Source organism: Struthio camelus, chromosome 1 (assembly GCF_040807025.1).
Source record: "Struthio camelus isolate bStrCam1 chromosome 1, bStrCam1.hap1, whole genome shotgun sequence".
Taxonomy (NCBI): domain Eukaryota; kingdom Metazoa; phylum Chordata; class Aves; order Struthioniformes; family Struthionidae; genus Struthio; species Struthio camelus.
The window spans coordinates 189,674,015-189,746,103 of NC_090942.1; the positions used below are offsets into that span (position 1 = coordinate 189,674,015).

Below are 72,089 nucleotides of genomic sequence, written 5' to 3' on the forward strand. Positions count from 1 at the left end.
GTGACCCCTTTGGTAGGACAGAGATTCATCTTCATCAAGTAGACAGTTAATACATTAAACCAGCTTCCTTTCAAATACCATTTGGTATTTAATACAAACAATGGCAGTCAGATTTAGAGATACTACTTCTTTAATAAGAAGGTTCCCTATTGTGTTGACCCTCAGTGGTTCTATGTCTTGCTCTGTCCCCACAGGTCTTCCTTCACTGTTTAAAGTTTCGAGGTCCTCCCTGCTCAGTATCCTCTCTAAGGGATCTTGGCTACATCATCTGGTACTCTGCGTCCCCTCTTGTGAGCCACAAGTTCCCCCGAGTCTCTGTCTGACAGCTTCTGACTCATCTTCTGTGTTGTAATCACTGCCCTATTGTGTCTTTTCTTTTCCATTTGTGTCACATCCACTTGTCTGTGCCCCATGCAAGGCTCAGCTCCCACTGAGGATCCATCATGGAGTATGTACACACACAATCAGAATCCTCAGGCATCTTCAGGCACAATCTTAAACACAAAAAATACCACCGCTGGCTTAGAACGGCTCTGAGCCACAAGTTGCTGGAGTGTACTGGGAAGTGTAATTACATGGTTGCCCTGTTCTTTCATTTTTTTTTCCTGGGCATAGACTATTGGCCACCGTTAGTTCTGAAATCAGAACGTTATTCTCTTGTCTTAGTTGGGGTTTACTCACTACTGATCTTGCGGCTATTGGTTTTCTTGGGCAGCAAGAGACTCTGGATATTGAATGAGGGTGTAAGTGTTCTGCTCCCCATCACTGTGGATGGTGAACTGCAGGTGTCAGGGAGTGATCCTGGCTTTCTGGTGGGCCTGAACCATGTTCCCAGCCAGTTCAAGAGTCTCTGTCGCAGAAACTCCAGCGTGGTGGCCAGACCCAAGGAAGCTCCAGGCTCAACCTGATTAACAGAGCTGTCCCTTGTGGAGTACAGCCTCTAGGGAATTGTACTCTGGTTTCCAAAGAACAGGACTTGGGCTAGCCACACTGCTTTCCACAGCTGAACATCACAAGTCATTACAGCAGCTGTCACCCATACGGGCAAATGTGAGCTAGCTGGACCTTGTCTGACTCAGCACTGCTGTTCTTACTGTCCTCCTGTGTGAGAAAACTGTCCTTCTGAGCAAATACTATCAAGAAATTATCTGTTTTCAATTTTAGATATCTTAGCTAAATCTGAATGGATTACAGTAATTCCAACAAAAGGTTTTTCCTTGGCATCAAGGAAAGTCCACCATTTCTAAGCACTGCTGAAAGCAGTAAAAGTATTGTAGCTGCTAGGAAGAAGAAGGCGGCCATGAAAATGTAAAATTATACAGCTCCTAGGTTGCACTGGATTATAAAATTGAAATGTTAATGTTTAGGCAGATGGCCTTAATAAAAAAATTAGGGTTACAGTTATTTTATCGTAGTGTTACAGGGTAGGGGGAAAAGCTGCTACATGAACCTAGGCAGAAGATGCTAAACTAATTCTGACAATACAATTTAATCAAAAGATACTATTCTGCAATGCTTTGGTTTAACTTTTTTTTTTTTTAACTTTATTGGGAAAAATAACAATGAAACACTTTTTGAATTTAGTTTGACCAGAGTGACTTTATCCAATGTCAGACTTTTCTGACCACAGTGACTGGGTGCCTGTGCTCCTGGGATGGATTATAACCCCAGGCTGGACTATCATCTGGCTTTTGACTTCGCCTTCTGAGGCATCACGGAAGTCTCACAGCTCTCCATGCATCACCTGTAACTCAGTCATGGACCCTGTCTAATTAAGGACAAACAGAGCTTTGGCAATATAAGGAGATGTGATATGACAGTGAAGTGACTCTAAATGAACCTTTTCTATTTAAAAATGTTTCAGCATATCCAGATTAAAGAAATCTCCAGAAGGTTCATTTTTTTGCAAAATGTTAATATTTTGATCCTTTGCCTCTAGTTGAAATTGTGCTTATTTCCCACACAGCCCAAATTCTGATTTTTCATTGAGTTCTAGCTGAAATATGGACATCTGTATGATGATTAAAACTGCTAGAAGAGATGCAGCTGGGCTCAAATGTGAGAATGATATCAACACAGAGTGTACCAATACAACTAGAGCAGTACATTCTTGAGAGATGCCTTCAGGTAATGTAATCCCATGTGTGAAGCCTGTACAATGCAGAAATAAATTCCACAAGTTAATATAAGGTGACTTTCAGCCTGCAGATAGGAGAAACCTGGTCCAAAAACCTATTAACGTGCTGAAAAATATATTCATCAGTTTCACTGAGCTTTTAACAAGCCCTAGGGACTCTAAACACTGACAAGCAATGGTGTGGGTTTTTTTTCCCCTCCGATGTAGACAGACCTCAACTTATTTATTGCCCAGTATTTTCAACAATAACCTGTCTCTGACTTCATTTCTTAAATGATGTAAGAACATTCCTATAATTTAATTTCAAGTAATATTTTCTGGACAGAAAAAAAGCTATTTCACTACAGCCTTAATTTAAGAGTTTTTACATAAATATATAATAAATATAGTAAAACTAACTATTTTTGTTGATATTTCAAAAGCAGCTCCATTGCTGTGACCCTTGTCATACCCACTACACTATAAAGAAGCAGAGCAGCAATTCACTAGGAAATTTAAACGACATTTTAATGCATTTTTCCACTGTTTTCAAATATAATGATTATTTCCTGGTATATAAATTGCTGTTTCCCAGGCTTTTTAAGAACAGTATTTCTAAATAAAAGTGAAAGATTTCAGTGACGCATTCTATGTTATCAGCCATAGTCTGCCACCTTTCTTTTCTATACTTACATATTTCTCCATCTCTGTATATCATGTAGAGATGTTAGGAAACATTACCACTGCATTTCATGACAATTTCTGAGGTTATAGAATTTGTTTTTCTTCTAGCATGCATGGAAAACACCCCTCCAAATATTTTGACTACTTGCATCAAAATGCCCATATTCACACTCAGTAGACCACATTTTCAATACAGGATTCCCTTCCTACCCCTGAAATAGTCTGTTCTGTTCCTTAGAAACCGTATGTCCAAACTGCTGTCAAAACTGAAACATTTGTGCCTTGTCTGAAAAAAACCTTTTCTTCAAGAAAAATTCTGCCAGCAATATTCCAACCCATGATAACAGCAGAGAAGTTATGAACATCTTTCCCCAGAATAAAATCTCATTGGTGTAGGAACAGGGCACTGGTTTAACAATGCCTATTGGAAAATGATGTAGTTGGATGGATGCACTTATCAATTTACCTCAATGCAATATTTCAGCTGCATAGATCTCTCTCAAGTTAAAAAATGCTGCCTGACTGGAAGTGTAGGTTGGGAGAATTTTTACTGATTGTCCCTATTTTAGAGCTCAAACTAAAATTTTTCTTTCTAATGTTTTACTTTGAGCTGCAGGCCTGCTGCTCTTTCACATTTTCAGATTTTTCAAGACTTTCAACTTTGCAATGAGAGCCTTCTTTCAATGTAGTCTTTTATCTGAACACTATGCTTCCTGTTTTGCTTCAAAGCAAAATGATAAAGAAATCCCAGCAGTTAGGCAGTGCTTACCAGAACAGGTACTATATTCATGGTGAAGTCTTAATACAGCTATTTTGTCGACAACAACAGGGAGCTATTTTCTGCTTGGGCAACAGTTCTCGCTATATGAGCCAGTGCTTTCTTCACAGGAACTGTTACCTATGTCATTACTCCTTACACAATCCAAAGAAATACAATCTTTTTTAGAAGCAGAAAACATCTTTTATGAGGCCAACTAATACAGTTGGGTAAAGCAGATACCGGGTAAAGCAGACATGCTTTCAGGCACATAAATTACTCTTCAGGTCTGAAACATAAGAGAGAACTTGAAAGTAATTATATGTAATTGCTCTGAATTGTACTTAATTGTGTTTATTAATCAGTCAGACATTTGAGAGAGAAGTGTTTGCTATTGTGGGAACAGAGGGTGATCATGGCCCGGCAAAGAGGCTAAGAGGTGATAAAAGCTAAGTGATCAGAGGAAGTGTTAGGTAATTCCCATTGACGATCAGCAAGATTTGAGATACGAGGAAACTCACAGATCCTTCCTGAATTCACCTGATACGGCATCTGGTATCTGATAGAGTTCTAAGTTTTAGTTCCTTGGCTCATCTTTGATCTTTCAGGATCAGGACTGTAAGGTTAGAGATGGAGTAGTTTTGCAAAGATCATTTTCCAGCTGATAACTGGGTGTTGTTGTTCTTTCTTGAATAGTGCATAGCGGCTGCTTGGTTTCATTCACATACTTTTCAGAGAGCACTGAATGTATTGTATGATGCCTATTACATTTCAGGATGCGCATGTGTCAATGTATTTTGATGGTTTGTAGCAGGCATGTATCATGAGGGTTGTGGCAAGTTTTGGGTCTGTTTTCCAGTGCTGTCTGGTTCTAGCCAGCGTATGCTGGTCTGCCGGAAATTTGCTTTTGATGATGGATCTAATGACGCTGTGTGTTGTTTGAAGGGAAGGAGGGATGGTTCTAGGAAAATTAATTTCAAGGTATGATTTTTTTTCCGATGTAAGTTGCAACTTGTTAATATTTTCCAGTATATAGTTCTTGCATATTGTGGTATAAGATAACTGGTGGGGGATTTTCTCTCTATATTGTAGTAAGTTTTTACAAGGTTTAGGTGGCTTCTTCAAATATGCGATCCATTCCCTAGAGGAGTGTCACTGTTGGATGAACGTCATCCGTAGCTTGGCAAAGGCGTGACATGAATGTTCTCCTCAGAGCAAATGAGGTGATGCCTGTGGGCTGGTTGTATATCACAGTTTTTCTAGTGTGCTTTGGATAGCTGATGGTTTGTGGAAGGAGGTGTGTTGGTCTGTGGATTTTCTGCATATGGTAGTTTGTAGGTTGCTATTTTTTGTGTTGACCGTGGTGTCTAGAAAGTTGATGCTGATGTAAGAGTTTTCCAGAGATAGTCTGATGGACAGTTCTGCTTGCTGAGGGAATCCAAGTTTTCAGTCCAGATGTCATGTATGTATCCTAGGAACCAGCGCTGGTTTGGTGGGACTGTTATTTAGAATCCCTTTCTTGAGTTGGCTCATGAAGAGCCTGATATCCTGTGAGACCACCTGGCTGCTTGTGGTTGTGCCTGTGATTTGCTGAGGGTGAAATTGTGGATGAAAATGAAATAGATGGGGTTCATATATATGAGATGACAGCCAGGAAGTTGGTTTCACTTTTTTTAGTTGGTTTCATCTTTTTAAGGCGTAACGCTTTCCTGGTGTGGCATGTGAGTGATGATAACAAGAAAGATGGCGTTGGTCAGTTTGCAATGCAGTGATCAGGAGGAAGCTTATGTTTCTGAGAAAGCTGCTTTATGTATAACAAAGGATTTAAAGATGTATTCTGCAGATCCTCATAGCTCCTTAGTGAAAGTCTGCCAGGGCTTCCTTCTGTTGGAATATAGAAAAGCACATGAAAGTCTTAAGGTGGCAAAAGAAGGAATTAAATTAGGCATTTTTTCCTTCTTCATTGGGAAGGGATTTGAGCTCAAAGGTGAGAAGAGCAGAGCTCTTTCTTGAGTTCCTTCTTTTATGAAAGCATCAAAAATCATCTGTTAAAATCACTGATGCTATTCTAACTTCTCCTGTATCATTTTTTAATAATTAATTGATGATTGGATCCTAATAAACATATGGACTCTTTCTTGAATAGAAACAGTAGCTGCAGTTGTGCCTTTCAAAAATCATTTCACTTTTATTCTTCTCCTGAAATAATTGTTAGTGTTGTTCAAGGTAGAACTCAACCAGTATGTGGTGTCTATGTCAGTAATAAGTGAAACTATTTTCAAGGTTATTTTGCAGGGGATGGTGGTTAGCTCACCCTCATATTGTTTATAGAAAAGTTCTTTGAGACAGACTTAGAGAAACAATTCCTCTAATTCTCTGGAGACCACAGTATTACCAATGTTTCTGAGCATAAATGCAAGCATTTAGACAGAACAGATGGTTGGCTCTGGGCTAGCCATTCAAGGTTGGGGTATTGCTCCATGACTTCCTGATGGGTAGTGTTGGGAAACAGGTGCTGTCACCATCATTTCGCAGATGTGTCTCATTGGTGGAGTAACTGTTATTGTGCTATTTGGGTTCAGTGTTGAATGACATCAGTTTTATTTTGCTAGTAAGTTGTTGCACTATAGTGCGGTATGTTTCAGAGAGATTTCTTTTGATTTGTTGGAGCATGTAACTATCTCTTGTTCAGGCAGCCTCTTAGGGAGGTAAAGTTTCTCAGTTCTTTAGCTTAGGGAGATATGAACACAGTATTTGATCTTACAGCAAGAGTCAAACAATTGAACTATTTTTCTACAGCCCAAATGGCCTACACAGATCTCTGTCATTCTCTTATTCTTCAAAGCCTATGCTGGACTTCAGCTTGCCTTCCGCTCTTATGTCTGGACCATTTCCTCACTGAATTTTACAGGACTGCAGAACTAATAAATCTGAACTGCCTTTACAGATGAGCAGTTCCACAGGATTTAGGAGAACGCTTTCCATGAGTGGGCTAGTCAGGCACAGGAGATGGGTCTGCCAAGGAAATAGTCACAGCTCCAAGGACGTAAATAAAGTGCTAAGCGAAAGGGCAGAGGGAGCAAAGGCTATAAACAGACGTCTAAGTTCTTCATGAGAAATTCTTTTCCGTGTGAAGGGGAAAATTGATCTAAACAGGACCCCTCGAAGGTCCATGAGAAAGAAAGTAGCCTCACAAGTTAGCACAGTTTTGCCAGGAGGACGTCTCAGTGTTGAATGCAAATTGATGTGGGGAGCGTGGAAAGATGTCGTTCCTAATCACGTGTTTGGAAGTGCCCCTGCAGCACATTGGCTGCATGAAGGCAGATGGGGAGACTGATCGGGTCTTAGTGGTAGCCAGTTAACAGCATAGCTTTCTTTTATTCCTTTACTTCAGTCTTTTAAGAAGACTTGGAACTACTTTACGTATTTGGGCAGCGCAAGTCGATGCCATCATTTGCGTTCACTGAAATCACAGAATCACAGAATGGTTGAGGTTGGAAGGGACCTCTGGAGATCATTTAGTCCAACCCCCCTGGTCAAGTGGGGTCATCCAGAGCACATTGCCCAGGATCGCGTCCAGGCGGGTTTTGAATATCTCCAGCGAAGGAGACACTACAACCTCTGTGGGCAACCTGGTCGAGTGCTCAGTCACCCTCACAGCAAAGAAGTTTTTCCTCAGGTTCAGATGGAACTTCCTGTGGTTCAGTTGGTGCCCGTTGCCTCTTGTCCTGTGGCTGGGCACCACGGAGAAGAGCCTGGCCCCATCCTCTCGACACCCTCCCTTCAGATACTTGTACACATTGATGAGATCTAGCCTGAGTTAAGAACGGGTTAAGAAATTGCAGGGGATGACGGTGAACCGTTGAACTGGGCGAGGGGAAACAGGCACCCAGCTTCCCCACGCGTTGTTTTGGCCCTCCGTAGCAGGACCTGGAGCTGATATGGGAACTCCGGTGCTAAACAGAAAAGGATCCTCTGGGGACGAGCAGCAAATTAAAACTTCTCCAGACATCGGCAGAGGCCTTGGCTCCCGGACTGTGCGGGTGTGAGGTAGCACAGTAACACTAAATTCGCCCCCGGAGAGGGGCACGGGGCAGACCCCGCCAGACACGGGTGCGCGACGCCGTGTCTTCTGTTTCGGCCCGGCGGGCGCGTGCGGGGGGCCACGTCCCCGCTCAGGGGCTCCTCCGCCCGTGGGCTCGCACAGGTGCCATTTCTGAACGAGTCTGGTAGGTGGACAACACCAAGCGCGCGCGTGGGCCTGAAAACGCGGGGAGGAGAGAGAAAAGAGGGGGCGAAGGGCTGGCTGGAGCCGGCCGAGGCCGCGCTGGCTGTGTTTCACCCCTCCTTCGGCGGGGGGAAGGAGCAGGTTGCCCTGGGCGAGGGGGGCCGGTGCGACGCTCCCGCCGCGGGGGAAGCGGAGCCGGCGGGGGCCGGTCTCTCTTCGGGGAGGGCAGAGGAGGGAAGGGGGCGGCGGTGATGTGTGTGGCGGTGGCGGCGACCGGGGCGGGGGGGGAAGCACAGACACACCGCCCGGGGCTGATTGGCCGCTCAGTTTATAAGAGCTGCCCGGCCGGGGCGGCGGGGTTGTTTGCCGAGGCCGGGGAGCTCGGCGGAGCCGCTGGCCGCCTGTGGAGCCGAGCCGAGGGGAGCTGCCCGCGGCGCCATGCGGCGCGCCAGCCGAGACTACACCAAGTACTTGCGCGGCTCCGAGGAGCTGGGCAGCGGCGCCGCCCACGAGAGCGCCCCGCCGCCGCCGCTGCCGCCGCTGCCGCCGGCCCACCCGCACCCGCCGCCCGCCTCCCGCTCGCTCCTCGCCGCCCTCGTCCTCCTGGGGCTGGGGCAGGTGGTCTGCAGCGTCGCCCTCTTCCTCTACTTCCGAGCGCAGGTAAGCGGCGCCCCTCGCTCGCCGGCCGGCGCCCCCTTGGGAAGCGGGGAGGGCGCTCACGACGGCGGGATGGGGCGGGCGGAAGAGCAACCTGCTGCGGCTCTGAGGCTGGGGTCGGAGCGGTTGCCGCTGCTCGGCGCGTAGCGGGGGTGGCGGGCAGGCCGGTGTGTTGAGTGCCGGGAAGGAGGTTTGCTCTGCCCTGGGGCCCTTCAGCTGCCGGCTTGGGCTTGTGGCCGTTCACAGGGGAACGGTTTCACGTGGCTGACGGCTTGGGCTGTAGTAAAGCAAGACAAACGTCTTCAAGGAAAAGAAGGCGGCGAAAGGGATTGTTCGCCCTTCAGAGCGGGCCTCGGAGCGGGGTGTCCGTCCCCCCCTCCCCACCCCCCCGCCAGCCAGCGATGCGGGTTGTAAGGTTTCTGCCGCCCCGTTTCTGAGCGAGAGCACCGCCGCCCGGTGCTAGGCCGCAGACCCGCCGCGTACAGCGTTTGGGGGTGGCGCGGGCGCGGCGGGGCGACGCCGCCGCCGCCGCTGCTGCTGCTGCGGCGGGGGCGACGAGCTGGCGGGCGGGGACGCTTTCGGAGAGGAGAGGAGCTTTTGCTTCTTGGAAACGGCTCGGCGGGATTCGCGCTGCGCCAGAGGAAGTGGGGGGCTGCCGGCGGCGGCCTGTGGGGCGAGGCGCCGGCTTCGCCCTCGGCTTCGCCTCGGAGGCGAGTGAGTCGGTTCTCTGCGTGCGCCTGTCGCTGCCTTCGCAGAAGTCGCGCTTTTGATGTCTGCTCTTTCAGTTGAAGTCGGCGAGCGGTGGCAACCGGCTTCCTTCAGTTTGCCTTCTAGGTAGACGCGCTTGATCTGGATTTCTTAGCAAAACGGGCTCCCGAAACAGACGGCGGCACAAACGCGTACCCACTTAAACAGCTGAGCGACCTGCGCTGCCACAGGAGCCCTGCCGATCACTTATTGTGCAGACCGTATCTGCAGTTGCCGTATCTCTGTGTGTGGCTTTGTGTTTGCCAGTTTTACAAAATAAAACGTATACTCTCGGAGCAGTAACGCAGACCGTAGTTGATCATATCCTGTATGTGTCGGAAAAGTGGCATTTAATTTCGTGGACTCGCTGTACAGTAGCTTACAGCTACTTGTTTGCTTGACAGTGAAATAATGCAATGCATACTTCAGCTGGTGGCAGAGAAATGTTTTTCGCTCAACAGCAGCACAAACCTCAAAAGATATCTTTGCCAAAACGTAGCTCATAGAAACGTACAACTATACCTTGATTAGTATGCTCAAGAGCCATTAAAATGAACTCATGCAATATATTTTACTGCTTGAAAACCATATATTTCCCCTTCCTCCTTATTAAGGACTCCTTCTGATCAGTTCATGTCATTGCTTCACAGAAATCTGATGAAGGGCAAAAAGAGGTTTCTGACTACAATGACTATTTTTCTTTTGTTTCCTTGATTTAAAAAATTACACAGTCGGAGTGTAATTCTGCATTTGGCATCTAATCCTCTCAGCAGTTTGATTCCTGTAGGTTTGGAGTAATGCTGTTGGATGGAGTCCTTTGTCAACGTGAACTTCCAAAATATCTGAAAGAGAAGATGTAACTAGATGTAGACTTGCCCAAAATAATTGCCTGAATAATATCTAGTGGACGAAATGTCTTCCTTGCCACAGCTGGAAAAAAAGGATGTGTACACTTGAAGCAAGTACATAACTCACAATAATAAGAAAAGGTGACCCATACCTGTTTCACAATCTCTTATTGTGAAATAGAGATTAGAAAAAACCTCAACACAGTAGGTCCTGCGGAAGTTAATTAGTATTTAACTGCCTTTCCATTTATATGGGATCTGATCTTTCTTTTGAAAAGACTGTTGTCACGTTTGAGTTGTCTTAAACTATCTAAATTTATACTTTTCAGTTACTTTTAATAACATAGAACTTGAGTAATGTGTATTTTGTTAAAATGTGAGAATTTAATAGTAGGAGAGCAGATTTCTTTAAATGTGCTGAGCTGTATATCAGAAAGATGTGAATTGTTTGGTTTGTGAATTGACCAAATGTGAATTAGCAAAATATGATAGTATAGGCTAATAGTAAGAAACTTAATAATTTAAGACAACCGTTTTGCAAGCTCTTTAAAACTCTAGCTAAGAGGCTGAGTAAACTCTGACTCAGTTTTACCATATGCTTTTTATTTTCATTTGCATAAAATCATTTGGGCTAGATCATGACAAAATATAAACTGAGACAATAACTGAGGTTTTGATTTTTCCTTAGTGTTTATTTTGTGGCTTGAGCATTTGGAATTTCACAAGACACATAACTAAGACTGACACCAAATTTTCATGGGTAAACACATGTTTGTGGCCAAGAAATAGTGCAGCACGATGCAAATGAAACAAGGAGCTGGTTTATTCAAAAAGAACAAAAAAGCAATGATTATATGAATTTTACCAGTGTTTTGGTAGTAATAACTTGAATTTTAGAGTAAAATGTTCTGCCTTTTCTTTCTGGACCATCCTGTGCAGTCTACTGAATCGAAGAACATTAAACACTAACAAAAAGTATTCCTCTTAAATGTTTTTTTTCATACTTCATGAGAGAGTTTGGTCACAATTGATGAAAGAGCAGTGGAAATTTCACTTTTCTTAGATGCTTGTAATGGAGCAGTAGATCATGAAAGTAGGAACTTGGTCGAATACTGACTGAACTGGAGGGCAGTGGAACAAGCTGGAAGTGCTTAAATCCAGATGTGAGATCTGCATGTCTCATTCCTGGAACTCCAAGTTTAACTCCGATTAACTCCGTTAATCTGAAACTCCCAAATTTTTACCCATTTTACCTATTAAAAAGTCTGTACAAATATTATACTTAACTTCCTACCTTACTGAAGAATTTATATTTTGCTAGATGGTGACCTAGAGGCAGGTTTTTATTATCGTTTCGTGCATCTATGGAACTCTTAACTTTCACTACAGTGTGTTTTTAGAAAATCTCCTTTCAGACTTCATGTAAAATTTAGTGAGCCTGATAGCAGAACAGTGGCTAAAATAAAACAGCTTGCCAGGGGTCACTAGCACCTTTCAGAAGCTCAAAAGAGCCCATCCCTGTTGGTTAAGATAGATCATGGAGTCAAAAGTGATATTTGGTAAACTGAAAGTTCGTTTAAGTTTGAAAATAAGTAGGGATATAAATGGTCAGTATTTATTGCGAGGAAAAAATGAGAATATGATACTTTAGCATTGCATAATTCAGACAGTATAGGTTAACTTTGTTAACTTTGTTATTTTATCTTTTAAAATCAAAGTTAATCTTTTTACTATTGGAAGATTATTTTTAATGTTTGTTATGGCAAAATTAAACTCCCACTGAATACTTTAAATTTTCAGGGAGAATATTCTGAGTTTTATTTTCTCTTAGTTTTTTTCCTAGTTTTCTTTCTCTTCTGTCTTTTGCCACTGAGGATAAGAGAAAGCGAGAGAGATTGTTTTCATTCATTTTGTTAGAAACCTGTCAGGTTGGTCATGACACGCTTAACTTTTTGACTGGCCCTAAATGCAGGTGAATTCGTTTGAAAAAGTAGTAAATGGTGAGGTGACAAGCTTGACAGACGGTGATAAATGACTTCAGTTATCAAAGCTAGAAAAGCCAATAGAGGCATAATGTGCAGGATGGTGGACAGCAGGATGAGAGACGCAATGTAATCTTGACTAATATTTTACTGGCAATTGGTATTTGAGAGAAAAAGAAACTGTGCTGAGTTTTACCTGGTAGTAACATAAAAGATGACAAAAATCCCAAACCAGTGTGGGTGACAAGAGAAGGCTTAGTGAAAACTGTGCAGTAGTAGAAACTAAACTAGCTGTTAATGTAGTGAGTGGATTGGGAAACATACTGCCTTTGAATTCTGTAAGTTGGTGTGATCTTGCCTGCAATGTTGAATTCATATTGACTGCCCCAAGTTAGATAAAAGGAGTGTAGAAACACAACTGAAATGATTAGAGACACTGAAAAATTTTGGTAGCAAGGGACACCCACAAATTTGACCTGCTTTCAAGATCAGACACAATGGATGTATACACAATAGTAATGTTAAAAAAAAAAAAAGCTTTATACTCCTCTCTTTAAATAGGCTAATTCCTCTAGAGTATTTAGCTTCCTTAAAGTTGTAAAGCTTTATTCAATATTGTTGATTGCACTTTGATACTTTTTCTAGATGTTAAATCTTTAGGACTTTGTGCTGTAGACCTCTGTTTATTCAAAGGCTAACCTCCTGTGCCTTGCAAGTTAGCAAGCTGTTCCCTGTAGACCGTTGCAGTATTTTATTTTGGGTCTTCAGAAGTTTTTTTTCAAAAAATGTCTTTGAAAGTATTCCTGTTGGTCCTTCTTGCCCACAGTTTTGGTTTCAGTACTTGGTAATGTCTGTTCACAGCCATGGCAGTTTAGTGAATGTCTTTTATAAAATGTAAGATACGGGATTCCTGAGGATGCCTGTTTAGACAGGTGAGCTAATTTTTATGGTTGAAATATGGTGACAACTGGATATTTTTTGAAAAAGGTAAGGGAAATTAGGTAGGTTAGCTAGTCCCAAGATCAAAGATTGGCTTTATCAACACATTAAGTCTCTAGAGACTTAAACTATATCAGAATGGGTTGCACAACATTAAAGTAAGTTGCTGAAACTCTCAGTGCTGTCTTTTAACTGTAGGTGTGAGGATGTTGATTGGGTTTCTGTCTTCAGTAGATAAGCTATCATCCAAATAAATGCTTCCATACAAGCTGCTGTTACTGTTCTGGCACAATGTTTGACCCATTTGACTGACTGCTGATGGGTGATTCCTGTAAGTGTATGCTACATGTGATTTGTCAGGCTGGATGCAGAGTCTAGCCCTTACTAAATTTCATGATCTTTGTGCTGTAAAACACATTTTCCTTGTATATATTTCAGAAGATTTTTTCTTAAATCCCACGCTGGAGTAATAATAATCTTTCACTAGTAGTATCTGCTGATTTAAAAAAAAAATACCAGCAGTTGTTTACTGTGGCTCCCTATCTTTTATCCTGTGTCAGGTGTGGAGGGGAGCACATTTATTCAAATCCTGTTGAATACTCTAACTTCCTCAGGTCTCTAATAATCCCAGCATCAGAGGCCACATCTGGAATTGTTTTGGATCTCCCAATACAAGAGATCAAAAACTGGAGAGAGGCCAGTGGAGAGCCACTGGGATAGGTAGGGGCTGTAGTACATAGGAAATGGAGAGGTGGATTACTTCATCCTGTGGAAGGACAGACTAAGGTAAGGGAAGCTAGTTACTGTCTTCAGCTACCTAAAGAGGGGTTATAGAGAAGATGGAGCCAGGCTCTTCAGAAGCACAGAGCAAAAACAGAAGGTGCAGTCATAAATTGCAGCAAGGAAAATTCCAACTGGACATCAGAAAAAATACTTCTCAATGAAAATGGTTAAATGCTGGAAGAGCTTGACCAGAGAGGCTGAAAGTCACTGTGGGTGGAGATTCCACAACACTTGACTAGATGAGGCCTCGCGCAACATGACCTAACTTAGAAGTTGGCCCTGCTTCGTGCAGCGGGTTGGACTAGAGACCTCCAGAGGTGCCTTTCAGCCCAAGTTATTCTTTATTTTCTTTCTGTGTAACTTAACAGCTGTTGGTGAACATGGTGTGCTTCATTTTTTTGTTCCATTTACTGTTGATTTTTCTGGGTATCTGGACACCAATGGAACATACTGAGGGAGACTGTTAGCTTACAGTTCTGCAGTAGTTAAAGCTGGTGCTCCCTTCCTGCTCCTTCATTTGTGTGCCTGTCCCTGCACTGTCTTTGATGCTTTTGATTTCTGTAGGGAGTTTTGAGGGTGCTAATCCTTCAGGAAGCCAGACCAGCAAAAATCCTCCCAGGTTAGAGCTCCATGCTGTTGATTTAAAAGAGGAGTGGCATTTCATGGTGAAGAGGATGCGAGTCCAGAGATGCTGCTTTAGATCAGCTTAAACTGTTACAGGGCTGCACTGCACCAGCTGACTTTAGAGGTTATTTAGGTAGATTTTAGCTCTTAATTCATAGAGCTGTACACATATTTTCCTGTGGATCCAGCTGTGTCAGATCACCCTGGGAAAATGTCATTGCCTCCAAGCCGTCCTGTTACTCATTACCCCTCTGCTCAAAGTTATGGCTGCCTGTGATCTTCAAGTGAACCTTTCCTGACCTGTTTCATTCCAAATCTACAGGGGTAGCTGTGGGCTGACATTGGTTTGGATGGATCAGGCAGCCTTCAGCAGAAGGATGGTGACAGAGGAGGCAACGTTTGCTGTTGCTGTAGCCATCCGTGTAGCAAATGCTTCTTTGCAGCGTCTGTTGGATGGCTGCCTGCCTGATGTAGATTTAAATTCTGATCACTTCTGTAATCCTAACTGTATGCTTTTAAGTTAGCTTGGTTCCCTTTTGGGATTAGGGAATAGAATTCACGTACGTGTGAGCCAACGATACAACGTGTGATTCGCTCTGGCTGTTCGCTATCCTGCAAGCCTGCCTTTTGGTATTCCGTTTTGTTCGGTCTTACGTTAAAGGAAACTGAGCGGTGGTCAGGCCATATATGTAATGGCCTGGTATTTCCTCTTTGTGACTGTGAATAATACGTTACCTTCTGTAATTCTCAGATGTGACGTGGCTCTTCGGCCTTACCTTATGCACAAAGGTAGAAGTAAATGTCTTATTAGACCAGCTGGTATTGTTAGCAAACTTAGGGTTTTGGGAACACGAATCCTTCTTAGTGTCTGAAGTAAAAGCAGAATAAATACAAGTTGAGAACAATTGCCAGGAGTCTTAGGCTGTCTCTGAAAGAAAGATTAGGTAGTATCTGTTGAGGGTAAGGGTTCTGGAGTGGGGGGACAGAGGGTGAAGTGGTTTAAATGATGTTTGTGCAATTAAACTCTGTGAAGGTACAATCCCAGTGTTTAGAATATCCAACTTTCTATCTTATCTAGCTGATAGGACTTAGAATTCTAAACATATACTTTAAAAATAGAATATTTGATTCAGTCAGAGGTTGATCACTAAAAGTATCTTGTAGTTGTTCTAGGTTTACCTGTCTTTTTCTGATACATAGAGTTGTTTTTGTGGTACGCTTTCATAGTTACGTGGTCTTCCTGAATTTGTGCTGTCTTGATAACTGTTTCACTCAGCAATGTCTTGCCCCCTGAATATTTTCAGCAATAACTGGCACCTGTTTTTCTTTCTCCTCTTCAAAAGGATGTGCTAGATACATCCCTCAACTTGCCCTACTTGGCATTTGTGTGTCAACTTGCAAGCTACAGTTCGTTTGGATGAGAGGGCTGTATATGTTGCCTGCTAAAATACTCATGAGATTGCACGTAGTTGTTTAAAAAAGAAATTCAGGATAACTGATTTTGCTGTAAAGGTGGAATTTATCATCTTTAACTTTTAAGTCAGGTATCCAGTCTAAGCTAATGAGGTAGACAGCTCCAGGAGATAATTCATTCTTCTCTCTTATGTACTTCAGGATGACAAACCTTCCTGTGGGGAAGTTTCTCTCCTCATTGTTGACAATGAAAATCTAAATAATGGGCTTAACTAGGTGTTAAGTTCTTTCAAATAGTTTAAAATTCTCCCTGACTTAAATACTCTCTAATATCTGTTGGGCAAACACTTAAAACTGTGGCTGTGCTTATATTTTTTTCAGATGGACCCTAATAGAATTTCAAAAGAAGATGCACACTGTGTAAGAACATTTTTAAGAGCTCAAGGAAGTACAGATTTGCAAGAGACACCATTTGAAAGTCAAGAAGCAAAGTTAATGCCTGACTCATGTGGAAGTATGAAACAGGCTCTCCAAAGGGCTGTACAGAAGGTAAGTGCTAGATAGAGGCTTTGTTTTTCCTTTATTTCATGTGCCTGTCAAACTTGTAACAAGTTTTCCAACTTTTATATTCAGAGGTAAGTTCTAAAAAGTATTTTTTGGAGTTTGAATAATACCTGGAGTTGCATACAAGATCATACTGTGTTTACTCATGTGGTAGTGGTTAACCAGTTCTGTATTCAAACTAATTTTATTTTATTTTATTTTTTTTAACAAAGGCAGGCCTGAATTCACACAGAAAACCATGATTGTGGTTAGTTGACTGGCCATTCTGACACTGGGGCGGCTTTAAATGGTGGTCATTTGTGCTAGCATGTGTAGGTTTGCCAGCAGTTTGGATGTTCACAAAGGACAGTTCCATGCTTTTTTCAGACCAGTCTCCTGACTGGTTCTGACTCAGTTCTCATCTTAGTCAAGATCACTGATGTGCAAAATATTGACTGAAAGAATGAATAGTATCTGCTCTTGTTTCCTTTTGTTTCTCACTTTTTTTTATGTCGTATGATGACAGACTACCGAGAATGTGAAGGATAGTATCTCTTTTTCTTTTTTCAGTCACTTTGCCGATTCTCTGTTCTGTGCAGACCATTCCTGCATGGGGGGGAGAACTGCTTTGCCATAGCATAATAACTAGGCAGTCTTTGTCCAGCAGTTGAGAATGACAGCTTGTTCCCAAAACACAGATAACAAAAGTAGTCAGCTACAGACATCAGCGCTAATGAAGAAACCTGGGCAAGTTGATATACTTGTCACAATACCCCTTATTCCAGACAATTATTGATTCTAATCTGTTTTTACATTCATAAGCGTGCTTAGTGCTAATTATGAACTAACTAGGGCTATTTAAATGCTGAATGTGTGCTATGGTGCTTGTTTTTTCTGACTTACCAGGTCCACTACTACTTCACTTCTTCACAGCTACGTAAAACTTCAATATTTTTGTTCATAAAAGAAACTGTGTTAGCCTTGAATTCAACTTAGGCGCACTTTGCATAGAGTGAATTGTACTTAATTATATGGTACTTTAATTGTGCTAACGTTTACTTTTAATACAGAACTGAGTTATGGATCTTTTTGGTGAACAAAACTTAAAAAAAACTTGAGAGTTTGTGACTCGTCCTCCTTTAAAAACTCAAGAAAATAGTTCAGCTCTATAGGATTAGTTTTTTCTTCTTTTCTTCCTAGACACACTCATACTACATGCACTTCTGTGTTCTGTGTGCATGTACTAGACTGCTCTTTCATGCAACTCCCTTGACAGTGTAAGGAGCTTGTTACAGTAAGTGAATGGGAAGCCCTGTATTCTGGTTATTCACTGCTGGTTACTCAACAAAGGCTTGGCTTTAGCGGAGACTGCATATCCTGCCATTCTGGATAGAGGTTGAATGCTGCAATGTCCGTGGCTAAGATAAGTAGCAAGTAGGGATGATGTTTTTGGTTGATGGCCATTAGTTTCAGAAGAATAAAATTTCTCCTGCCAAAGTAATCAGGCTCCAAATTCCCTCTGAATGCAACAAAGTGTGTTATGCAGCTGGGTCTGTGTCCTTGATGCTTTGGCATCATATATTGATGAAAGAGACGAAAAAAACAGAAAAATGCGTGCCCAGGGCTGTATTTGCCTCTTTTCAGATGCAAATATATTGTAGAAGTATATCACAGAAGTGAAAGTGCCAGTGTTAAGGCAATATCATGCTTTATCATGATTTTGTAATCATGATAAAGCTGTGTCTTTCATTGGCAGTGCTATATCCAAGGGGAGAGATGCAGCTGAATCTTATGTCCGGCTGTGCTAGTCTTTTGTGTGAGGGAATGCAGCTGATGTGAGTGGAAAGAGGTTTCCTGTCCTCTCTGCTTTGTTCACTTTCCTGAAGGAGAATCTAACCTCTGTGTGTGTGTTAAAATCAGTTATCCTTGTTTGAATTGGCAGTACATTAGGTGACTGAAATGGAACACTTTGAAATACAGTTTAAGTTTTGTGATTTTTTTTGATTGTTTGTCTTTTGCAATTCAAGAGGCTCAGGAAATGAAAATAGACAGCTTTCTTTTGCTTAAGGTTATGGTCTGGTTACAGATTTTAGCTTACGGTTCTCATCCGTTTTCCTTGCACACCTGGAGATCAGTGTTTAAATTTAAAGCAAGGGTTGACTTTGAAAGTGCTCTTATGAAAACCAGTGTAGCGGGGCTGCAAGGTGGGATCCAGAAACATTTATCTCCTACAAATGTACTAATTCAAAATTTTCTTTTAAAGAAAATCTAGTGCTGAATTCCTCAACAGATTCTTGGATAAAAATACTGCTTAGGGAGCAGCTTGCTCAGTAGAAAACACTTTAAATATTGCCTAAAAACTTTCAAGCAGACAAAAAATATGCTTTCCTAGTCTATGTTTAATTTTTTTGTGCATATCCTTAAAAACCCTCTTGCAGTCCAGATGCACTAACCACACGTCTTATGAAGTCAATTATGAGTCTGAAGTAGAAAGAACGACAAACATACCCGGAGTCAATTCATGAAGTAACTTCTCTTGGCAATAGTCCCAGCCTCTGGCAGCTTGGGGAGTTCAGGCCTAAACTAGTCTCCCACATGGCAAAAAAGTGCTTTGTTGCTAGACCTTCAGGACAGCCTTTGTGAAGAGATCTGTATATTTAGTAGACATTAAGAGCACGTAGGTATGGACAAAGTCAAGGTGTCACTGGTGATTGTTGTAAGTTGTTAAAATGTCATGGTTTTAATCATACACCCTTACATGCCTTTTCTTTGTGGGTAATGGACTATTCATTTGAATAGAGGTTGTAGTGCTAATCTCTAAACTATCTTCTTCAGAATATTGGTTCATGTACTTTCACTTCCTTCCTGATTAGCATTCTTCAAATTGGTGACTTTCCGGCGAGGTAGTCATACTTCTCTTCTTAGTATTAATTGGACCTGAAGCACTGAGGTAGTAGAACAAACTGAATAAGGGAGCTTTAGACTCGCAGCTGAAGCAATACATGAATGTCAAGAAGGTCTCGTCTAACTGAGCTCAAAAGGCTATTTATAGCTACTCAGAGTAGATACTGGAATATTTAAAAGCCAAAGAAGAAGGAAAAATCATTCACAAATGTTCTCGCATGCTCAATTGTTAAGCTCCTTCAGTGGCCTATCTATGCATTCTTAACATTGCATATAATTTTTAAGAGCGTGAGTTGGGTTTTGAAGTTGCTAAGATGCTAGTGTAGTAATAAGCCTGATGGTTGTCTGAGAGGTAAAACCTGCCGTCCACTGGATGACAAAAAAGCAATTCCTGATTTTTCCAAACATTTAAAGCACCTTTTCAGTTTCAAAAATTTGACAGTTTAGCAGCTTCCCCAAGGCCCCCTAAAATTTCTGAAGAAAGGAAGACACATTTCTCTTTTTTTGACTGGTTGCTTGCTTGCTGTTTAAACAGTTTCTGTATGAAAGGTTGGAATGTGGGAAGCAAGCCAGCAGAGATGACTTGGTGGGCAGCGAGCAAATGACGCAGTCAAAGGTGTGCAAGTACACCTGATTGTAAGACTAACAATGTGGTGTGATTTTTGTGTACAGTTTTGCTAAAAATAACAGCTTGGTAGTGCGCATGCTTCTGCGGGAGGAAGTCCTAAGAGATGTCACTGGTAATAATTTGTCAGCAGTTCTCATGCCATTAAAGGAATATCTTTGTGACAAGTTCTGCTGAGCTGTTTCTGCTTTTGTAATTGTTCTACAGATTGTGACTAGGGGTATGGGATGCTTAAAAGTATTCACATATGTAGAAATGCAGTTGATACGTTGAAGATTTGAAAAATCCTGTGTTTTAATTTCTTGCTGTGAGGATTCAAGGGGATTTTTATAATCCCATTAAGAGGCCGTATTTAGGCATCCAGATAGCACTCAAAAATGTGGTTCCTAGCCTTCCAGAGTCAGGAGAAGTGAGTAAATACTTGAGAGCTCTTCTAGGGTGGGTTATGTATCAGTATGTTGGAACTGTAGAAACAGATGAAGTAAAAATCGAGAAGCATTGCAATACAGTATCATTCTCTGTGAGCAAACCCACAGCTCCATCTCTGTTCTCTAGGGACTAGTTCATGTATTTCTTTCAGTTTCCTGTTTGATAATTGGGCCAGTGAACAGAAAGGAATGTCAAAATTAATGGGGCTGGGCAGAATCAAGCGAAGAGCATGACTCTTGCCCAGTGCTTGGGGAACTCAGCTGGTGGGGGAGTCCTGTGTTCCAGCCCCAGGTTAGCCGCTTCTCATTCAATGACAAGCGTGCAGAAGATCCTCTGAGCGTAAGCCAGACTCCAGCTCTTCTCAGTGTATTAGTCTTGGGCGCACTCTTTTAATCTGTAATTACACCTGCATTTTTTTTTTTATTGCGTAGTAGCCTAGCTTTAAGAGGAGAAGAGTGTTCTTGTCAAACCCAGTTCCAGTTTGGTAGGGTAGAGATGCTTCTAGGAAGCGGGAAGGATGGATTCAAGCCCCTTGGGACAAGGAGGGCTGAGGGCCCATTTCTTCCTGGGCAGCTCTTCTGCCTACCAAATGATGATGTAGCAGATGAACATCACCAACACCAATGAGCTGAAAAGAAAGCAGCTCAGGCTGAATTTCATGAGGAGCACACCCTTTTCTTTCCACATGGGAGGACTGCTGAGTCAGGCTGCTAGATCTCAGAAGGTGAGGTACCAAGCTGCTGAAGGCAGAGTGACTTTGGACATGTGCAGAAGTGGAACTCCAGGCTCTTAAGAAAAATTTAGGTTAAAAGGAGGATAATGATTGGCCAGCTTAGGGACTCCTATGGCTATGCAGTTGCCAAACAAGGGATTTTTTTAAATCATATCTTTAGATAATAGGAGATTAAAAACTGCATAGATTTTTTTAGATCTGCTTATCAGTCTCTCCAAGCAAGTGCATTATCACATCCACTGGAAGGAGAGGATACAAAAGCAGACTCCACCTTCAAAAGGCTTCCCTTAGGAAACAAGAGAACAAAGAAGGAGCCTCTCCTTTCTAGTAAAAGGTTTGGGAACAGGTATGGTGCAGTAACCTTGTAGAGCATGGTGCATCTCCCAGTCATCTCTGTCTTCTCTACCTGTTCTCTTCAGGTGCTTTTGCCACTTCTGGCAATACCCACTACTTGCAGTTGTTCTTCCTGCTTCTCATGAGATTAAAAACTCAAGTGTGGCTAGAGCCCGATGCTCGTTTGCAGCTCTTAGAATTGGAGCTTCATGTTCGTGCTCCTAGAACTGACATTGAAGTAGCAAGATCAGAGAGGGGAAGTGAATGTAAATGAGGGAATGTGGACATGGGTTATGCGTCTTTTGAAGTTGCAATTCTGCTTTTTTCTCGGCTCTACAGCAGAAAGCATCTTTGATTCTTATCTATAAAATCAGCATATCTCTGCTGAAGTATCGTGCTTTGATAGTCATACTACAACTTCCATTCTGCTGTGGGTTTCCATTTTGGTTTAACATTTAGATACGTACTGAAAGGGAAAAGTGAGAATACATAAATGTAGCAGCTAAGGTGTTGCAAAATTACATAAGGACAGGACTTGAGATGTTTTCAAAGTAGGATTTCAAATTCTAAAACACCACAGTGATTGAGAATGCGAGGGAGCATTGCTGGTCTGGCCAAATGCCCGAGGCATATTGCAGATACATGGTATTGAATTAGCAAGAGAATAAACAGTGCTAGTGCTTGCAACATGAAGACAAAACACAGGACTATGCTTAGGCTTTATAAATAAGAAAATGGCTTGATATCTGCTGCAAAATGTTTCCTTTCATTTTTGATCGCTCCATGATACTAGGTAATCTGAATAGCTAGAAGGAGAATATTATCCCTGTTTCTCAGACAGGAAACTGAGATGAGAGTCAAGGGGGAAGCTGGGATAGAACTGAAGATCAAACCTTCAAATATTGTCAAGACCAGGTGCAGACTTGTTACAAGCACATGGTGCTTAGACTTTTGAAAACTGCTGTTTGTGTGCTTCTTCAAGAAGGAAAGGGGGTTGTTGAAAGTAAGGCTTTGCAGCAGTGCCTGGTGTCTGTTTTTAGTGTGGTTCTTGGTAACATGGTCCTCATTCATGTTAAAACTCATTTACCGTTCTAAAGGATTCATACATCCAGATCCTGGCACCCGATTTACGTGACCCAGTCCAGATGGAGAAAATGCTTTGATCCTTTTTCTTGTGTACTTTGCTAGAAGTGTCATGATTACATGCCTGGGGTTGTTTGAGGCGAACAAAATTGTACAAGCTATCGCAAAGGCTTTGTAATTGTCTTGCCACCTGTCCTGTAGCTGGTTGGGTGTGAGGGGCAGAGGTGGTTTCATTTTCCTCATCGCTAATGAAATGCAGACCTTAGCTTTCCCCAGTTACTAGTGTAAGTACTCACTAGTTGTCCCTATGTGGAACTACCTCTCATTACCTTTTGACTAATTGGGGTAATTGGGGTTTCACTGTTACATGTGATGTGTTCCTGGCAGCCATTGTTCCACTATGCTTGCAGAAACGTTCCAACTAGAATAACTAGAAAAGGGTCTTGCAAGCTATATACAATATGCAGTATTGTAAAAAAGCAAGGCAATATCAAAGCAATTGCTCTTTCTCATTTTAGGAAGTGCAGCGTGTCATGGGAAGAGAACTACCAAGACCAGAAAAAGGTAGGCACTGATTTATGCATAAAAAAATATTTCAAATTCTACTAAACATGTTTTCTGAAGTCATGCAATTCTTTTATCTCTAGCTGCAATGCAAGCCTTAGGAATGGATCTCTACAAGAGAAGTAAACCTGAGAAGCAACCTTTTGCCCATCTTATTATTGATGATAAGAATATTCCATCTGGTAAGTTCAGTTTTAAGCAAACAGTTTTAATATTACTACAAATATATACAGTGGAATATATTAAAATCTTTCAGCAATACTAGAAACAGACTGGGATTTCAGAAATGGCTTTTGATAATGAGCATAATTTAGAAGGATCTAAAAGGCAGCAGTAATGTTAACTAGCTAGCTCCCCTCTGGCTTAGGTATCTTACGTGGGAGTCTTTTGTGCTGCTGACTGGCGTGTTTCAGATGACCAGTGTTCATGTTCTCTGTGCTCTGAGAGCTCGGCCTGCCTGCCTTCATGCTGTCCTCAGGTGAAGATAAGTGTGAAGTGCTCTTCTCTGAAGCTTCTTTCTTTGGCCAGCAGGGCTCATTTGGAGTTTTTCACCCACAGTGGCCTCAACCATGTAAATATGAGGATATACTAGCAAAATCCTTGGCCAAAATCCCAGTCCTTCAGGGATTTTGTGTGCCGAAATGTCATTGGGTCTGCTCTGGGGAATACAGCAGTTATCTTCAGGGTGAATCTGGAAGCCAAAAATCTTACCCGCGAGTACACAGGACATGGATGTGTTAGGCATGCATCAGTGTAAAAGCTTACCCGTAGAGGAAACGTATCTGTCATTTCGAGCTGTTGAAAATGTACGACTCCAGTCCTGAAGTTATAATTTGTCTGCTGGTTCCCTGTCCTCTGTGGGCTCAGTGCACTCTGATAACATAGGGCTGAATTTACAGCAGTTGTTTCCATTTCCATTGTCTTTCTACAGCATGCAGGAAGGGTTTTATTGTGTTCCATTTTATGTTGTGGTATGGGTATGGGCCACGACTCTTCCATATGAAGATTATCAGAGCCTTTCTGACAGTCAGACACCCTAGAGCTTCATGAGCATGTGTCTACATCTAGTCCAGCAGTAGTGAAATCAACAGTTGTAGCACTGTACTCTCTGCGATGAGGTTTCTGGTCAGTGCATTGACCTGGATGCAGTATGTTTCTGAACTATTGAGTAGGCCCAAAAAATGTTCCTGCAGCTTTAACTGGACACTATAGAAAGGGGGGTGGCGGTTTTTCTGTCTTGCTAGAGCTCTCAGTGTCTACCCACAGGAGTGTCTTGGTTTGGTTTTGGGAACACCCTTGCTAGTATAATATGAGGGAACAAATCATGAGTCTGCCCTTGAACACTGTCCAGAGTGCCTATGTCAAAAGATTAATTCCTACAATTTTAAGTTACCTCAGTATTGTTTCCTCTTTGCCCCAGGGCACTCTCAGGTCTAAGATTTTTCTGTGTTGTCAACACAGCAGTCCTCATCTTTGGTGTGGTAGAAGTGAGTGAGAGTTTATTTTGAAGCTATCAGACAGAAGATCTCAAGCTAGGAGGGGGCGCTCATCACTGTTGTCTCCTTCCTCTGTAGATGCATACGTTCTGCAATGCTCAGCTCTAGCTTAATGAACTTATATGCACTGCTTTTCTGTTTTCTGCAACAAAACCAAAGGGGAATGCTGTCTTAAGGCTTGAAATCTGAGCTAATTCCACTGCCTGCATAATCAATAATACCTGCTTCTGCTCTATTTAAAGATAAAATACTCCTGCACACAAGGGGTAAGCTTCTTGCCTGGAGGGACAGGGTTCTCCCTCCATGTGCATTGGCATTGCCTAAATTCAGAGCTCAATAGGCAGAGAGCTTAAGCAGCTCGTTAAATGGCAGTCTGAACTTCTACAGGGTTTCTTACTAGCTCAAATACCTCTTGATATGTTTCTATTTGCATTAGTCAGGTGTTAGCCTTTGACATAGGTCAATAGTAGGGGCCACAGCATCTGTAAACCTGTCTTAGCATTTAGTCTTTGGAAGGATTGGATTAATTTGCTAATCATAGCAACAGGCCACTTTACATCTACAGCACTGATGTGTCACGTGGTGAAATGTATCTTTTCCTGTGGGGAATTTATTTGCTCTGTCCCTAAACATTGGTCTGGAAACTTTATTTTTACTAGGGGCAGCGGTTGATGTTTTTGCACTAAATTCTTAGGGTGTGACTTAATATTGTTAGCACATCTGTGGGTAAATGGGAGGAAAGGAGTTGCTCATGCATGTGCATGTGCTCTCTCTGTTTCTCTCTTGCATGCGTGAGCGCTCGCTCTTTCTCTACCTTCTACCTCTGCCTCCACCTCTAGCTTAACAGCAGGAATGCTCAGAAATATAGTACTAATAGCAACAAGCAGCTTTGTTTCTCCTTGGAGCAGATCAACCCCTTTCTGACCTGGTGAGTTGGGCTTACTCCCTCCAGATCTGGCACGTAAGGCTTATGTGTCATTTAGAAGGGCATTGCTAGGACAATTGCTTCTGCAGTTCCTGTGGGCCCTGCAACAAGGAAGGGCTGCATCCTTATGGATAGCTGAAACCCTGAACGTACAGGTGTGAGATATTTCAGTATCATACTCGCTGGGATGAGGCACTACCAGATTGGCTGTGTGCAAAAAAGCATGCAAAAAAGCTTTTGAGGTGCATGAGAGGCATAAAGGATGAAAAATTTTCCTCAGCATCACCAACCACTCTTTTGCCCCATTTTATCATCTTTGATCCCAAATGGGAATTTATATTTTCTTCTCCTGTTCCCTGTTCTTACCTGTCTGAAATCCTTCTAAATTATTTTGTACTAGCTGTGAGTCTGGTCAGATATATTCTTAGCATTTTAAGTTCTCCACTGTCATCACTCTGACCCAAAATAAACAAGATCAGGAAAAAAAATCAATCTGTAAAGAATCACAGAATGGTTGAGGTTGGCAGGGACCTCTGGAGATCATCTAGTCCAACCCCCCTGCTCAAGCAGGGTCTTCTAGAGCACATTACCTAGGATTGCATCCAGGCAAGTTTTGAATATCTGCAGGGAAGGAGACACTACAACCTCTGTGGGCAACCTGGTCGAGTGCTCAGTCACCCTCACAGCAAAGAAGTTTTTCCTCAGGTTCAGATGGAACTGCCTGTGTTTCAGCTGGTGCCCGTTGCCTCTTGTCCTGTGGCTGGGCACCACGGAGAAGAGTCTGGCCCCATCCTCTCGACACCCTCCCTTCAGATGCTTGTACACATTGATGAGATCGCCTGTGAGCCTTCTCTTCTCCAGGCTGAACAGGCCCAGCTCCCTCAGCCTTTCCTCACATGAGAGATGCTGCAGCCCCTTGAGTCCTTGGCTGGACTCTCTGCAGTAGAGCCATGTCACTCTTGTCCTGGGGAGTCCAGAACTGGACACAGGACTGCAGGTGAGGCCTCCCCAGGGCTGAGGAGAGGGGCAGGATCACCTCCCTCGACGTGCTGGCAACACTCTTCCTAATGCAGCCCAGGACCCCCTTGGTCGTCTTGGCCACGAGGGCACATTGCTGGCTCATGCTCAACTTACTGTCCACCAGGACTCCCAGGTCCTTCTCTTCCAGGCTGCTTTCCAGCAGGCCAACCCCCAATCTGTACTGGTGCATGGGGTTATTTCTTCCCAGGTGCAGGACCCTGCGCTTGCCTTTGTGGAACTGCAGGAGGTTCCTCTCTGCCCATCTCTCCAGCCTTCTGAGAGGCAGTACAGCCTTCTGGTGCATCAGCCACTCCTGCCAGTTTAGTATCATCAGCAAAGTTGCAGAGGGTGCACTCTGTGCCTTCCTCCAGGTCATTGATGAATACATTGAACAAGACTGGACCCAGGACTGACCCCTGGGGGACACCGCTAGCTACAGGCCTCCAACTAGCCTCTGCGCCACTGACCACAACCCTCTGAGCTCGGCCATCCAGCCCGTTCTCAATCCACCTCGCTGGCCACGCATCTTAGCCACGCTTCCTGAGTTTACCTTGGAGGAGGTGATGGGAGACAGTGTCCAAAGCCTTGCTGAAGTCCCGGTAGACAACATCCACTGCTCTCCCCTCCTCTACCCAGCCAGTCATTCCATCAGAGAATGGTTGGTTAAGCATCAGATTGGTTAAGCATGATTTCCCTTTGGTGAATCCATGCTGACTATTCCTGATCACCACCTTGTCCTCCACATGGTTAGAGATGGCCTCCGGGATGAGCTGTTCCCTCACCTTTCCAGGGCTGGAGGTGAGGCTGATTGGCCTGCAGTTTCCTGGCTCCTCCTTCTTGCCCTTTTTGAAGACTGGAGTGATATTTGCTTTCCTCTTCACTTTTTTCTTGTCATTACTGTCAAACAGCATTTTATTCTTCCATTTAAGTAGTTTGCCACTGACCTTCATCAAAAGGTACTGAGCATCTTCTGTGAGGGAACATTTTCTTTCAGCCTGGTTCTCAGTAATATGACTTTGGGCTTTTGCAGATTTCCATACTGACTTTTCTAGCCTTTTGGGAGGAGAAGGGAGATGGGCCTTCCCGGATCTTGATTTTCCCCATCTCTTGGCTGCAGAAACCCTAGTGGTTTGGTTTGTGCTGTGTATTTTTCAGGTTTGCTGTCTTAGGTAAAAGCTGGATGATTGCTCCTTGCTTTTTACCTGAGCTCACTTTAAAAGCTACCCAGATTTTAAGTGAAAACAGCAAATTTTAGTTTACAAATTGATTACAGAAATTAGTCAGTTTAAAGGAGAAAAGCATAACCAAATGAATGCGAATGTTAAATATGTCATTTGAGAAGTGTTATCTTTAGCTGTTTAAGGAAATGCTGTAGAATTCTGTATTTACAGCTCTTTACAGCTACAGATTTGGCTCAGCTGCCCTTTGCCTCCAGAAGCAATTTTTCAGGACAGACAGAGCTTTGGTCCTTCCTCAGGCTTTACTTATACCTGAAAGCTACTAGGATGCACACGAGTTATCAGTGCAGGCTTACTTTCTCCTCAGTTCCCCTTCCAACTTCTTTCTTCTCACTAATCAATTTTACTGGAACTCATTTGTATTACTCTTAGTTCATGCCCACTAGCATGCAGGATGTTATTTTCTCTTTTCTTGAGGTTTTCAGAAGACTTATCCTAATGTTTTTCATGTTTGCTATCCTGGTGGGGAGTCAGTCATTAGCTCTGACTTCTTTCTTCTCTGTCAGCATGACTTACTGTTGTAAATTGTGTCCTCGAAGATACTGTATTACAGCATTTCTGGCTGTCCCACAGCTTGGATTATGTTCCAGAATTTCTGAAATAAAGATAACCGACTTGGCACTTTTGTACCCCCTTTTTCTACTCCGCGTCTTTTGGAGTGCTGATGGTCTGTCTTAGTGTCCCCAAATTTGGATGCTTGAATATGTCTCAAGTGCTTGAGAGCCTGTTAGCTCCTTCTGTTGAAGGTTGCATGGCATAACTTCCACTAATACCTCTTATGCTGTGCTGCTGGGTGGCTCTTCAAAAACTCTATATTGTGGCAAAATGCTCATGTGCCTGAGGTAGGAGAATCAAAGAATGATAATGCAGGTTGGAAGGAACCTCGAAAGGTCATCTATTCCAGTCCGCTGCTCAAAACAGGTCTGATGAGATCAGTAGATAAGGTCATCTTCCATCATTGCTTGGCCTGTCCCCCTACCTGACCATGTATGAATGATGCATGTTCCCCTCAACCCCAAAGCTGTATGAACAAACTGCACCCAGAGCCCCTCTCAGCATTGCAATTACAAGTGAGTGTGATACCTGTTTTCCCTCTTCTCCCATCTTCATTATCTTGCGTTCCGACTCAGGATTTCTTCAGAGTTGCTACTTGATTGTTGGGACTGGCAACTAAAAGTTTATTTGCCAGGCAACTAAAATCTGCCTAGCAGATAACCCAGTGTGGTACCAGTCTCTCACAGCATTTATTTCTGCTCAGTCATATATATGCGTTCCTGTTCCATATCTGATGTGCCTCTGTCCTCCCCCTGATGCAAGCAACCAGCTTTTTTGCCTGCCCTTCTCTTGAAGATAGCCCAGCTTTCTTGGGACAGTATTTCTGACAGACTTGCACTCTGTATGAGAACTACAACTTTCCCAGCTGTTCGCAGTGCTTGAAAGGTGTACTCTGGTACCCCTTTCATTATTGATTCTGGCAAATGGATAGTTCCAGGATAGGAGACTTAAGATGTTTGAAGTGAGTCTTCCAATAATTCATAATTTTCAGAGTTTTTCTGAGGCACTGCCCAGAAAAGGGTATGTATTTGAGTTTACTTGGATAATTTCTACCTGACTACACTGGAACCATATGAGGGCAGTTCTTTATGGTCTGCCTTTGACAGTTTATGCTTTGTGCAAGACTGGGAGAACATCAGAAGCTTTTTGTCATGAACTGCAGTAAAAGTATTCTTCTGGCATGCAGAAGTTGCTTGCCCTTGGCAACTAGGGAAGACTTCTGGTTCTCAAATTCCTCTGTCCCTTTTTTCCCCTCACTTTTTTCTGAACAGATAAATCCAGATGATGTCTGGCTGGAGCCAGTTGACTCCAGCCTGGGCTCTGCTCCAGCATACTTGTGAGCTCTGGTGGTTCTGAGGCAAGCTTGGATATCTGCTGGGAGGAGAAGGCACCATGGCTTCCATGTGCCTTGGAGATTTTGATGGGAATAGATTGTTTATTTGTGTTTGAAGTTGGGAGGATAAAGCACTGCATGTTCCAAGCAGGTGTTTAGATACATGAAGAATGTGGCGCACTGAGAGCCAAAGGTGTAAGGCCCTGTAGTACCTGTGTAGACCCACTGCTGTGGGTGCTTCAAAGGGAGCAGAAAAAGCTGATCTTGTGTGCTGGAGATTGCTGGTTAGGACAAGTTGGCTGACTTCCATCCATTGTGCTGTGCCCTGTGTTGAAAAAGCCATTACGTGTGTCAGGAGGGGATGTTTCTCAGGGCCTGTGTGGCTTTCGTAGGGGTTGCTATTTCTTCTGCGTGGATGTGCTTGTGGGCCTTGGACTGAGTCTTCTCCCTTTGCCCGTTTCACTGTTTTTGCAGGCTGTGAGTAGAGGTGGATGTGAAGAAGATGAAGTGAGGGAGGCGCAAGAGGTTGTGGGATGTGTACTGCAGGAACGTGCTCCTCACTAGAAAATACTGTAGTAATCCACTGCGTAATACACGTGCTCCAGCAGTCATGCTATTTAGGTGTTGCAGACTGCTGCTTAGCACTGTCACCAAAAACAGTGTCCCTCACTTCACTGAAGTGCCAAATGCGGCCAGGGTTGGAAGAAAGAGCCAAATGATTTCTCTCCGTGCCTTGATGACCTCCCGTCAGGCTATCTCTTAGCGCAGTCTCAATAGGCTCTAAATGAAATTGCATCTGAGGCTTGATCAGAAGCTTGAGATACCCAAGAGAGGTGATAGTGTGTCTACTTTGTGATCGCATCCAGGAAGTGCTTTCCAGGCCAGTGTTTCTAAGGTACCTGTAATTACCGAAGTTAACTTCTAGTGACAGCGCAGAGCTGACAAGCTACTCAAAATATTTCCAGTCTGTCAGCTATTTTTTTGTTCTTTTCACAGAGCATCCTTCCCTTACCTTTACAGGTAAGGGACAGCTTTTTGTATGCTAGGCCACCAGTCATACAGGCAAAGCTGAAAAGGCTTTTATGTACCTGTTAGAAGTATTTCTTCTGTAATTCTTGTCTGCATATGTCAATTCTGTTTATTTGTCCTTTTTTGCTCGTCAACATTGGTAACTGTTATGCATCTATTTTGATTCCCGCATATCTGATGTTCTGTAGAGACACAGAATATTATGGTCATTTTCTTTCCTAATTTGTGGATCTACTGCTTAAGATGACTTGCAGGGGACTGTTCTCCAAGCATGAACTACGAGCTCATTCTTTCTAGTTCCCAACTTCGGATACCTTAAAGACAGAGTAAAGCATCTGAAATCACGTTTATTTTCCATAAGTCTTTTCCCAGGATCTTCCAGTACATATCTGAGGAAGAAGAATATGAATTTGCCTTCTAAATAGCTGTAAAAGTTCATCACCTAGCTATAAATATTTGTATAGTCAAAGAACTAGGATCGCGCTGTAGGGGGTGCTGTATAGGATATGACTAAACCAGATGGTGGAATCTTACTCAGGTATATTCAAGAGCACTGAGTTAAGTCTAAGCACTTTTTTTACTTAAAGACTTTTTGTATCATAAATACTTGAAGTGTTATGTAAAGCACAGGCAAGTTATATAGTACTACAAATGCATAGTGGTTGCATTGATGGTTTTTTCAGCTTTTTGCTTCTCAAATGAAAACATTTTTACCTTCATAACATTACGTTCACCAAAGCATAAACTATATGAAGGTTACACCAACTTTGGGGAAATACTGCAATTTAACTGTCAAGTTCTATTCAGTTATTCCTTGCAAACATTTATAGCATTCATGGAATTATATTCCAGCCAACTTTACATGACAAAGATCCTTTAGGAATTAAATCTCACACCTACTTCAGCACCATAAAGAAGCTAGTAGAAGCAAAGCTAAAGTTAAGGCTGAGTTAAAGCTTACACCTCATCCATTAGAAAACACTTTCATGTGATTTGCAGTATATCAGCTAAGTTAGGCAGTTAGTGATGTTGCTATATGCAGAATTAGTCTAGATAGAAATGTTTCCTGTTCTTTCCATAGTATCTGTGTTTTACTTATTCTCCATAACATTGCAAGCTTTTTAGGAGATTATGCTTTTAAACTATATATAATTTAGTATTGTGCAGACAAATGATTCCCTGATGTGGTCTACAGACATTATTGTAATACTGAGAATAGGTGCCTGGCATCAAGAATACTCTGCTTTTGTCTTGAGCTGCCTGTTAGGCTGAGTAATCATTGAATTTCTGTAGTAAGTCGCTTGGAGGCATCTAGATGGAGGGCCCGAGGACTCTATAAGTAGTACCATCTTTTGTTCATACAGTGATAGTAAATAGAGGCCAAATTCTTAGCTAGATGTTTAAATCCTACCGATATTAACATGGCATATTTAGGCTTCTAAGTCTCAGGTGTTGGCAGTCTAGGGAAACTGTCTACCAGAACCATGAATTGCATTGAGTCTTAAATGCAACATACACATACGGGTTAGTCACCCAGACTATTCAGGGCCAAAAAGTAGAGTGTGATATACCTCATTCCAACAAGGGTGTGTAGGGTCAGATTAATTGTCCTGTTTATTACTCTTGCTCATATAGAGTGGAAGTAATTAGATTGTATTTGACCAGATGAATCACATCCTAGAAGAGAGAGCCTGCTATGAAAGAGGAGGTAGGAATGGCTAAAGAGAACTTTCTCCACTTAACTTTTGACCTTCCAGATACTGGAGACCCTACACTGGATAACAAAAAAAAAAAAGAATATTTGAAGAGCGTCTTAGGCACAGATGAGATTCAAGATTGGAGATTATGATGTGTCAAGAGTTAGAACACTTTAGGAAGGAGGACGAAGCTAAGAACAGAGGTGGAAAAATGGGGACAGAGGAGATAAGTGCCATGGAATCAGCAGCAGGGGAAAAAATGTAGAAAAGCTGAGGGGTTTTATCTTGAAATAAGAACGTGTTGGGATTGGTGGAGAATGATCCTGGAGCAAATTGTAGAGATCACTTCCAAGTAGTTATTTGAAGAGTCCTGAAAGAAAAGCGGTGAAGATTTCATGCCTCTAGCTTAGATGTCTGTATGTTATATTAGGATGAAACAGGTTAAAGTCTGAAAACAAGACTTACTGGGTTTTTTCATTAGCAGTTTTTTTCAAATCCTTCTCAGGGTGTTTACTTGAGTAAAATTTTTTGTGTAATACAACTTCTATACAGTGCTTGCCATATGATGCCTTAGCAGAATCAAGTTATTGGCCAAACAAGTGTTTTGTACCCTATTCTAGCAAAAGTTCTCGTGGAAGAGCAGGCAGTTAAAAAAAATACCGAACTGGAACGGGGTGGTACATGATGAAGAACAGGAATTTCTTATTCCCTTTCCCTTCTTATTTCTTATTTCTTTTTCATAACTGTCTAATACTTTGAAGCTTCAAACTTCCGTTTACGTAACTATAGTTGCTATTGATGCTGAAAATCCAGAGACTGCTCTTTAAACACTCAGTTTTGTTAAAAATGCTTGTAAGCGTAATGTAATTGTGTGTTTTTTTCTTCTTTCTCTTCAGGAACTCGCAAAGTGAACCTTACATCCTGGCATCATGACAAAGGCCAGGCAAACTTATCAAATATGACATTCAGTGATGGAAAACTAATTGTTAATCAAGATGGATTTTACTATCTTTATGCCAACATTTGTTTTAGACATCATGAAACATCAGGAAACCTGACTAAAAGAGGGCTTCAGCTGATGGTGTATATGACTAAGACAAACCTTAAGATAAGACGCTCGGATGTCTTGATGAAGGGAGGAAGCACCAAATACTGGTCGGGGAATTCAGAATTTCATTTTTATTCTGTAAATGTAGGAGGTTTTTTTAAATTAAAATCTGGTGAAGTGATAAGTATCCAGGTATCAAACCCATTGCTACTAGATTCTTCCCAAGAAGCAACTTACTTTGGGGCATTTAAAGTAAGGGATTTAGACTGAATCCTTCTGTCTTTAATGTGTGTTATTTTTTCCCTGGGACTCCTTTAAAAAAAAAAAAAAAAAGATGGTGTTTATAGTTGTCCCAAATCAACTTGAAGACAAGAAATCTCTTAGGTCTCAGTTGCATTTGTATAAGCCACGTATCGTCCCTGAAAGACACATTTTACCCTGCGCTAACTCTATGCCCACGAATGCACAGAAGGGCAAAATTACACAGTTCTCCTGATTCAGTCTTATACCAGTTTTGCTTCATATAACTCCCCTGGCTTCAGTAGAGTCATTGTGACTTTTACATTGGTGTAATTGAAATCAGAGCTATTAATATTACTGAATTTGGATTTCCAAATTTTGCCCTGACTTTCTCTACAAACTGTGCTATTCTGTTCACTTTGATGCAAATGTAGAGCAGGACAGAGTTTGGCTCCAGACTTGGATTTGGGGCTTTGTTTTGCTCGGGACTGAGGACTTTGATCCTGAGACAGCAAAGATGGCAAAGGTACGACTAAGTACATCGTATTTGATGTGGCCTTTAATATCCTTAAAGTTAAGCTTGTTCTTGCTTTGCTGGACCAGGACTGGAAAACTCAGGCCCTGGCAGAAAATTATAGAGCACCTAAGCAGTTCAAATTTAGTTTTACCTGATTCATAGGGCTATTCTAGGGAGAGGGGAAAAGGTCTGACCTCGCAATTCTAAAAGGTTGATTACAGGTCTTTTTTATTATCCTTGCACAGCTAATTGCAAATATAGATTGCCAAAGTATCGTGTCGCTTTAAAGTGTTAATTGTGCCAGAACCTGCAAAAACATTTTTTAGACAAAAAGTATGTATTTTTATATTCTGTAATATCTAAAGTTATATTTCAGGTGTAATGTTTTGTGTAAAAAATGTAAATTATATTGTCCTATAGTATGTGATACAAAATATTTAAAATCTCTTGCTGTTTGTATATTTAATGTTTTAAACTGTTTTTAATGTACAGACATGTTAAACTGGTGCACTTTTTAATCCCAATGGGAAAAATTGCAGCTAAAAGAGGTTGTTTGCAATTAGCAAATGTAATATATTTCTTTATTCTTTTTAACTTAATGGATTTCTGTTAAACTTGTCAGTATTATCAGGGGAAAAAAAATCACACCAATGTCATGAATAATTACACCAGAATGCTGGTCACTGGGTGCCTTTCAGACTTGGAGGGTAATTGATATTACAAAGCTGGCATTACTTAAAGTACATAATAGGCCACATTATGTCTTAAAGATACTATAGTTACGGAACAGGCATTTTTTCCTACCACGAATTCTGCAAATTGTAAATTATATAATTGAGTAATGACTTTTAGCCTAGTTTTCTGAAAAAATGAAGCTTATGCCATTGCATTACCTGTCCCTATCTCCCCTTCTAACTCTTTGCACTTTTCTGCCGGATTTGGCAGATGAATGGCAGTGTTAAGAGATTCTTACAGGTTTTATGAGAACTGACAGCTGAGAATAACTCAGCCATTTTACATTATTTGTCAGTGGCTGGCCACTGTTCATATTAGCCAACCAGTTAATATGGGAAAACTCCTAGTTAGCCGCTATGTGTATTGTCTCTTGTATAGTTGCTTGGCCAAAAAAATGTAGTTAGGAAGAATCTGAGGATGGGTGGTATGGGAAGAGCTGCACATACCGTGGGTATTTAGGGCATATCTGGGCAGGGAACAGCAGCTGTTGGGAAAGGAGTTAAGAGGGAGGTTTTAGGGGTATTTCATTCTGGGTGCTGATAGGATGTGCGGAAAACCTATTTAATGCAGTAGGAATCGCAGAAGGCAAAAGACTCAAATCTGTAAGAAATGAGGCTTCATAGAACTCCTCAGAGGCTTTTTTTTATAAGAAACAGAGTTGAATTCAAGCAGTTATTTTATATGTATAATAAACATTTCTTTTTAATTTTAATATTGTTTTCTTACAAAATATATTTCTAAGAAAAAAAACTCAGTGGTTATTTTGCGTCCTTTTATTTCTTGTGCGGCTTTGGTTATTTATTCATATTTCAGAACGTGCAGGCTGTATGGCATAACTCTTTGTAGAAAATCGAGGCACAAGTCTATTATTTTGGGACAGCTATATTGAACTTTATGGAGTCTTAATTTGACTCCAAAATTTTGGAAACTCCATTAAAACCACAAGTGTGATCTCAAAGTTAACATATTAAAAGGCAAAGATAATAACTTTCACCCATGGAGGCACATGTGTACACCGCTTTCAAGCAGGGGTACATCAGAGATGGGAAATTTAGCTGGAAACAAGGGCTTCCATTTTATGTTTTACACCAAATAGATATCAGATCAAACCCAGAAAAGGTTGAGGAAGCCAGGGTTTTTCTTTCAAATTTTCAAGTGTCACAGGTCACGCTCTTAAGAATCTTGTATTTCTCTCCTGTAGAGATGTCCAGTGGCGGGCTGGTGGGAGAAAGATACTCACCATTGAGTTGTGTTAGACCTAAGCTTGCTATTTGACCTCCTTAGCGAGTGCTCTGAGTACTTAACGGTATTACATGAAGAAGGGGAACCACCAGCACTAACTGCTGCGTCTGAATGACAGTGGCTGTGTGCCATGTGTGGGTGTGTGCTGGATGTACTCACAGTACTTGTGCGCGTTGAACCCTAATAAAGACACTTGCTGGCTACCCTATGAATCCTAAATCCCTGCTAGCTTGGGAGACGGCTCCTGAGGCTCAGCCTAGCAGTGCATCTATCTCTGTGTGCCCATTAGCAATGCTGTCAGCCTCTGAATTTCACAGTGAAATGTAGGGCCTTAAATTCCCCTTGTGCAAAGATTTAGGGGCCTAAATGATGTTGGGAGGAGGCATTAGTGTCATCAGGAAGCAGCTCTGTCTGTTACTGCTATGAACTGGATGGGAGAAATCTGGTAAAACAGGTCTCCGTGGGCTACTCCTATGGTTACATTGTGGAGCCATGCTCCGGCTATCCACAAAATAGAAAACAGGTGGGAGTCCTATTCTGCCTATCTTCCTTTGTGTGCAGTCTCATTCTTACACGTATGGAAAAGGAAACATGAAATTCCATGTAGTACTGTTAATAAAGGCTAATTTTGCTCTTATTTTCAGAGCAGTCCTGCTTTGAAAAGCTTTAGTGTCATTCAAGGCAGCCTTGGCAAGTATGCTGAGGTGACAGAGTAAACCACTTGTCCTAGCGCTGACATTACTACAAATAAATCTTCTTGCAGAAGTGTCCTTTCTTTTCTTCTATAAAAGGTGTCCTTGTTTGGACATGGCAAAGAGAGTAGGCTAATCAATTAACAAAGAGCGTTACCTTGCAAAGGAAGTAATGCCTCCTTAGCTAAGAAAGGTAAGTTTATAGTCTTCAAAAGATAATTATGGTCTGTGGGTAGAGGATGATAATTTCCTGAACTTTGAAGTTAAAAAAGCCTTCCTTTGAAACATAATTTATTTGGAGTTCTGTGTATGTGTGTGTATGTAAACATCCATATATTTTTACTGTGTGCTTGCAAAAAAAGTAAATTTTCGTGTATGGGGTTAAATTGCATATTTTGGCACCTGGGTGCGATTTCCCCCGCCTTCCCAAGCTCTTTCCAGCCAGTACGTGTTTCTTTTTCTGTCTATCCCACTTCCTTTTCTCTGGCTCCTTCCAGCTGCCAGTCTCCTGCTCACCCCACTCTCGCTGACTTATAGCTCTTTTTGCTGGTGGTAGCAACAGCAATGGGTGAGATATAGCCATACTTCCCCGCATCTGGGCCACATTCAGTGATTTGGCTGTGTATTGGGGTACAAAGCATTAGGAATACTTGTCAAAAAGATTTTTCAGGTGTTAATGCAAAGGCTTAGCTGGATAGGAATGAAGAAAGAAGCCGGGGAATAAGAAACCAATGAATCAGACACACAAATCGGTCCATGCTGCCTTTTGGTTCGATGCATCAATTTCTGAAGACTCCAGACAATTTATGCATGCTTATCCTTTTGCCATTGCAAAATTAGTCACCAGCAAAACTTTATAGACACAAGCATGATCATATGGAGCGTTTTGCTGCAGTGATGCAAGAAAACTCAAATCTCAGCCAGAATCTGTTCTCACATGTATCCACAAGCACATGCAGGCAGTTTCTTCTTCTTTCCCCTTCTCAGTATTGATTTCTTGTCCAGTATTTCCTGGTTGCTGGTATCTGGGATCTCAGCCTGTGGACTTTGCAAAATACTGCTTTTTTTTAACTCCCCGGGATCTGATCCTGCAGAGCCCATTCATTTGCCTAATGTTACCTAGCCCCAAAGCACAGCTTGGTCATGAAAAGCTGAGAAACCTGTGTCAAGCTTGTTTGAATGAGCTTTCACAAGTTTACAGGCAAATTTGGATGTTTCTTTCTTCTACTTTACTTTTAAGTTTTGCCTTAAGTGTCAATGATGTGCTAAGGTTTCTAACTGCATTTCCAAGGAAGTGGTTGGGCTGGGGTGGACGTGAGGGGCTGGGTACCTCTAATTTACCAATATCTTTTCACAATCTTTTTTATGAAGTTTAGCTGGAGCATATTTGCGCACAGTTGTTCACCATGTGAGCCATGTGCTCCCTACTGCCTGCCTCCTTGCATGAAACAGTGCTTTTACCGAGGCCGCACATCACCAAACAGCTCAATTTATGTTTAGCTATGGCAGAAAACAAGCAGGAACTCCAATTACTTTCAGCTCCTTACAAGCTGCAAGTCACAAAACGATAGATCCCTTTTATTTTTCTAACCTTCTGGTTCTCATTTTACCCTCTGTGAGTTCCTTGTGTTCATTTAGCGGAGGATGCCAGAATCATTTTTTGGCAGCCAAGCTGACATTTTAGGTGCTGTCATGTCTTTATAACCAAGATGTAGCTGCTGCCTCATCCTGCAGGTACCTAAATCCCTAAGCCCCTAGGTTGGCATTACCAAACGTGAGTAAGGTTGCCTGATGGGCAAGGTCACCTTTCAGTTTTTGGGATCCCGACTCCATAACGGGAGGATTCACAGAGTGTCCCACCCCATCCCCTGCCCAGCAAGACACAGATTTTGGAACTCTTTGAAAGACGAGTGCAGCCTCCATGAAAGGCAGTTGCTTGCGAAGTTCAGATACTCCTCTGTACATGATGCTTTTAAATCAGGTTCCTCATCAGTCTGTTCTTTTTGGTTAATTGGACAGAATGAGTGGAATGCTGGGAGTGATCCCAAAGTTTTAGCCTGCCTAATAAACATTCAATTTATAGTGAGCAATGAAACAGCCCTATTCCAGATTATCCCAACCCTTGTTTGCTGGAGCAGTCACCCACAAGGGTTCACAGTCCTGCTTTGGCTGTGCACAGTCCTGCTTTAGCGTTGCTCTGTAAGAGATTATCCATCCCCTTGTTACCTCCTCCTTTGTTAACCTGGCATCTAGAGGAATGGAGGTACAGCAAGTCACATAACCTTTATAAACTTATTTTGCCCTCTGGGAGGGCAACTAATAACTAATGAAACTACTTTAGTTAGTAACCATTTGCAGAATATGTCTACTTTCTGGATAAGCATCTCCTAAAGATTATGCTTTCTGCGTTATCCAGAAGTTTGACCAGGTCTCCATTTACATGTACCACTTTGCAATGTCACTAAATGATTTTTCTTCTGTGAAGTGTCGCATGCAGGAGTACAGTTTAAGCAAAACAAGATCCCTGTGGTTTAATGTTTTATCTTTCATCATAGCTACAAACCTTTGCCTAGTAGAAGAACTACAATTCTGAAAATGTGAAGTTAGGTTATTTCTGGCCTGCTAACTGAAGGAGGGCTGGGGTTAAGAAGCTGGCCAATAGCCTTGCTGCTTAAACCTGCCTCCCTCTTAAGCAGACTGGTTTAACATGCTGAGATACCACCAGGTCTCCTTTAGGCCCCGTAGGGTAGGCCATATGGCCTAAAACGTAATGCTCTTTATGAACTTGAGAGTATGTACCTTGGGGCTTGACAGAGAGAGCTCCTTGCAGTGGGTCAGAACAGACCCAGTGAGAGAGCTAAAGCAAACCCATGTGGACAGTGAGATCCGTGTCTGAGCTCTGCCTTTTCCTTCTATGATCTATCGCTATCAGTAAGGAATGAAAAATTGAAGAATAATCTGGCTATGGAAAAAGTTGTTAATTTTCTTGCCAGTTCCTGGAAGCACCTGCCTATTTTACCATTTATTGTCATTTGTACATGTAGAGCTAAATTATTATTTATGTGAATTCTCACTTTCTCTCAAATGTTGTACTTCACCGCTAAGAAAAAGTAATTTTAGTTGTACCCAATTAGCCTTACTGTAAAAATAAAAAGTAATCTAATAAATCCGTATCAAATGTCTTGTATTACAGGCCAGTGTTTTGCGCTCTCTGGATTAGTAGCACTATATTCTGTTTCTATTATTATCTACTATCTACTATCTACTATCTGACTATTCTTCTTTTTTCAATCTGGTTGAAAATTGCATTTAAAAAATAAGATCTTTACAAAAACACAAGCCAAATAGAAATGCTCCCATGATTTATTTGAAAAAATACAAACAAATTTCCTCCAAATTGCTCTTATTCTCTAGTATATGCCATCTGTACATTTGCAAAATTTTGCTGATGTGTGTGATTTTGAAACAAAACAGTTCACATAAAAAGGATAATTGAGTACTCTATTGGCCCAGCTGTGCTGTGAGACTTGCTGAATGTGAAAATTTCCCCAAAATACATAAATTAGTTGTTACAATTCATTCAGTTTTATTAATCTGGGTTCATAGTTGTACTGCTAAGAGAGGGCTCAGCTTCTCACTTTGAAATCAGTGGAAGTTTTCCTGCTGACATCAATAAGACCACTATTACAGATTGTTTATATATGACAGTTTTTAAGCTTTTTTGAGGAAGTGGCTGTTTTTAGTTTATACTGGTATTTGTCATTCTATGTCATATTAAACTGACTTAAATAAAACACGGAGACAATCCGAGTGATTTTCCTTCTACAAAAGATCCACTAGTTGTATCAATTTCCAACGCAGTACATACATATAGTCCAGAAGTAATAGGGAGTAATACTGGCAATGCCCTATAATGTTTGTTAGTCTGTGACATATTTTATCCGTGCATCTCTTGTGAGATCTGCCTTGGGAGGACCTTACAACTTGTTCTGGGACTTCTGGGCCTGTGCTGAAGGGATAATACCAAATGACTTTGTAGCATCAACAACAAATAAACAGATGATCACATCGAAAAAGCTGTATTTGCTCACAAAATGGGCATGTGTTATCTCTTGTCAGCATCCCTGACTGGCAGCAAGGAACAGGTCACTGTTAAGGGCGCATAGCTGCTTCATGCCAGCTTTGAGACCATAGTCTAGTGAGGGAGCAGAGATGTTGCACACCTGATTTTCCAGTGGCTTTCACATTGTCTCATCAAATGTGCTTGTGCGATGTGTATAAAGTAAGACCCAAGCAGAAATTCTTAGCCTTAGTGGTAAGGAGGCTTTTTGGTTTTATTTTTGTTGGTTTTGCTCAGATATCAATGACACTCATAAAATTGAAAGACGCAAAGCAGAGAGGGGCTCCAGTCAGCATCCGTTGTCCTCTGCTTGTCAGCCAAAAGCCTGAGAGCACAGATGGTCTTTATGACCAGTATGGGCTGGAAACACATTCAATGAAAAGTAATTTAAGTTCTTACAGAAAAAAAGTATACGAATGTGGGTTTGCTCCCAACACGAGACAGTCTGAATCAACAATGGGAATGGGCCAGTTACCAAAGAGTCTGCTGGAGCAAGTTCCCGCTGCCAGGGCAGGATCTCCTCTCCCTCTTGGCCATTAGAGGGAGGAAAAAATAACAGACTGTAAGAGCCGCTAAAATAAGGACCAACACCAAGAATGTACCATGGGTTTAATACCAGCTCCTCCTCTTGAAGTAATTATAGCTGATGTTGCCCAATGGTTACCGATGAACTATCTTTCATCGCGGTCTTTTGTTGGAGTCAGTAGTTTGGGTTGAACATCAAGAGTAGCACACACCAGCCGGGTTCTCACAGAGAGTAAAATAGGACTGAAGGTGACAGTGAGCATAGTGCTGCTTCAGCCATGAAAACATGCAGCCAACTTAGGGCTAGACCAAAACCTTGTTTGTTTCACACTATATAACCTTTACCCAAAAGTTCACCCCAGCTCTAATTTTAAAATGAAAAAAGGCCAGGCTGAACGAAGTACTAGTATTTCTCACATTATCGTGACTCCTGCATACTCGGAAATGTGGTACTTGCTAAAAATATATTGGTAAACTCAGAAGTTTTCTTTGAATTTCTTGATGTGACCTAGATTTGGGTGGTGCAAATAACCCTTGCAATACCATGTTCACCTAGTCCATTCCTATTTATGTGCAAAGGAGAAGATGTATATCCATCACTGTGACTTCCGCCTACAGTTGTGTTTGTAGGGCTTATTTTTATTAGGAGGATAATTAATTCAGCTTGTGCCGCTTAGTAATGTGCCTCTGAAAGTCCAAGGTCTGCATCACTCCTGAATTTTAGTGTAGCACATTTTGGTGTCTCTTCTACTGTAGAAGTGAGCCATTCATGAGCTGCCTAGCTCATCACTCCAAAGCCACAGATCTGAAGGACATGTTCATGGATAGCTTCCCCCATAGGGGAACCTCTATTTTAGTTACATTGGTGCTTTTTTACTTAAGCGGCACAAAACTTTACTCTCCAGTAGTATTCCTCTTCTTGTCCATCTATGTGGATATGACAATGAACACTGCTCCCAGTTATTTCCAATATTTAGGGAAGAACCTTATTTAATGCAGTGAAAAGTCTGTTATAGTAGGGGAAAATGCACAGATCTCTGCAGACAGCATTTGCTCCAGGACACGTTAATTAAGATTTGGGTGCTTTTGCTAGAACTGTGGTGTACTCCACTAGAATCAAAGCATTTAAGAGGAAAACTGCAGTCCAGAAAACCCACCAGACAACTGTGGTGTAGAAGCGCTTATTACCACCATTTGTCTTTGCCTTTAAGGATGCAAACTTTTCTGCCTTTGCACATGATCAGAATAGTTTCCATCTGAATACCTCCTGCCTAATCCAGGTAGAGATCCAGACAGAAAGTGCACTGGTGCTCTCTCCACGGGGAACAGCCCCACCGCATACTAAAACACCACAAAACAGACGAATAAGAACAGGTTCCTTATAAAACACAATTGCATTTATGCGGTATCTAGAGCTGCTCAAACATTCAGCCATAAAGTAGGAGACCCAGCAAAGGTGGAGCATTTCCCTCCATAATTGCACAGTGTTTGTGGAGAAAGAAAAAAAAAAAAAGGCAGTTATGCTCTCCCCTTGGTTCCTCGATGATTCTCCCATGTTATTCCTTTATTGGCAGCATCAGCCGTTGTGCCTGAGCTCCTGAACCGCGTGACAACCCAGCTGTGCCTTCAGCACCGGAATGGTCTTCACAGAATCAAAGAATCACAGAATGGTTGAGGTTGGCAGGGACCTCTGGAGATCATCTAGTCCAACCCCCCTGCTCAAGCAGGGTCTTCTAGAGCACATTACCTAGGATTGCATCCAGGCAAGTTTTGAATATCTGCAGGGAAGGAGACTCCACTATCTCTCTGGGCAACCTGGTCGAGTGCTCAGTCACCCTCACAGCAAAGAAGTTTTTCCTCAGGTTCAGATGGAACTGCCTGTGTTTCAGCTGGTGCCCGTTGCCTCTTGTCCTGTGGCTGGGCACCACGGAGAAGAGTCTGGCCCCATCCTCTCGACACCCTCCCTTCAGATGCTTGTACACATTGATGAGATCGCCTGTGAGCCTTCTCTTCTCCAGGCTGAACAGGCCCAGCTCCCTCAGCCTTTCCTCACATGAGAGATGCTGCAGCCCCTTGAGTCCTTGGCTGGACTCTCTGCAGTAGAGCCATGTCACTCTTGTCCTGGGGAGTCCAGAACTGGACACAGGACTGCAGGTGAGGCCTCCCCAGGGCTGAGGAGAGGGGCAGGATCACCTCCCTCGACGTGCTGGCAACACTCTTCCTAATGCAGCCCAGGACCCCCTTGGTCGTCTTGGCCACGAGGGCACATTGCTGGCTCATGCTTGACTTGGGGGGCTACTGGTGCATGGGGTTATTTCTTCCCAGGTGCAGGACCCTGCGCTTGCCTTTGTGGAACTGCAGGAGGTTCCTCTCTGCCCATCTCTCCAGCCTTCTGAGAGGCAGTACAGCCTTCTGGTGCATCAGCCACTCCTGCCAGTTTAGTATCATCAGCAAAGTTGCAGAGGGTGCACTCTGTGCCTTCCTCCAGGTCATTGATGAATACATTGAACAAGACTGGACCCAGGACTGACCCCTGGGGGACACCGCTAGCTACAGGCCTCCAACTAGCCTCTGCGCCACTGACCACAACCCTCTGAGCTCGGCCATCCAGCCCGTTCTCAATCCACCTCGCTGGCCACGCATCTTAGCCACGCTTCCTGAGTTTACCTTGGAGGAGGTGATGGGAGACAGTGTCCAAAGCCTTGCTGAAGTCCCGGTAGACAACATCCACTGCTCTCCCCTCCTCTACCCAGCTAGTCATTCCATCAGAGAAGGCTAGTAAGCATGATTTCCCTTTGGTGAATCCATGCTGACTATTCCTGATCACCACCTTGTCCTCCACATGCTTAGAGATGGCCTCCGGGATGAGCTGTTCCCTCACCTTTCCAGGGCTGGAGGTGAGGCTGATTGGCCTGCAGTTTCCTGGCTCCTCCTTCTTGCCCTTTTTGAAGACTGGAGTGACAGATGACTGGCCTTTGGCAGTGATTTGCAGAAAAGCTGCTGGGCAAGATCTTTTTCAATCAGTGGAGCGGGTGGCAAAGTATTTCTGAGAACGTGGCTCGAGGAGTTCTAGGGCTTTCAAATTTTTTGTCCTGAGCTTTCTAAATTAGGCAATACTGTTATTTTTTTCTGGGGCCAGTTAAAAAGGAATGTTCTAGCTCACTTTTTATCAATAAAGGATTTCCAAATTTTACAGTGCTAAGCTGATCAGAATAGGCCCAGGTTACCTTTAAAACTAGGTCACATTTTCAAGCTGTAACTTAAACTAGGTCGTACTTTCTGACTAGTGAAGAGGGGGAGTATACGTTTCAAACGCTTGTAAATTATCATTTCCTGGAAAAGCCCCAACAATGATTAAGTACTATCCAAAAAATCAACCAAACCAGCTTGACACATAAAAGCAAGTTCATAAAACATCACTTTATCTTCCTCCGTCTCATGAAAATGGAAATGTATTTCCCTTTCAAAATAATTTATGGTGCAAACATCGATGCTGCTTGTGGTTTAAGCTGCTACTGAGTCATTTAAATTTCTGTGAACGGGAACATTCGATACAGACTTTTCTGGGTCCATTCCTATAAATTGCATAAGTAAGGGGGAGGTTTGCTGAGCCAAACTCAGAAGTCACTTAGGTTTGCAGGGGTCAGAGAAGAAATTTAGAACTTGAAACTTAGAAATTTAGAAAATCATCAACAAATCATCTTAGTAAAATTTTGTAATACTCACAATACCTTGCGAACTAGGTAACATAGCAGCTCTTGGAAATTATTCGTCAATAACTAGAATGCTCAACAGATTCTTTATACTCACTAGTGGGAAAAGTAGCCTCAGATGCCCACCACGCCCATGGAATCAATTGACCAAAAGTAACTCTTCTGCCACTTAGACATCTCTGTGCTGATTCCTGCAAGTACTGATTTGTGTGCAAGATGGGGTTAATATTTGCTGCTTCTTCTTAACATTCCTATTGTATCCTGTCTTGGTGTCATAACAAAGAATTTACTGGGACATTAATAATTTAGGAACATAAATAATATGCCTAGCCAAACGTATCTGAATACAGAATAATGATCGTAATGAATAATCAGGCTGAGATTTTTGAAGCTGAACTCAAGGGTTTAGCTGCTAATGCTGATGAGAGCTGGGCACTGAAATCCCTTAACTGACTGAAAAAAACAGGCTAAGCTTTTCTCCACCAGATTTTCCTGTCTGCTCTGAGGAAAGAGGAGCGTCCAGACCACCGTCTCCAAGAGAGGACTAGCAATGGTAAGATGGCCAATGGGGAGGGATAAAACAGGATCTTGGTGGGGCCACGTTTTCTCGTAACAGTGTCATGCTTCTCACCCCAGGCCAGTGCGGGGGAACTCCCTAACTTGAATTCCTCCTTGACTTGCATGGCAACACACGTCTTGCCTCTGCTTGGGGTCCTGGGGAAAACCTGCGGCTGGGAGCCTACAGAAAGCACGCCAGGGACTTTTGGTGCCTTCATTTTCTTTTCCTGCGCTGACAATCTGTTTGCTCACATCCTGCTCCTTGCGGTGCCTCTGCCGCCCTGTCGCTTCACCTCAGCTCACCTCGGTCCCTCTTACCCTCCACTTCCAACCCTCTCCCCTCACTCCTTCTTAGCTCACCTGTCCCACGGCCACCCCTTTCCCACCTCACAGAAGCCCTGCATCCATTTGGCACTGACACAGTCTTTGTTGTGGCGATGGTTTTGGATCTTACGTATGTCCTGCCTGCCCGTCCTAACCCCCATTTTGAGTACAAACTCTTCAGGACAGACACTGTCTGCTTCCCTGTCTCTGTGCAGCCTCTAATCTGACAAGGTCCTGGGTTAGTCCTTGGGCATTGCTGTAACAAGTATGGTTAACGATAAACTGTATTTCATGTGAAGCTGAAGTAACTTGCCCCCATGGGTCAGTAGATGAAAGGAGCTTTTTTTGACTCCTTTATCTATGTGCTGGAAAGTATTCGCTCTTTGCAGGACAGATGTGACAGCATACATCCCTCCACGGTATGTGAGGGTCCTCATCCTCCCCTATGCTCCCCCAGCCTTAGTGCACTGTTTTGGATAAGTAGAAAGGATATGGGTCTCCCCAGGCTCCCTCTGCCACCTTGGTTAGCGAATTGTCAACCCTGGACCTCCAGCAACTGTCCCTGGGAGGACCCTGCCTCCCACTCCCTGAGACGGGAACCAAATTCCCAAAAGCTAAATGCCTCCAAGATCCCAGCAGACTTCTATTTCCTACAGATCTCCTCTCCATCCCAAAACACACAAAAATCCCCAAACTTGTTATGTCATAATAGGCCCAGATTTAGGGACTTTCATTTGCTCTTAGTGCATTGGCAGCTGCTTCTTGCCAAGCAGCCTGATGGATATTGAGATATTTGCAGTATCTGATTTGGCTCCAGTTGCAGAACCAAAGGAAGTGTCTGTATTAAGCAGGACCTATGCTGTTTATCACACTATAAGCCAACATCCACAACACTAAAAAACGCTGCGCTAGAAACCAGCCATTGGCAAATTGGAGAAATATAGTAGAGCAAGGCAGCTGCACTACCTAGAATTTCCTCTTCATTTGAAATACTTAATAAAAATCTGAGGCAGGAAACGGGTTATCAGGCAAAATTTTAGGTAATGCTGTTATCTGATATAACCTCAGCACATACTAGAATTTATCACCTACCTTCCCGCGCTTGAAATTAGCTCAATTGTAATGAACTGTTGCTCATTTAAATTCTCATAGTATTGGTGTAGACATATACCGTACTTTAATATCTGTGAATTATTTCTCACAAGTGCTACTTTTAGCTTTCATCTAGTAGCTGAAATTCACAGGTGTCAATGTAAATTAAAAATTAGAGCAATGATGAAATATACATATATACATGTAGGCACCCGCATATATTTACATATATCCGTGCAAATGAAAATGTTGAATTCTGAGCTAAATGTCATAGTGGTTCCCTGGAATCACAACAGCGTCAATGGTGTCCAAGGAAGTTCTTCGGCTGTCTAATAAAATATATCCCTTAATAAATGCTTAAACATTACAGATGTTAGAGAAACATGGCCATCAACTGATGAGATAAAATTGACACCTATCAGTAAGGCACAATAGTCATTGGCCTTTCAAATGCCAGTTATGCGAGGATTAGGTTTCTGAGACATTGTTTAAATCTCAAGTAAAGGTATAAACAAGACCAGAAGATGTAAGAGATATGTACTTGAAACTGAAGGGGGAAGTAGGCCTCAGACTGTTCCTCTAAAAGTAAGGACTCATTTGAACTTATGTCAGAGTAAGAAGTGTTACATGATGCAAAGTTAGTATTGAAAACACTTCAGTTTCAGCCATCTAAATTAAGCCTGTAAGTCTAAGCAGTCATCCAGGCTCGCCAAACAGTCAGTAGGAGAGCAGATGTCTCTCAATAGGGGCTGAACCCCCTGTAAAAAAAGAGGGTAGGAAATGTAGGAGGAAGGTTGTTGTGGAGTTTTCCATCTCCATGGCTCATGGAGGCTCCATGAGTAGCTTGGCATTAACCATTACGTGCCAATTTTTTAGATATCTTCAGTTAGGAGACTTGAATGCTTCCCCGAGATACCCGGCCAGATCTATCTGCTCCTTGTGAGCACAGCTTGCAGTATCACTGACAAATCACTGATTTCTGCAGCCATCCCACAGAAGCCTTCCTGAACAGTCAAACTGTTTCCTAAGTAGTGCAATGAGTTACTGAGAGTAGGCAAAGCCAGGTTGCTACTGAGCTCACCAGAAAACGTGAGCCCTGAGGAAGACATTGCTGCCACCGCTGGCAAAAGGAGAAGGGAGAGCTCAGGAGATGCTACAAGATCCACCCAGCCAGGCCACAGTGGATAACTTGGAGTGATCTGCAGCAAGAGCTTTTGAAACAGCCTGATCCCTACACAGTGCTGAAGAGTATGGCTATGCTACTAAATAAAAGAAGACCAGGAAACCCATTTGAGCGAAGGCTCCCCCGCTACGTGCACAGTGTAGCTGTGGCCCAGGTTTGTGCTGCTGCAGCCTGCTCCCACCCAATGATCCTGCTTTGCTTGGGACTCAGCTCTCAGCAGAATAGCTGGAAGATATCTGTGGACTAGTTCTTGGAGTTGTCCATAGGTCTTTTTTATTTACTAGAGTAAATGCGACCTGAAGGACTCAGCAGAAGCAGCACCTGGCTCTTCTCCTCTGGAGGCTGGTGATTCCTTAAAGGGAAAGTTTTTACATTTAAAAAAGACCTATGTTGTGCACAGGTGAGGTGAAAAATGCAAAAGGGATATCAAGAACCAAAGCAATCCTGGAGGGAGGTTTTTGGCTGCCCACCTGAAAAGTCTTGGTAGCAGGTGCTAGGTGAAATTAGCTGGTGGTTGCCACTGGGTTTGGCTACAGGAGTTAGTGAGGGCTCAGTCTCCACAGCTCCAGCAGTCACAGCCGTAGCTGCCCAGCTTCCCCGCCTGACCCGCTGGCCAGAGACATGTTGAGCAGAGCGCCCTGCTTCCTGGAGCGAGGCAGAAGGCTGAGGAGCTCACCCTCCCCTGCAGGATGCTTGAGAGCAAAGAAAACAACAGCAGGCTGAAAACCAAAGAGGCTGAATGTGGCCTTTAGCTTCCCCCTTGGCAGGCTTTGGTCAATTTGACTTTTTGCCACTACGAAATGCAGCTGACAAGAGCTTTCCCAGTTAGCAGCTGGGCTTCTGTCAGCTCAATTTGCCTGTTTCAATTTTGAGCAAAATTGAAATTTTTCTCATGGAAAATTGCCTTTTTCTGAGGAGAGTGTTATTTTCCCACTAAAATAATACCAGTCAGAACTGAGTTATTTATGCAAGGCTGACATAAGCAGCTGTGAAGCGATAACTCCTGTGTGGGGCAAATCCCTTCACGATATAGAAGTTCAGAGAATCATGACTGTCTAAGCTCTTTCTCGCCAGGGCAGTATCCCATGGGATCCTGCCAGCACTCCCCTGAAAAAGTTGAAGTCTGCTCTCCTGAAGTTCAAGGCAATTTTTACGCTAGTTGGCTTCTTCATTTGCCTTGGAATCGTAAACGGTACCACCTCAAGGTCACTGCAGCCAAGGCTGCCATTGGCTACCACATCCCTGATCAGTCTTTCATTATCTGTGAATTAGCAGAGTTGGCGGAGCACCTCCCAAGCTGGCCTGTCCAGTACGTGTGTCAAAAAATTGTCCTTGACACCCTGCAGAAATCTCTTGGCTTCCTTGAATCCCACCATGCTGCCCTTCCAGCAGACACCCAAGTGCTTAAAATCTGCTGTGAGAACCAGGGCCTGATATCAGAAGACTTCTTCCAGTTTTAAAGAAGACATCTATTTCCTCTTCTTAACCAGGCAGCTGGTAGCAGATGCCCATTATGGCATCCTTCTTTCTGATCCTGATCCTACAGCGTAACAATAATACAGATGAGTGCAACCTGAAAGTGTATCTGAGTGTACCAGTGTCAAATAATGTCTTCTTGCCACTGGAAAGTAGCTGGATACAGTTTTTATTATTAAGAAGCAATTGAAATCAAAGACTCAGTGCACAGAAATGATGCGTGTAAGACATTTAAAGAGTCTGCAGATGAAAAAGAAAATGGTTTATTTTTGCGTGTACACTTAAATTCTAATGAATTGTGATTCCACAGACTATGACTTCAAGCCAGGATGGCAAACACACTGAACCTGAATTTAATCAAGCCTTTCACTGTTTGCAAAGCAGCAAGTGATATGCTTGCTCAGTGGAGTAGATATAGCTATATGCTGATCTCTTTGCACTGAGCAGTGTGTAGCATGCACAACTGGGCTGCTGCTACTGCTGCCGAACTCTTCTGAGTAAATGAATGGGGCATACCAATTTATAGAAATGAAGACAGCACACCAGACTTTGAATTTCTGTGTATCCTTGGAGAAATGTTAACAAATTCAGCAACCGGGGACTGTAAGAAGAAAAGCCCAGAGTAGAACAGTATTAGCTGGAGAAGGCTAAGGAGTCCTCAGTAATCTGAAGACAGAAGCATCAGCCAGGTCACATCTCAGGTAAAGAAACACAATGGGAATCTAGAGATGTCAAAATTGGGAGGGTTAGTTTTGGACCCCTGTACAAGTCATGGCACATTAGTCTAGTTCCCTTTTCCCTAGAATATTTCTTTCCTTATTGGTCTTCCTAGAAGAGCATTGTTAAGGAATAGTACCTTTATCTGGAAATGTAACAGAGATATATATACCCACCACCTTACCACCACAGAGCTGTGTAGGGAAAAGGAGAGAGAGCACAGAGAGAGCAGATGCACAGGAATGCATCAGTCACAGAGACCTGGGTGCTGGACAGCTGAACCTCAAAGAAAGCCTCTTGATTTGTCAAGACTGAGGAGCCTAAAAATCTTTAAAAATTCGAGCCATGGCAACAGCAAAAGAAGATATTTTGATTTCCCCTGCCTCTGGGGTTCAAGCTTTGTCTGTCTGTCTTTATTTCTGCTATTCTTAACTGCCTCATTTACTCTTTTGAGTGTTGAGTCTTCAAATACAGAATATTTGGCCTTACTGTCAGCACTTCCCCTAGCGTAGTCCAGGGTAGGAGCCCTGCGCATGCCAGTGCCTGCACATCTCAGTGGGATTAATGGTGTGTCTTCAGGGAGTGAGATCAGTGAAGGAACTGCCAAGGTTTTGCCTTCCGGTCTTCATAGTGGACTCAAGTTATGAAGAATCTCTGAACATTAAGTTTCTGAAAGTTTATGTATATCATTCAGGGCGAGACAAGACCTTGATTAAAGCTGGGTAGGAGAGGAACGTACATAACTCATGTTATGTTTGTACCTGCATAACTCAGGTACAAATTATTGTTATACGTTTGCCCGAAAGCAGACTGACCGGTGCTAAGCGGGGTAATATCTCCTTAGACAGACCATTCCTGGGCAGTGTGTGCCTGGATGCTTCAAGAACTGTATAATCTCTTGTTATGGTCCCAGGGGTTGATTGCTTGCTTACAACTAGCCAGAATGCTGTCCACTACAGTGATGATTGCTATAATACATGTACCACTGATAAATGTAATACATTTCTAACACCCTGTAACCCTATATAAACTCTTTCTATGGGTACCATTCTGGTAAAGCATGACTAAATATTCAATCTCCTTTTTAAGGTAGGATCAGATCCTCAAAGGAATTTTTAGCGTTCAACTCCTTTTTGAGCAAGCACTCGATGTGTAAACACACCTGAAAATCTGTTGGTGTTACTGGCACAGGCCTTTTCAAACTCTATGTATTTGTTGTAGCATTCAGAAAGCATTAAGGCAGTGTCTGGGGCAGATGGGTGGTGGTGTTTATGGTTTCACAGACTGGCTGCCACATTTTGATGGGGCTGGAGCTCATTCAAGAACCACCTTCTGCCTGAAATTGGAAATTGTTGTAATAGTCATCCAACACTGATGGAAATGAGGGTTGAGGGGTATGCCTGTATCATTCAGGGGGACATAGATACCTACACTACTTTATTAGGAAACCTGCCCCAGGGGTTAGCAGTCTGATATTACAGGTAATCCAGTCGGACATCATGTTGGAGTCTATAAAACGGAGCTGCTCTCCTGCCAACCCACAAATGAAAACACTGCATTTCCACATTATCCTGACAGTCCTTGTGTTCCAAAACACAAAAATTCTCATGGGATACTCAGTCATTCAGCTGCTTCCTCACAGAGCTTATGTTTGCTCAGGAGGTGCAACAGGCATCCTCAGGAACAGGCATAATTCTGCACCTTGTGCCGCAGGACTCCAACATGCCACAGAGAGGAAGTGCTGAGCTGCAGAGCCATGGATGGAGACTTCTAGCCTTTGAGCCCTTATGGCTACCCCTGAAGAGACAGTGGAGCTAATATCCTAAAATCACCTCTTGAACAGATAAGTGTGTATGTGTATTCCCATATATCATTTGTAAGTTATATGTACCTGCAATTTAACAAATGTGGAGTTTATGCAGTGCCCAAAAGATGGCACTGTTTGTTTGTACTTTTTTCATTCTTAATTGTGTACTCTGTCCTAGACTGACATATTGTCTGACAAAATTAAGATGGGACTTACACACTGTAAGAGAAAAGAGGCACAAATCAAAATATCGCTACAGCGTGGCCTTTTCTGTAGCTTTAATGGGTAATATTTTAGTACAAATGAGCATAATGAACTGCTTAGTATTATAACTGCAGGATAGTTGCCATTTTATTTTCATCCTGTATTGTCCCCCAAGAAGTTTCAGTCTATCTATCTCATACATTTCCTTTAGTGTCTGGTCATTAAATAATATGCTTAAGTTACACGAAAGGAGAAAGAATTATTGACAAAAGATGGATCAGAACCAGAGTTCTGACTTGAGGGTCCCTGAAAGTTAGCATAAACATCTCTGGCTGAGCAGTAATAATTATCCTGATGTGCTGAAAAGAAAAAAAAAAATTGCCAAAAATAATGTAACAGACGACAGATTGCAATGAATCAGTTGCCCACATTTCTGTTTGAACAGCCAAATCCCAAGTCCTACCTTCACAGCTTGCTGCAGCCATAGAGTGAGTGAGAATGTGGAAATGCAGTTTACCTTGCAGCAATGAATTTAATGAAAGGTTTGCTGGTAACCATAGCAAAATTACCACATTAATCCCCATATCAGCTGTCAAATTTCTCCAGGCCTATAAAACTGGAAGGTGTGCCATACAAGCAACAATAATAATAACAATAACAATAATAACAACAGCAACTGTAATGTTTTATTTTATTAAATCAAAGCTCTTCACAATATGAACATAAAAATCACTTCACCTAGCACTGACATTCAACCTTTTCTGAGATTAAAAACCCTGAACTTGAATTTGAAACAAAATACCTGACAGATGGCTACTGTGGCTTTTGACTCCAAATTTTTCCCATCTGATTCTACATTATGTCACTTGTGGCTGCTACATGAAACTGGAGGGTACTTTTCAGTGAGGGCCCAGTAGCAACACAAACTCTATTGCTGCTGCCCCTTGCCAGAGCCGCTCCCGGCACTGGGACCTCCTGCACTAGATGGACCTTTACTAGTCAGTAAAGGTAAAGACAGAGAAAATCTGTTTTGCTGTTGCTCTCCGGGCTGCACAGCATGGGTTCAGGAGGCTGGCTAAATGAGTAAGTCTCGAACATAAAGCTTGAGACCTGACAGGTCTAAGTGGGTAATAAGTATAATTGAAGAGACTTCTCTTTCTGGTCCCTCAGAGCTCCATGGGTTTCACTGCTAGCAGCAACCTCCCTGTCCTGAATGTCTCTCTCCTTTGGCTGTATACTCCTCTGCTCTCCCCTTCTCAGTGACATTTCCTGTTTGCTCTCCTTCCTTGCTCCACTCTTGCTCAGTGCTGCCTAGTCATGGTTTCAAAAGAAGTGTAGTGGCTCAGATGCACAAAAGGACTAAGCCACTGTGATGCCTAAAAGCTACCGTCTGGCTCTGGAAGCAATGTTCATGGTGCTGGACTGTGCCCTGAAGATCCCATTAGGGGAATGAGTCCTGCTTTTCCGAGTAAGGTGCCCAAGAGGTTGCATGTGAAAGGGGCAGCAGAGACGCCAACCAACAAGACGTGCAAGAGAGAGGGGTGACCCTTAGACCTAATCTTCTTCCTGACTTCAGGGGAATACCCTGTAATGGGTATTCAGGGAAAAGAAATGCCAGCAGACATCTTTGAACAATGGGCTAAATATTTGACTGCCTAAGATATGGGATACCTGCTTCTAGGTCCACCTCAGCATGAAGAAGTTGAAGGCAGTGCTTCCCAGGGAAGATTCCTAACCACCAGGCAAGGGGCAGGAGACAACCACCCAACTGAAGAGCCTGCTCAGGCTTTGAATAAGAAGATACGATCCCAGTCCTAGGCTTTAAGCTCCAAGCTACCATGAACTGTGAGCTTGCTTTGGCGGATCATAGCCCAATGGACCGGCCAAGAAACTTGAGGTCCCAGGTACCACATCAGCAACCTGGGACATACAAGTTAGATGTTTCAAGCTTTAGGTCCTAGGAACCCTGTATGGTATGTATTTGGTTTTGAAAACCTGTTTTGCTTGTTTGTTGGTTTTTAACGACGCTCCAGAGGTCCCTTCCAACTTCAATCATTCTATGTTTCTGTGATTTTTCTAAGGTGTCTCATATCGTTTACTCACAGTTCATACCCGTTGTTGAGGTGCACGGTCTTTGCAAACAAAAACTGTGGTCACGTTATTTGTGCTCTTGATTAAATACATAGAAAATGTCTAAGGAAATGAAGTGTGGGTTCAGTTAGGGGGTTCAGTTACTAAATGCCTACAGTCATGGATGCCAAAAATTGTTCTCGCTATACTGGAAACTGTTTTTGAGAATCTAGTCGAAAAGGCAGTTAGAGTAAATGATTTACTGCGTTTTTCTTCTTTATCCAGTTTCTTCTTGCTCTTAGATGCTCATTTATTGTTCAGGAAAAATATATTGGGATATGTTTCAGTTTTTGGCTTCTGTTGTTTTTTGTTTTTCTTTTGTTTTTCTTTTTTTTTTTTTCTCCAAATGGTAGAGCTGCAAGAACCAGATGGGTATCTGGAAATGAAACCTTTTTTTTGTTTCTCTTTTTCTCATTGCCAATAATAAAGGATCAGAAACCAAAATTTAGCTGGCAATTTTGATGATGCTGCGAGAAGTAGATTAGAATATAGCTTGCTGTTCAGCTATATTGGCTCTGCAGTGCTGAAAGCAGTAAACATTTGATTGTGTCAGTAAACAGAGCTGATATATCTCCGAAGATACATATGGGTAAATACACCGAGATGGAGCTACAAGACTCAGTATTAATAGAAAGTGAATTACAGTACTGAAAACCTCAACCACGGAGAGCAGATCTGTGCCTGGTGTCATTTTATAATCGCCATTTTCTTGTATCACTGCAATTTAAGGACAGTATTTTTCTTTGAAGGATTTTTTTCATGGGGTGATATAGCTCAGCTGCTGAGAGCAGGATGTGCAGAGGTGGTGGCTGCTCTGGCACTGCTCCCCCACACGAGGGTAAATCTCCCTCCTCAAAGGAGCATCTCCAAGGCAGACCAGGTAGCTCAGCGCCGAGCCAGGGAAAAAATCTCTGAAAGTGGCTGGTTTTGGAGATAGAGTATGTGCACACGGGCAGCCAGGCTAGCTGACGGTGGGTAACAGCTGCTGAAAACCAAGAGGAGATGTTGGCCTCAGGAAATGAAAGCCGTATGAGCTGGCGTATGCCCCTGCAGCTGGGCTTCCTCCGCCCTCCTCAGCCTTTTCCTCTTGGAGGAAAAGGGCCTTTAACAGAGCTGCAGCCAGCACTCAAACAGCAGCAGGGGGAAATCTTTGACCTTGCAGTTTCATGACAAGTGCCTTTATTCCCTTTTAAACACCTCCAACTGAGGAGCGCTCTTGCTTGACAGGCTAAATTACATTTAAACACAGACTCTTAGCTAGTCTCTTTTCCTTACTCAACTGATAAAGACACAGAGTACAAAATGCTTGATATGTATTAGCTGAATCTATGCCAAAATGTTGTCAGAGACATTGTGAAGGCTGAGCAAACTGTTGGCTTATTCTGGGATAGATTTGGTACCTAGGCTGAAAACATAAGTGTGACCAACAGTGATGAATTTAAGGCGGACTGGTGTGCGGTTTGCCACATACAGTCAATTTTTACTGGCCACTGCCTCCTTTTAGAGTATGTGTTTCAGTGACTCACCTTGCAAATCAGCTGCGGCCATAGTCTCCTTTCCGATGAAATCCATCCTTTTTCAGGTTACCATGCCATAGAGGCTTATGAGGTGCCCTCTGTTAAATCTATGCTTCACTTTCAGAGAAGTCTTCTCTGTTTCTTTCTATTATGGCTATTTTTTCTGCTTATGCCAGATACTGAAAGGGTTCACTGTTTCATGGCACATCCACCCCCCTCAAAGTAAACAGCAGTACTCACGGTGCTGCTCAGTTCGAGCTGGATAGCAGAACATGACTCCTACCGCCATTGCCCTTTGGCACGCTTCCTGGAAGTCCTAACTTCTTTTTGGAAGGGCAAAACATCAGACTTCCACCAATGTCCTAGTAGCTGTCTGGCAGTAAGAAGTTACAAAACTTCCTCCGCCAACCCCATCCCTGATGAGGAAATTAGTCTCTTCAAAATGCATCCAATTTTCACACACCATGTCATCAGACAGCCTAAAATTGCTGCTAAATCTGTATTATGGGGGGAAAAAAAAGAGTCATTAGACTGCTCTCTCTCTCTTAGCTATTTAACTAATATTTAACACTTTAATCCTCCTGAGGCACATTTTTTTCTTTTTACTATAATCCCTTAATATAGTCTTCACTGTTTATAATCATTCTCCTTTCTCACAGTTTCAGGTTCCCATTTAAGCTACTTTCTTTACCTTAATTACTTGGCTAACTGTAATCTGTCAGAAATCATACACATCAGAGAGGGCAAGCTCTTATGATGAGGCTGCCTTCCTGATGAAGAAAAGCTGCTCACCGTAGTCTCCTTTCTTAAGTTTTATTCACAATCTAGGCTTAAATGCCTGGAGTCAGAAAGATTCCACCATTCCCTTTGAGATATTAGACCTCAATAGAATAGAAGTCTCTATCAGGAAATTTTTCTATGAGAAGTTGCCTGATTGGTGTTGTGCATCTTCAATGCATGCATTACTTGTAGGTACTTCCAGCTGTTATCCCCTTGACCCGAAAGCCTTCTTCGTCTCCAGTAAAAATTCATGCATCCATGTTACATCACCGCTTGGCTGAACAGCTGAGACAAATCATTCCAGGAAGGAATGGACTGTGGTCCTTCTGGAAACATGGAGACAGAAAGGAAAATTGATAGCAGCTAGCAGAATGGTTGTGTTGCTGCTAAATGGACCCACTGGTACAGCTTATAATGATCTGGGCTGGCTCTTTAGCTGATGTAGTCTCTGATTTGTGAGAGCTTTGCTGAATACTGTAATGCTGTAAGGAGTAAGAACCTCACTGAGTGCCAGCATGGGACACTAGCTACAACATCTGCAGGGCATGCTATAATTTATTCTTTTGTTTACCAGCTTCCTTTAAATGATGCTTTGGATAGTCTTCATGGGATGCAGCTGTGGCTGTCATTGCAAAGTCCTGAGCATAACTAGGCAGGGCATTTCTGTGAAAACAGAAGAGCAATGAGCCTAATAAGCACAAAATACCTCCCAGAGCAAATAGCTCACGCAAGTTTCCATTCCAGAATAATATTTTCAAGTAACTGGAGATCATTTGCTCTAATGTTCATCGCCTTTGCTGGTGCTCAGAATGACTCAGAACCAGCTGCAAGACTTCTGTAGTCTTGGAAACACTTGAAAATGTGTGCCTTGCAACACCACTGTGGTAGTGGAAGCCACCACTATACAGTCACATAAGGACATGTATGTTCTCAAAATCTTTTTACTACCCAGCCTCTTTCTTCATGAAACTTGAAATTTGACAGTCCAGGATGTGTAGTGCTCCTGTTTGTATTATTTCAGTGCCAGCTCTAACACTCATGCCTAGATCCAAAAAGATATGCAGTTGCTTAAAATGCTACGTAGATGGAACTGAAGCCCATGAGAATGACACACACATAATCTGCCTAAACTCTCAGTAGTTGAGAATACTCAGGTGCTTTCATTTTTGCCCGATCTTGAAAGTCCTACTAGTGTCTGTTTGCAGAGCTGCCACCATCTTGGCTGAGCATTTGGGCTAGTCTGAAGTGCATGTGTGATCCACGGAGCTGGCCTCCCTAAACCTAAATCCCTAAGCAGTCAGGTTTGGTAGGTTTGCTCTCAGCACCTAATTCACACTAGGGCATTGATTCCAGTTCACAGCACAGAAACCGTCACTACATTTCCATTTATTTTTTGACTGGACTTTTTTCCATGAAGTTGACTCCCAGGAACCTTGATATCTCCTTTACAAGTGGACTCCCTAAGCATTAGACTACTGTGTTTCCCTCATTCCATGAATCTGCCAGTCTTGCCTGGATGGTGGTAGAGTTTCAACAGGGAAAAGAGCAATGCCATCAGTGGGGTGGCTATGGACTCTCCCTGGGAGCAGTCAGTGCGCGTTCCTGTTGGATCCAATCCCTCGATCCATAATCCTCTTGGTGCACTATGCGACACTTCAGGCACATCTTTTGTGTGCGATGAAGACCAACAGAGGCTAGGGCCAGGGCTGACAGAGCAGAAGCTGGTCCCAGCACAGCACTGTGCCTAGCTGAGAGAGAGGACTTACTGCCTCAGGTGCAGCCTGTGCAGATGCACAGCGTTAATGCACCAGTTAATGGATCTGCCAGCCCTGTGGCAGCTCCTTGCTGCACTACTAAGGGCTGTTTTTGGTTTGCATCTGCCACAGCGTGAGGGACACCTTAGCAGTCATATTTATTGCTTAGTATCCCTTCCTCTCCAGTCTTTGGTAGATACACAGTGTCGTTTTGGGCCTGTTTCTGGTCACTGTAGATACCTTAATTCCTATGAACTTCAGGAAGAACAAGAAAAGCCTTTCATCAGTTAATGTTTGTGCAATGCCCTGAAAATTTGTAAAATACTGCACCAATGATGACTACAGAGCTAATTTGTTAACCTTTCCTTTCTTTTGGGTCCCTTTGGTCTTAGCAGTTCATTTGCTTAATTGCATCTCAAGCTTCCTGTTAAAAGTACCTATATATACAGCAGTCCTACCCCAGGAAGAAAACTTCAGGGATGATGTTGCTATCCCATCAATCACAAAACCTTTCTTACGGCTTATGTTCTGCATCCCTCCCTCCAACTATCCACTCCCTGTCTCGTTTTTCCCCACCATCTCCCATGCATATACCTGATATAACCATTGAAGCATCAGATTTACATGGAGGGTAGGGGGTATATCGATAGTATCAGCATCATACTACTCCTGATAATATTTTCTCCTCTCATGTGGCTTACTGTTCTACCTACTTGTTACTTGACTGCTTGGTATTTTTTATAGCTATCTAACATCCTTAAAAATGCCTTTGCCTCATTTAGAGTGCGCTGTAAATGATATAATTTTGATAAATTAAGCAATAATCAGAAAACATTTTCAGTATTCTGTAATTTTCTATTAAGTTACAGTTATAGTGACACAGTTTGCTCTGCTGCAGTTCACACTGTTAGCCTTGTTTTCATTAAAAACCTCATTATTTAGAGATTTATAACTCATCCGTAAAAATTTGCTCTAGGGTGAAACTTGACTGCATTTTCAGGTCAAAAGCAAACTTTAAAAAAAGAGGTTCATCTGATTTGTGTTTTGTGATTTTTAAAGAAAGTCATCCTACCTATTTAAAGGGTTTTGTGTTCTTACAACTCAAAATAGCCTCAATTTTATAAATGTGCTGTTATAATAATAACAATACTTGCTATTATTACAACTTCTATTTATATAGAGAGGATAGCACTGAAGGGTGCAGACAAGAATAAAGTGAAGGTACTTACTTAGAAGAATGTATAACCCCTCCACATTTGGTAGGTGAATAAGATTAATTGTTCCTAATGCTGTATGCTTCCCTTTGGAATATTGCAAGAAACACATATAGAAATAAGCCATGGTGGCTTAGATGTTATTTGTCAGAATTGTTTTCCATAGCTTTCATTGAGAATTTGGACCACTGACTGGACTGACTAGTGCTTTGACCTCTACTCATTCCTTTGTCGTATTTGGCTAAGTCAACAGAAGAGAGAAGCTTCAAAACAAGAGCGCGTAATTGTAAAAGCAGGATTAAGATAAGAGCGCAGCATTTGAGCAGTACTGGTAGGCAACTTATAAAACACAGAAGCAGGCACCATATGAAAATCAAGGCTACAAATGCCAGCACAGAACATGAGTGGTCCAAGTATATTTTGGGATTATGAGTAAGATTATCAGTAGTTTCCTTTGCCTAGCGTTTTGTAGATCCTCTGGATCACAGGAGTTTTCAAGGCCCTCCTGAAGGATGAGATCCAGCAGCAGAGTCCTTCATGAAATCATGTGAGTTCTACCCAGGCCCTTGGGAGAAGCCCCCTGAGTTCAGGGGGTCTGAACAGGAGCCAGCTGAGGAAAGTTTTCATTCTAGTCTGCTTCCTATGGACCTATTTTGCATCAAAATAATTTTGCAGTGTTTCGTATTAGTTTGTTGACTGCCTTTTCAAATCCCGCCACGCTTAATACTGTGTATGCAGGGAGTTGGTAGCGCCTTTTTTGGGGGACACATATTCAGCTAATTTGAGTTCACAGTTATGAGTTTTATGTTCCTGCTTGGGTGGGTAAAGTAATTTGTGCCTGACAGAATTAGACCGCTAATGATAGAGACTGTCTTAAAACTGCTTAAAAATTTAGTGCAAAGCACGTATCCTGTAGGCAAAAAACTGGGTGGGCTCTGTCAGTTTCCAACGTGCAACCTACAGGAGAAAATTGATCCTACGTAACTTAAGACATTACAGTCTTGTTATATCAAGCATAAAATATAGAAGCAGCAGTTTCAGCAGCTACCATATTTCCAGATCTATAAGAACAGGAATAAAAAGAACTAACATTTTACATTGACCGAGTGACTAATCCTGAGTGTTGCTTCTTTACGTTCCTTATAAACTCTTGCCAACAGTCTGGGTTGGAGTAGCTGGAAAACAACCTTGTCAGCAAAAATTGAGGAACTAGTTATCTTAGTGAATAATGGAAACATCTTGCCTCCATCTGTGTAGCAGATTAATGCTACCCCAGTGGAATGGACTTGGCAACTGTGAGAAGAAATAATACTCTGAGACTGAAATTTCAGTAATGAACCTTTTAGAAATGGTAGTTAAGAAGGAAGTTTGTTCTACGTACATGTATGATATAAAAGAAACACTGATAGCATTGGGATATAAACTTGATTTCACTGCTGTATAAGCAGTAGTAAAATAGCTTTTTCTGAAATCAGGACAAGGAGTAGATGGCTTTTAAGTAGTGTTTGGGATTGATGCTGGGGAACAGAAATATCCAAATGGAAATTATTGATGCAGTAAAAAGAAATTCACATATTATTCTTCAGTTCAGCCTATTTTTCCAGGCAAAGTTAGAAGACAGGATTCTCTGGGGGGATTCTCCTTTGGCATTTGGAGATCAGTTTTCAGATGGGCATTCTGTAGCTTTACCTCTGTTTCCACAGCAGTCAATGCCTTTCCCTGTACTGAACACCACCGACTTAGCAGCTACACTTTGGCAATTTGGATTCTATTGCAAGTCCCTCTTTTTAGGGGTGAACATTCAGGCCTTTGAAGGTGTTTAGGAACTTAATTCTTCCTGGATACCTGCATACTTCTAAGGATATGGGTTTACCTATCTGCATATACATATTACGCATCACAAATATTGTGGCATCTAAATTCAAGGGAGTAATGGCTGACTCTTTTCAAGGGCCATTCCTGGAGGAGAAAAGAGGCTGCAACATCTAAAGCAGGCACGCGTAAGAAAGCTAAATATGGCTACAGCAGCCCGATACACACGACCAGTAGAAACTCACTGAAATCACAGGGAGGTAATATCGGATATTACAGCAGCAACAAGGAAAACTACGAAGAAATAAAACAGTTTAGCTTCTTTCAATGTTGATACTTAAAATTTTCAAGTTAATTTAAACAGAGACACGCAGCAGCTACAGCTATTTCTCAGAAATGGATCTACACAGTTCCGCTGAACATGTAGGGACTTAGGCAACTGCATTAGTAACAGACGCAGCCCATGGGTTTCATAGTGGAGTGACTCAGCCCCTGAATAAAAGAGAAAAGGGAAGACTATCGCCTTTATCTTGGGAAGATAGCTTTGGTAATGTATACCACTGCAAAGCAAATGCTGTGATGAAGGGTGCACTGCTGCACTCCGTGTCTGCAGGCAGAGAGAAGAAGGGACCAAAGGATTCCTCCAGACACCCTCGTTTCTCATGTAAGATAAATCAGAAAAGCCGAGGATATATGGTTCCTGGTGAATCCTCTGGTTAAAATGTCTCCCTCCCGTGAATCTCTGGACAGCTCTGTGCATAGTGCAGCAGTAAGGCAAAGCTGCATCTTATAGCAGGATGGCCTGACGGCCCGGGCAATCTTTTCCTCTCTGAGATCTCACATTCCCAGACAGGAAAGGATTACATTTTTAGAAGTTGCTATAAGCTTTCTTAATGTGTGGTGCAAATCCATCTGTGAATATGTTGTGATGTCCACACATCCAGTAAGAACTCATGTGCGGGAATTTCCACAGTTATGTTCCCAATAGCATTTTTTAGGGAGAAAAAAGGAGACTGTTGCAGAATCCCTGAATCCCCCTGCTGCGCCAGCTGTTTCATTGCGTGTACAAGAGGGCAAGAGCGCTCTTGGACTCTCTTCTTTTCCTGTGATGGGCCCCATGTGGGTCATATGAATCTGACTCTTTGGGTTCACAGGGAAGGGCAAAACAGCCAGGCGGGCTCCAGTCCACTGCGGACAGTTGGTGTCCTCACTGTGGCGGTGACACTGCCCTCATGGCTCTCTACATGCCGGATGGGGATGGGTCACCAGCCAGGCTTGCCAACCCTATATGGCAGCCTGGGCCACCAGGCATAAAGCTCCTCGCCTGCCTTAACTAACTATACTCTTTCTTCAGTAAAAAGGAAGTCTCCTCCCCAGCCACCCGCCAAAGTCAGGGCAGCTCTGCTTGCCTCCGTACCCAAGAGAAACACAGCCCTGTAGAAGATGTCACCATCTGGCATTTGTTTCCCTTGCCCTGCCATGAGAAAACTGGGATCCACCTAAAGGAATTTCAACCAATAATGGATGGGGTAGACAGAGGCTGAGCTGGAGGGAGTGATGGTGAAGGACTTATGCCTCTAGGAGTTAGAGAATACGGGACTGATGGTTGTGTTTTTTTCTGAGTAGGCAGGAAATTGATGACTTTCAAAGATTTGTTTCATTTGTTGATCTGGATCAGAGAGCAGAGAAACATATATTACCAAGCAGATGTTGCATGATTTGCTGATTAAGGAAAAAGTTTTCTGCTGGAGCCCTAGTTAAAATTTTGGCAGCAAATCACTGATTAGATGAGAAATGAGGTGTTTCAAACGGAAGGCAAAACACCTTGTGTTATTTATCTGAAGTGTCAAAATATAGATCAGTGACTGTGTAGTTAAGCCATACTGTGCGGTTGATCATGGTTTATTCCAAGCAGGCACGATTTTCCCTGTCATGGAAGAACCATTTCAAGGACCATATGCTCCAAAGTCTTCAGACTGATGTAGAACCTCCTTGGAGTGTGTGCATTGCAGTGACTGTCTCTGGGGTGAATATGTAACACAACGTAAGGGAAAGATGACATGTTCACATGCCACTTTGGACTTGTGACCACTCCAGTACTGTGTAGCATTGTCATCTGGGTATGTCTTAGCACCCCTGCAGACAATCTGGGAAAGCAAACTCCAGCAGAACTCTTAAAAAAAAAAATGCATGAGAGTTTTCTTTGAAGAGACTCATAGCCTCAGTTAAGACTAACTAAGCAAGGTATTGTTCTGCTAAATTACTGTGACTGCCTGAAAGATGAAACAGACAAGTTAGGATGATTCTGTCATTCACATACAGTGTAATTATTGTTTATGCCAATTAATATGATACATAAAATCCAAGTGAGCATGGGGGATAATAAGGACCTTATCACTTTTCATCAGGCTATTCCCATTATTTTCACTATTACGTTCAAGAATATAACTGCTTTTCTACCAAAAAAATGTGCAATATAGAAAGTAATCTGACATGATTTTATGAAGTTAAAAGTTCCAGTTTTAGAAAGGTTTTTGTACACCTAGTGGAAGAGGACCTTGAAGAAAGTTAACTACAAAGGCTGGGGAGGTGCAGGGCTGTGGCGGGGCTGGAGCCTGGCGCCACTGTGCTGTCCTGCATGACTGATGGCTCTAGGCTGGGCTGAAATGGGGCTGGAGCTGGGTGGAATGGGGAGGTTGAGGGTGGCCAGGGACAGTGACCTCAGGGCCCTGACAATAATCTAAAGCAGCCTATAAGTAACAGTAATCATAGGAAAATGTAGTCATTCTTATATGTCTCTCCGTCACTACCCACATACATACTTTATTCTTGCATATGTAAACATTTGCAAGAGAAGCAGAAATGGCATTATTTTAAAGGCTGCTTTGCACCAGACACAGAAAAGCTGTTCAACCAATACAACTGGAAGGAGCCAGATGAAACCGTAGAATAATGTCTCTTAGACGTCATTTAACCAAACTGTATATATTTAGTTATTCTGACTTGCCCTATGAGGCTTTCTCCTTTGATCATCCATCATTTTGCTAGTTTTCATCTGGATGCTTTCCCACTGTTGACAGTTTTTGGCAGTGACATATGCAACACTAGTATTAGTATGCCAAGGATTTGCCTTCACTGGAGAAGTGCATTAAGTGAGAATGAGAGCTTGAGAAATGCCCTGTTGGGTTACTTACATTCAGCTAACTTAATGGACCACAGGCCTTGATCGCGTAGAGTTACTGTCCAGGTAAGTGGCTGCATAATGTCCACAGATCCCACCTGATGAAGTTACTTTCTAGCAAAGCAAAGGTCTTCCTCTAGTGATATAAAAGTGAATTGAATTTCTCTCTGCAAAACATAACAACATATCCTAAATTCATATATATTTTCACAGAGGGAATGGAAATTTACTCATTGAAGGCTCCTCAGTCCAGCAATTGAACAAATGATAAGATTCAGGATCAGAAGTTAAAACTCAGCAAATTTAAGATAATGAATGACTTACCAAAAGTTGTGGTGAAGTCGCCACTTGAATTTTTTGGATGAAGATAGGATTTTTTTACTAAAAATTCTATTTTAGTCCAAATAGGAATTGAGGCTGAGCATGAAAACAGGGAAGGACTGAAATGGCTTCCAGGATGCCTTGCAAGGTGATGGAAATAGAAAAATAGAAATGGGTTGGTCTTTAACAGTGCAAAATTCAAGGTAACCACTCCAATACTAATAACAAGAATTTCTGATGTAAAATGGAAGCTCATCACTTGCAAATGGGGAAAATCTGACTAGATAAAGCCCTGAGCACCCTGGACTAATCTAATAGTTCAAATAGTTTAAAGCAGAGCAAGAGGTTGGACTAGAGACCTCTTAAGGTCCTCTGCAGCCTGACTTACTCTGTGATTTGTATGATTCTTCAATGCTACAAAAGTAAAGACTGTGTTAGTCAGCTACTGGCTATACATTGCGGCTGCAGATTCAGACACCTAAATCTAAACATCTACAATGTAGGTGCCTGAATGAGAGCTAAATGGCCAAGCTCCCAAAACAGTCAACAGAGATCAAGTCATTTCGGTAATATAGACACACATAAACACACACATACAGATACCTAAGTCGTAGAGCCTGATTCTGGAGCTGCATCCCATTAGTCAGCACTATGACTTAGCAATGAAAAAGACAAATGCATCTTCAGGTGGGTTGCACAAAATATTCTTTTTTAGAGGTAAAGTGCTAATGTCATTTTACAAGGTCCTGCTGACATTTTCATGTTTTAATTGCGGTTAACCATCTTCAGGGCAAATGGAATCAAAACAGATGAAGAAGAGAGAAGGGCTGCTGAGATGGTCAGTGGAATCTCACAAAAATCTTACCATCCATAAGGAAGTTAGGCTCCAATTTGACCTTTTTTTATAATATGCAAATGAGAAATGCAGTTTCTCTCTATAAATACTTCATGAGTTAAAAACAGAGGATGAACTGCAAAGGAACAGTGCTGACCTAAAATGCTTTAGCTGCCCTATTTGTCTGGGATTAGATATAACTTAATTACCACTCAGTATTTTTTCTAGAATCAGCCCTGACCAGGCTTACGAAAAATCATTACAAATTCTGCTTAGGTAAGCATGTATTAAGAGTTAAAATTATTTAGCACTAATACCAGAAAAGGCTACACTTACAAAATAGAATCTTGGTTGTAATCTGCTACAGTTCTTATACTTACACCTTTCTTGGCACGGAAAAGCAAGAAAACCAACAGAATTCAAAGGCGTCATGCTGAGGAATGCCCCAAATAATACTCTTTATGTAAGCCATTTCATGCCCCAGCTGATATTTATCACATGTTCATTACAAGCATATCACAATATATTTGGTTATCCTATTCTACTGGTTAAGCATCTGTTGCTTATATCACTCCTATATTTACAACATAGCCTTACTGATAGCTTAATAAACTCTTTTGCGCTATTACGGCTGACCTCATAAGTCTCTTAACAGAAGCTTCCTATAACCAATTCTCCACATCCTCTAAAAACATTACAATAAATTAACACATTTCAGGGATTTTTTGCTCTTTATATAAATAACAAGAAACAAATACCAACTTCTGTGACAAAAAATAAAGTAAAAAGTGGTAGCTGTAGAACTCTTCCAGTCAAAGCATTTTCATATTTTTTTATGATTAATAACCACGAGTTGCTGGTTATTCCCAGTGCCGGTTTTGCTCTGCACTGGGATGTTCTTTTTGGCTGTTCTTCTTGTTCTTCATGGATAATTAACCAAAATGCATCCCATTTCTTTCTCTAGTCATTGCCTTGCTCTTAACCGTTGGTGAATACTGCACTTCAGTTATAAACTGTGTCTGTATCTACAAGCAGCTGAGGTTCAAGTTAAGCCTTGCAAATCATGTGTTGGGCTTAAGATGTTTACATCTTTGTGATACATTAGAGGTAGCACTGCACTGGTACACATTTTGTGTAGGTTCTGTTTTTAGCGAGACCACTAAATAGACAGTTGCCAGTTATGCAACAATACCTGTATTGGGGCCAAACTTTGGTAAAGACATTGTGAATGACGCATATATGGCTTTTTAGTTCAAATAACAACAATCATTGTTGGGATGGGGTGTAACAGTTCCCAAAACCCAAAATGTTCTTCAAAATGTTTTTGTTATAATGGTAGGCATTTAGTTGTCACTCTCTTTTTATGGAGATATCTGTATATGTTTGCTTAATTGTTGTTCTTATTAACTCATTAACCTGATTTTATATTTCATTAAGCTGACGGGCTATTTCATGTATAATTAAACTATGAAATCACAAATTGTCATCGACACAGTTTGTACCCCTTCTTTTATATGCCCTTTCATTTACATAATGTAAAACATTAATCTCTTAATTTTAAATTGTAAATGTAGGTTTGGTTCTATTTGGAACTGCAGAAACCAGTGCTATGCTGTTATCATTGACCAAACACATATTTTAAGTCTTCCTATAGAAAATTTTGAAGAACTTTCGTAAGGGAGATACCTTTTCCTACTTTTGTCCATGAGTATATGGCAGTGTTGGCAAAATAAGACCCGTGAAAAATGCAATGTGAGGTTTTGTGTCTTGGCTCCATGCTTTTGAGAGTCTGAATTGTAAGTAGAGCCTGGACTCTAAGGAAACTCTCACAAAAATCCTTCTTTTTTGATTCAGAAACTTATGATCAGTCTCCAGACGTACGGTTATAAACTGCTCATGAGTATGTTTGGGCTGGAAAGTTTGATGACAGAGCTATAGGGTCCTGCCACAGATTTCCAGAAGAAAGGGTGGGAACATACAAGCTAGCTAGCTTAGAAATAGACGTTGATAAGTTTGAAATAGAAATATTTGGTATACTTGCCCAAAGAACCAAGATGGACTCAAACTCAGAAGATCTCACCTGGTTCTATATGCTCTGTTTCTAACTCAGGAAAATTCCTTTGGCTCAATTTTACAGCAAGTCAGGCTTGCTCATAGTGGCCCCTTCTGGATTTACAGTTTATGAATTGTGCTAAATGGCCACTTCTCCTTTCTCTGCCACGTTATTTTTAAAATACTTTAGTTTACTTTCCAGGAGAGACATATGTCTGTGAAGAGGATAATTTGCAAGTACTTGAAAAGCTCACACTAAAGAAGGAGAATAGGTGAGGGTTATCTAAAGATCTTTACCTTGACATTGTGCAAATAAGTTAAGAAAATGAAAAAATTGCCTGAATATTAAGAAAATTTTTCCAACAGTTAGATTTTATCAGACTGTGCAAGAGACAGAAGATGTTAATTATACCTAGGCTTAACACTAATTTTTGTGGCAACCCACTAATCATCTTCCCACAATTTGATGAATAGCTGATTATCACTCCCCTTTGTTTATAAGTCTCCACACTAAGGAGAAGGTTTCACGAGCAGAAAGGCTTTATTCCATTCCTGGCCCTAAGAGAAACTACACCAGTGACAGCTGCTCTCCAAGAAGGAAATTGTCTGTGCCAATTATAGCCAGTCGGGAAGGAAGCCAGCTAAAACCTCTTATAAACACCAACAAGACTAAGTATAACTGGTTTATTCTGCTTACTGTAGTGAGGTCAGCTTTTCCTGTCCCGTTTTTGAAGAACTTCATATATATTGGACAGAATGCCGATATTTCTCCAAATTGTACTTCAAAATGCTGTCTGAGAGTTTAATATATATTTGATTTGCAGTCGTCATCTGTTATATTTTGTTCTACTCTGTGAATGAAATTGGCCCTATACAAAGGTCCAGCACAAGGATTAGCAAACACTTCAAATCCTCCTTTGTTCCTGTGTGGAGAGCCCACATGGCTTCTGCTAGGAATAGTTTTCCATCAGCACTGTGAAGTGTTGTTCATTCAGGTCTTTATCATGCAATGGAAAGCTGCTTAATTATAAATAGCAAACAATGACAGAATATCTAAATAAATGCTGGGATGCTGGGAGAAAGTCTGTTCCTATTGCAGAATTCCCAGAACAGATCCTTCTTCTGCAGGAGAGGCATTGTGTATCAGCCCCAGCATAGGCTGAAGGTTTGATCCATTAAGATTAAAGTGAATAACCGGGTTTTTTTTTTCAAAACCTAAATCAATAAAGCCGACCAATTTAGATAATACAAAAAAGAGAATAGTCAGTTTTTCCTGTTGAAACAAAATGCCAAAAAGAAAAGAAAAATAAAAAAAGGCTTGCTTGGTACCGACACAACTATTTCTCTTTGTTTTTAATAAAAGCAAAGGGATCCAAAAATATCACCTACAATAGCAGTACAAAGGTAGCTACCACCACACTCCTTGATCAATGGCACGGTCACTCACCCAGTCTGTGGGATGTCTAAATAGAAATACTCCTGTTGCGTGACAGGATGGAAATCTGCATGTCCCCAAGAAGCGTGCCTTAACTGTTACATGACAGGCACAGTGGGGCAGAACACTGTCTTGGAAACGGGCCCTGAAATCCTTTTTATTTCCTTGGTGGTTTGTGCAGCAGATTATAGTTTAATTCATGCAGGTAGGGTATTTTTTCTCTTCCCCCAACCTGGTGAATAAAGAAGTGGAGCCAAGATTCAGCAGTTTTCACAGGAGAAAGTGGAAAATGGCTCACATCAACGTAACAACACAGCATAGTGTTCACTTAGAAAGAGCCAAGGGTTCCAGCCTTTTTTGGGTGGAGGAGCAACCCAAACCCAATTTTACATACTAAATAGATTCTTTAACTACTGAGTAAAGAGGAGAGGAAGAGGTTGAAATCCAAGTGCAAAGGAATGTTCTGCTCACCCACAATTTTGGTCCATCCCACATTTACACATACTTTCAGGCTGCGCGCATTTTGTCACAAGTCCAAATAAATATGTCCATCTTTCGTAATAAGTATTAATGTTCTTAATGATGCCTGATATTTGTTTATGGAGACCAACAAAGTTATTCCTTTTTTTCCTCACAGAAGTGCTATCATTAATTTCTTTGTTCATTGAACTGCATGATTCTATTACTGCACTTACTTTTAAAACTGTTTTTCTCCATTCACAATATGATAAGAAGACACAGATGTGATTTTAGAATCAAACACTCAAACAGAGCATTACAATATAAAACAGTCAACAGCATCAAACACAAGGCTGTTATTTAGAAGATGAAATGCAAGAAGGAGTGTTGCCGTGAATAATGACAGCGGAGCTAAGGATAGTACAAGTGACTCTGAGAGTATCAGAGAAAGAAAGTCAAGCTATGGTAGAGTGGGTATGGCAGTTACAGCATTTGGTATTCTCTTTTGGGGCATTTGCATCATGAATGAGTTTACGATAATGTATTAAAATTTGGGTAAGCCTTTCCTTCAGAGCATGCCGTTCTGCTCTTCTTCTTACCTCAGGACTTGTCCCATAACCCAAATCTTTTCTTCTCTAGAAAGCAATTCCCACCTCCTTTTTATATGAAATGCTTTAAAGCCAATGGCCTTCTTGAATTTGAGAGCTCACTCCCTTTCCCAGTAAGCCCATAAACTCTCGGGGTCAAAAATGATTTTGCTCTGCTATTTTTACTAGTATTTTGTGCCATCAGGCTCTCAACTTTGCTTAGGGCCTTTGCATGTCACTGCGATAAAAGTAATTGTTTATGACATATAATTTGCTGAAGTCACCTGAGAAATCTCTGGTATGGGAAAAGCTTAGAAGGATACTTCACTATGTTCCTTTCTCTTCTGTTTTCTGCAAAGAGACTGCTCTTACCCTTAGAGGAATACTGGGATATGAAAAGATCCTTGGAAATAGAGTTACGATATACAGGGAGACCACACACTGCTGGAAAAGAAACTTTCAGAAAATAAATCATATTCTTTCCCATGCAATAGAGCTATAAATGAATCCGTATTTTTAGAAGATAATTTTTGCAAATAATTTCAACATTCCTGTAATACAGGCAGAAACATGGATTACAAATATTTAACATTTTTTGGTAAATAATTGCTTTTCGTGCCTGGGTGAACCACTGGATGTGTTATTCCATCCTTTTAATTGTCATTTTACTGACTAGGACATAGACTAGATTAGTTTAAGAGCTGTAAAGTGACTTGATGAGTCATGGTAGAGGGAGAAACATTTCTTTTTCCTGTGTTTTAAACCATTTTTATCTTTTTTGTTGTTGGGCAATTTTTTTTTAAGATGCTTTAACATCAGATTAAAGGGTTTATTCAGTAGGAGAACTGTGATCATCCAGGGAACAAGGTTGTTTATTATTATTCAAATACTCTTCAGAAAGTCAAAGGCTAATGCATACAGCTAAGGCAGGAAGAATGAATAAAGTTTGGAAATACCACTCTATCAGAGAACTGAGCATTGTGAATATCCAGGGGTGGAGAACTCACATCCTGCTGCAAATCAGGGAATCACTAGCTTAAATGAGTGAAGTTTAGAGGGCTGTTTCATTCGCTTTCTTCCTTCCTTAGGCAAAATGCCCTGTTTTTTACGGCATATCTACAGTGATGTGAAACACAATACTCACATAGCTGTGCTGGGGGCACGCTTGTCAAAGTGTTGAAATCAATGAGCAGCTTATATTAGTAAGTACATTTGTTCTTTGGCCATTAAAAAGGCAGCCCTGAGGAAAATACAAGAACATGAAAGCTAAGATCCTGGTCTGCTAAGCTGTAAAATTTACCTTCATTTTCTATTAGTTTAGATGTAGATAGATTTTTAGCAACCGCTTGCTTTCAGCTCCATTAGCCTTTTAGGTCCTCCCACTGAGAACTGGTGTGAGATTAGTTGCCCACAGACACCAGGTGTCATTTTAGGGTACCATGCTTGTTCTCCAGCTGTGGCTCCAGAAAGGGACAGATACCCTGTAAATCCTGTGTCATATCTACTATTCAAGTTCAGATGTGCCAGGGAATTG

General features: G+C 42.0%; 1 protein-coding gene across 1 annotated transcript; it reads left to right on the plus strand.

Moving 5' to 3' along the window:
- The first annotated feature begins 8,016 nt into the window (after positions 1-8,016).
- TNFSF11 (TNF superfamily member 11) lies at positions 8,017-33,690 on the plus strand. Its single transcript, XM_068929737.1, has 5 exons — positions 8,017-8,445; positions 16,160-16,327; positions 22,947-22,992; positions 23,076-23,174; positions 33,182-33,690. Exons 1-5 carry the CDS (start codon positions 8,224-8,226, stop codon positions 33,601-33,603), a joined length of 957 nt encoding a protein of 318 aa, XP_068785838.1. The 5' UTR covers positions 8,017-8,223; the 3' UTR covers positions 33,604-33,690.
- Positions 33,691-72,089: the final 38,399 nt, after the last annotated feature.

What these genes read in the sequence shown, in the direction of transcription:
- TNFSF11 (XM_068929737.1), top strand. Translation starts at nt 8,224, where the DNA reads ATGCGGCGCGCCAGCCGAGACTACACCAAGTACTTGCGCGGCTCCGAG. An exon ending in ACTACCAAGACCAGAAAAAG is followed by an intron (nt 22,993 to 23,075) that starts GTAGGCACTGAT and finishes TTTTATCTCTAG; the next exon opens with CTGCAATGCAAGCCTTAGGA. An exon ending in TGATAAGAATATTCCATCTG is followed by an intron (nt 23,175 to 33,181) that starts GTAAGTTCAGTT and finishes CTTTCTCTTCAG; the next exon opens with GAACTCGCAAAGTGAACCTT.